Source organism: Helianthus annuus, chromosome 2 (assembly GCF_002127325.2).
Source record: "Helianthus annuus cultivar XRQ/B chromosome 2, HanXRQr2.0-SUNRISE, whole genome shotgun sequence".
NCBI classification, from domain to species: Eukaryota; Viridiplantae; Streptophyta; class Magnoliopsida; order Asterales; family Asteraceae; genus Helianthus; species Helianthus annuus.
In genome coordinates, this window is record NC_035434.2 from 45,427,774 (window position 1) to 45,499,862 (window position 72,089).

Here is a 72,089-nt window from a genome sequence, read left to right on the forward strand (position 1 = left end):
ATGCCTCATGACCAATTTCTACCTATAAATTGAAGCTTCTTCTCTCATTTCACTTGTTCAATTTTTCTCTTTACCCCCTTATACACTCTAATTCTACCAACTTTCTCTTGGTTTTGTAATCATTAAGTAACTTTATGAACCACGTTAAGTAATTTTCAATCTCGTGATGATTAATACAAGAGTGTACCTATCCACACACTCATCTCACTATCTACAAACTCAAAAAGGTGATTTTTGTCTTTACATGCACACCCTGCAGTGTCGAACTGTGGCCAAAACGAGGTGTTTTGGTCCGATCAACCAGACAAAGACTGACGGGTGTCTGACGGGTCTGTTGACCGGACCAAAACGCTGAGCTTTGGCCGCGATTTGGTCCTGTCAACCAGACAAAAGACTGATACCCGGTCTGGTTGACAGGACCAAAACGCGGCCAAAGCTCGGCGTTTTGGTCCGGACAACAGACCCGTCAGTCTTTGTCTGGTTAATCGGACCAAAACGCCCCCGTTTTGGCCACAGTTCGACACTGCAGGGTGTACATGTAAAGACAAAAATCACCTTTTAGGTGTGTAGATAGGCAAAATTGGTGTGTGGATAGTTTGGCCCTAATACAATCTTCCCAAGTTTGTTAAAGTCTATCTGTGAAGCCATGTGTTTATGTGTGTTAATGACTTTAAGTACTAATTACAATATTAAAAGTGAGTTTTCCAAATTCTTAAAAACAAACTAATAACCTTGTGTTTGTTGAGTCAAACATTCATATTTTCTATGTTTATGTAGTAATAACATGTTAACTGTTTGAAAATGGGATGAGAAGCTTTGGTTTGGGAGTTCGGGTTTGGTAAAGCCTTGCTTTGGCGTTGTGGCAAAATCTAAGCGTCAAGGACTTGGTTTGTATTATCTACACTACTCTCGGAGAGATAGGAACAAACCAAGAGGTCCATAGTGTTTGGTGGTATAAATTCCTTATTTTACTACTTTTTTACTTAATACTAAACTCTAACGGTGTATAGTTTTCCTGCTGATTATGTGGCACTGTTGTAGGTTTGATTCTGACCTTGCAAAGAGTTTCCCTATTGATTCTATCCAACATGGTTGAGATGTGTGGGGACCACTAACATGAAGCCCAACGACTTTATATGCATCAATAGAACAAAATTACTTACTAGGTCTTCTTATTAGGACGGATTTAGTGGGTTGTCTCGCAAAGTACTCAGAATAACCCTCCAAAGACGTATGGTGGTCGTCTAAAGTGAGCTCATGTAATTCATGGCAAAACTTAGTTAACAAAGCATCAAGGGATAATGAAAACCCAAGTACCCCTTTTCCTAAAACTGATTTCAAAACCAACTATCTTCTATTTATTTATTTTCATGTTTTCATTTATAAAAGCTACAAAAACCACTCCTTTATCGGCTTGACTAGATGTCGATAACATCTCGGTACTAAAGCTCTTGTATCTTTAGACGACATCGGTATCTTACTATCACTATATTACGCTTACGATGGGTGCACTTGCCCTAGTGTTAAGTATAGAGTGATCATATCTTATCGTGTTTTCTAAATTTAATACTTAAATTCTATCAATATTTATATACACTCTTACCCCGCAGCAATACTGACGTGCAAATCGGTCATCTGATTTAGGTACAAAGGCAAAAGACTAATCGAAACGTGAACTAGTGTAAAGACTGGCAAAATTATATCAATATTTATATACACTCTTTCGCACATTACTTTTCTTATAAAAATGGTTTTTGTTAAGAATATTATTAAAAAGTTTACCATGAAGATCAAGATTTACCTCTAGATTTACCAAGCAAGTGGATGAGCTCTTTGTCAAACTTATGGATAGCTTTGTCTACTAAATAGTTAATCTTGTCTACCAAATACTTAACCTTGTCTACCAAATAGTTAATCTTTTTGAAGTATAAATACTAACTCAAGATAGAATAGAAAATGTACCTCCTGTATACACTTTCATAAGTTATACAATTCTCTTCTTCTTTCTCTTATAACATTTCTAAAGTTCTTAAAGTTTTAGCACTAATCTTGTGTTAATTCTTGTTATATCATAACACGTTATTAGCACGAGTCGCTTATATCCAAATCAAAGAAGACCTTAAGCCCAAAGATATCCATCATAAGCAATGTAAGCACTTCATTAACTTTATAATTTACTTTGAAAAGAAAATTAAGTACAAAAGAACATTTTAATATACATATTTCATAACTACGGGACTACTAACAATCTAACATTTAATTATGCATCTAACTTTACTTTTATCGCCATAACTACGGGACTACTAACAATCTAACATTTAATTATGCATCTAACTTTTACTTTTATCGCAACTAACCTTTATTTATACACACACGCTCACATTTCATTTAGAGTTTACGTTTATTTATGTATACTAACATTTTTATTTTTATTATTATGCATCCTAATTTTATATCTTATAAAATAACATTTATGCAGTGCATCGTTTATTATAAATACATATATATATATATAACCGTTATATAAAAGCTATAAAACGGTAATATAACATTTGCAAAAAGGTTATAATTTACCACTATAAATTACCAATTATCAATCTCATTTTTTTTCACAACAAAGACTCTTATTCTCAAGGTTATTCAAGAAAAAATTTCGAATATGATTCACCCGGTTTTAATATTGGCCGGCATAATATTGATTTTGTTGCCGACCTTAATGTATGGGCTGCCACCTCATCTTTTTAGTACTTATGTATTCATTTATTTATTTATAGTTGTACCTATGTATGTTATCTCATTATTAATGAGTATTTAGATTTTAATATTTATCTTATTTGTGTTTAGCAACAAAATGGCAAACATAGCAAAAATTGAATTCCCGGCTCTTAATATCACCGGAGAAAATTATATGCCGTGGACGGCACATATCAAGCGACATCTCAAATCAATGGGTGTTTTGGAAACAATAACGGAGTGGAATAATTGTAGCAGTCAAGATAAGGCAAAAGCCGATGTCTTCCTCCATAAACACATTGATGAAATGTTGCAATTTGAATATTCAAATTGTGAGGATGCATACGTTTTGTGGGAAGATTTAAAAAGCAGATTTGATCATCAAAGGGAAGTTTTACTTCCCACTGCTAGAGATGAATGGAACAATCTCAGGTTCCAAGATTTTAAAAAGGTGAATGAATATACCTCTGCTTTGTTCAGAATATGCTCAACGCTCCGATTCTGCGGGCAAACTGTTACGGAGGAAGATGTGTTGGAGAAAACTTTCTCCACATTTTATGCATCAAATAAAAACTTGCAACAACAATATCGGTTGCAAAGGTTTCAAAGATATTCTGATCTAAATTCATTTCTCCTCGTAGCAGAGAAAAACAATGAGCTACTAATGAAAAATCATCAAGCTCGTCCCACTGGATCATTAGCCATTCCAGAAGCAAATGTTGTTATTAATAATGATACTAAAGACTCTGGAAGAAAATGGGGACGAAGCCGTGGCCGTGGCCACTTTGGTAAAGGTAATGGTCGCAACTATTCCTTCAAAGGAAATAAAAATTTCCGAGGTAATTCCCATGGTCGTGGACGTGGTCGCGGTCGTAGTCGTGGTTGAAATCAAAGAACCCCCAATTACCACACTCCACAAAATACCAATTCCAACCAGTATAACAAAAGGAATGAAGCTGGTAGGTTCGAAAACAATGGCATTTCTTGTTTCAGATGTGGAAGTACAAACCATTGGTCAAAGGCTTGTCGTACACCTTCACATTTATGTGAACTTTACCAAGCCTCTCTCAAAAGAAAAGAAAAGAAAAGGAGATGAACCATGTGGATAATTTTAATGATATCAACGTCGAACTGAATGTCACCGACTATACCAATGACATGGAACTCTGAAACAAATGTTGCTAAACCATAATAATTATATGCAATAATTATGTAATTTCCTTTATTATAACTATCCTTATTATGTTTCATTAGTCTTTCTTTTCAAGTAACGTTTTCAACTAATAAATAAACTTCTTATTATAAAATAATTCATAAGGCCTTCGTTATACACTTATTATTATTTTTTATATTTTCAAGATTAAAACGAATACCACTGGAGCACAAGAGCAAACAAATGATGCGGATATATGTATAGCGGATAATGGAGCCACACACACTATACTTAAATCTAAGAAATATTTTTATGAGTTGAAACCAACAAAAGGAACCGTTGATACAATATCAGGTCCTACAAAATTGATAGAAGGAGTGGGAAAAGCTAATTTAATATTACCAAATGGCACAAAGCTCTTTATAGAGAATGATTTATTTTCCCCAAAATCAACAAGAAACTTGTTGAGTTTCAAAAACATATATCATAATGGATATGATACTCAGTCAAAGACTGTTGATAATAAGAAATATTTACACATCATGAGCAAAGATCTTATATTGGAAAAACTGCCAATGCTCCACTCTGGTCTGCATTATACACACATTAATGTGCCTCAAGCATATATGGCAATAAAAGAAAGTTTTTGTGATCCTGTGACATTTAACTTATGGCATGACAGACTAGGCCATCTAGGATCTACAATGATGAAGAGAATTATTGAAAACTCACATGGACATCCATTGAAATATCAAAAGATCCCCCATTCAAATAAAATGCCTTTATGTACCTCTTGTTCACTTAGAAAACTAATTACAAGGCCTTCGTCCTTAAAAGTTGACAAGTAATCACCAATGTTTCTTGAAAGAATTCAAGGTGATATATGTGGACTAATTCATCCACCATGTGGACCGTTTAGATATTTCATGGTCTTGATAGATGCATCCCGCAGATGGTCTCATGTCTCTTTATTATCAACCCGTAATGTTGCCTTTGCAAAATTTCTTGCTCAAATTATCAAACTACGAGCACATTTCCCTGATTACACTATTAAAAGGGTGAGACTTGATAATGCTGGTGAATTTGCATCACATGCTTTTAATGATTATTGCATGTCTGTGGGAATTGTTGTCGAACACCCTGTTGCTCATGTACACACACAAAATGGCTTAGCTGAATCATTGATCAAACGTTTATAGCTAATCGCTAGACCATTAATAATGAGAACAAAACTTCCTGTGTCGATTTGGGGTCATGCAATTTTACATGCTGGATCACTGATTCGTGTGAGATCAAGTGCAAATCATAAGTACTCCCCATTACAACTTGTTTCTGGCCATGAGCCAGACATTTCCCACCTTAAAATTTTTGGGTGTGCAGTGTATGTTCCTATTGCACTACCACAACGCACAAAAATGGGGCCTCAAAGAAGGTTGGGAATATATGTTGGATATGAAACAGCCTCCATCATACGATATCTTGAACCTTTAAAAGGTGACGTATTTAAAGCACGTTTTGATGAATGTTGTTTTAACGAGGCAATGTTCCCAGCATTAAGGGGAGAAAATAAAAAACGAGAAAATGATGTCTCATGGTGTGTGCCTTCATTGTCTCATCTTGATCCAAGAACAAAACAAAGTGAGACAGAGGTTCAATAGATAATACACTTGCAAGACATTGCAAATCAATTGCCTGATGCTTTTACTGATACAAACAGAGTTACCAAATCTCATATACCAGCTGCTAATGCTCCAGCTCGAGTTCAGATCCCAAGTAAGGCAATAGATAATAAGATAGCTCATGAATTTGAAACGTGGAAGGCCAATCGGTTCAAAGGATAAGAATCTCGAAAAAGAAAAGCACTTGTAAAGGAAATTGACCACAAAGAGAATGATCTTGATAAAACAGTAAATACTTTAACCTCTCATGAGGAAGATGTTGATGATACTAACAAAGAGATATCAACCAACTATGGTCATACACATATCATATGGAACCGATATGAAATGGAAAATATTGATGAGATATTTTCTTATTCTGTAGCAAGTGACATCATGGGTGGAGATGATGATCCTGAACCAAAATCTTTCAATGATTGTCAGAATAGACATGACTGGGATAAATGGAAAGGCGCTATGCAAGCTGAATTAGATTCACTCAACAAACGAAAGGTTTTTGGGTCTATTGTTGTTACACCTAAAGCTGTAAAGCCTGTAGGGTATAAATGGGTTTTCGTACGAAAACGAAATGAGAAAAATGAGGTTACAAGATATAAAGCGAGACTTGTAGCTCAAGGTTATGGATGCAATAACCTTTAGATACTTAATCAGCTTAGCAGTTTCTAAAAAGTTAGAAATGCGTCTTATGGATGTTGTTACAACTTACTTGTATGGATCACTTGATAGTGACATCTATATGAAAGTTCCTGAAGGATTTAAACTCCCTGAAGTGTTAAGTTCAGAATCCAAAGAAATGTATTCGATCAAATTACAAAGATCTTTATATGGATTGAAACAATCTGGAAGGATGTGATACAATCGTTTGAGTAAGTATTTGACAAGTAAAGGTTACACAAATAATCTTATTTGTTCATGTGTCTTTATTAAGACAACATCAGGATATGTGATCATAGTTGTATATGTTGATGACCTAAATATAATTGGGACGCAAGAAGAAATTCATGAAGCAATTATTCTTTTAAAGAAAGAATTTGAAATGAAAGATCTTGGAAAAACCAAATATTGTCTTGGTTTACAAATTGAACATATGACCAATGGAATACTTATGCATCAAACGAATTATACCGAAAAGTTGTTAAAACGTTTCAATATGGACAAGGCAAATCCTTTAAGCACTCCAATGTTCGTTAGATCACTTAATGTCGAAAATGATCCATTTCATCCTTATGAGGACAACGAAGAAGTTCTTTGATGCGGTTTCGCGTGCCTCAAATGGCTCAAGAACAATTGACTAATCAAAGACTGATAAACGAACCGAAGGGTTCAAGAACAACGTTCTTTTCTATTAAAAAATCAACAAAAACTAAACATAAAATGTTCACCAACACCTCTATTTATACTAGACCCTAACAACCTTAGAGATAAACATAAATATAAAAGATAAAACATAAAACAAACTTTTAAAATTCAAATAAGAAGATAGCCCTGCATCATACTCCCCCTCTTCGAAAAAACTCGTCCTCGAGTTTTGCCTTCGGTTCAAAGCCACCTGGGTCGAAGGGAACATCAACCCGATTCCCATTCACTATTATCATCATGACCCGCCTAAACAACCTAACTTTACGGGTCGTCCCATCCGGTTTTTGACCAATACCACCAGGGTCAAAGGGACCACTGAACCGTTTCTCATACTTGGAACTCCATTGAAGAATGAGTAGCATGTGCATAACTAATGAACGGGATGGCCCCAAATTGAATTTTAGTTTCCATCACAGGCATTTGTTGGGCTTCAACAATCAACACTCTATTTGGGCCAACTCTTTTTGTTGTATGGGAATTAAAATCGGGATCACTTACAATTATATGATTATCTGTAATATTATGCGGCCCATCATACACTTTTAATTCAATCTCAAGTGACTCATGGATGTGATGAGTCAGCCTAGTGGACAAATCAAAATTATGAATTCCACTTTTTTTTCCACCGTTCTTATTCTCAAACCTTTTAAAATTATGCATGGAAACACAATTATCACCTGCTACATCCTTATCGCAAACAATTAAGTTGTTTTTTACCACCGACAAATTTGGTCCACTTTGAATTCCCATACTAATAGGATCTTTAGTCAAATCTCGCCCCAATGGAAATCCCGTTTCATACGGTTTGGAAAAAAAGGCAACCATGGAAGCCACTACTGTATACACATCCATAATTTCATCAAACATACCTGGAGATACCTTCGAAGATTTATGAACCTTTTTTTCCTTTTCTTCTTCCTCTCGATTGGGAACTCCATTAACAGCTTGTCGCGCCCACAAATATTCCTCTTCATCGGGTTCAATCCCGTCTACATCGAACCTCGGTTCGTCTTCTGAAAAACTTTCTTGATAGATCGGCTCGTTGAACCGAGGGTGGGGATGGTCGAAAGGATACTCCTCTTCCTCGTTAACATCGTCCCGGACGATGGTTCCCGATTCGGTTTCCTTAACGCGCATCTCCCGTTGTAACTCAAGATCTCGGACTCTTTGGCGTAGCCGTTTGATCTCTTCAAGATCTCGGACTCATTGGCGAAGCCGTTTGATCTCTTCAAGATCTCGGACTCGTTGACGAAGCCGTTTGATCTTAAGATCTCGTGGGTCTAGATAGATTCCATCGCTGCCTCGGTCGGCGACTCTGCGAGTAGGGTGTCGAACTTCACCACGAGCACGTGAACCACCAATGTTCTTGTCGATGCCTCGGACGCCGACTCTTCGAACAAGAAAACACTTGCCTTCATGTAGAGCCATTTGAAAACCAAAGCTCTGATACCACCTGATGCGGTTTCGCGTGCACTCAAATGGCTCAAGAACAATTGACTAATCAAAGACTAATAAACGAACCGAAGGGTTCAAGAACAACGTTCTTTTCTATTAAAAAAATAACAAAAACTAAACATAAAATGTTCACCAACACCTCTATTTATACTAGACCCTAACAACCTTAGAGATAAACATAAATATAAAAGATAAAACATAAAACAAACTTTTAAAATTCAAATAAGAAGATAGCCCTGCATCATTCTTGGTCCAGAAATACCATACCTCAGTGCAATTGGAGCCCTTATGTATCTTACGAATTGTACGAGACCTGACATTTCTTTTGCAGTGAACTTGTTGGCAAGATTTAGTTCAGCTCCTACTAAAAGGCACTGCAATGGGATTAAACATATTTTCCGATATCTTCGAGGTACTGTTGATTTAGGCTTGTTTTATCCCAACGATTCAAAAGAAGGGTTAGTTGGTTATGCAGATGCAAAGCAAAATCTCAAACTGGATATGTATTTATGAACGGAGGAACTGCGATTTCATAGCGTTCTCAAAAACAAACACTTGTCGCAACACCATCAAATCATGTTGAAGTTATTGCACTACATGAAGCTTCAAGAGAATGTGTATGGTTAAGATCTATGTCACAACACATTGTGACTTCTTGTGGGCTAGAGAAAGATCGAAGTCCAACTCCTATCCATGAAGATAATGTCGCTTGTGTCTCTCAAATGAAAGAAGGGTATATCAAAAGTGACAGAACAAAACATATACCACCAAGATTCTTTTTATATACTCGGGACCTTATTAAAGACAATCAGGTCGAGATGAGATATGTCCAATCCAACAACAATTCAACCGATCTTTTCACAAAAGCACTACCTACAGCAACTTTTAGGAAACATGTTCATGACATTGGCATGTGTTATGTACGGAGAATGTGATTCCTTACAAATTGTTAACTTGAGGGGGAGCTATAGACTTCACTCTATTTCCCTTAGCTAAGGTTTTTCCCACTAGGTTTTCCTTTAGCAAGGTTTTTAATGAGGCAGTACTTAAAGACCCCGAAGTTTGCAAAGTGTCATCCAAGGGGGAGTGTTATGAATATTATTAAAAAGTTTACCATGAAGATCAAGATTTACCACTAGATTTACCAAGCAAGTGGATGAGCTCTTTGTCAAACTTATGGATAGCTTTGTCTACTAAATAGTTAATCTTGTCTACCAAATAGTTAACTTTGTCTACAAAATAGTTAATCTTTTTGTAGTATAAATACTAGCTCAAGGTAGAAGAGAAAATGCACCTCGTGTATACACTTTCATAAGTTATACAATTCTCTTCTTCTTTCTCTTAGCACTAATCTTGTGTTAATTCTTGTTATATCATACCAGTTTTCTCATCCCAAAAAGTTTACCAAAATGGTAAAAGAGCATTTAACATTTTTGGTCATAAAAATAATTAATACCTTAACTTATGAAAAAAATTAATGAGTAAACTGGCAAAATGATCCCTGAGGTTTGGTTACTTTTGTTACTTTAGTATAAAACTCAAACTTTTTGAATCTGAGTCGACGTGGTTTCCATTTTGTTGTCATTTTCATCCAAAACAAAATTTGATTAGATTTTTCAGTTAACATGCAGTTTTTTTTTTTTTTTTTGTCTTTTTCCTCCCTTTTAATGAATGGCAAAATTGTCAGCTTTTTTTAATTTGTCATAATAAAACGTTAAAAGACCATTTTGCCCTTCATTAAAAGGGAACAAAAAGATAAAAAAAACTGAATGTTAACTGAAAAATCTGACTACATTTTAATTTTCGATGAAAATGACAACAAAATTGAAACCACAGGGACACAGATTCGAAAGGTTTAAGTTTTGTACTAAAGTGTTAAAAGTAACCAAACTTTATGGACCATTTTGACAATTTACTCAAAATTAATAATACTAGTGTTATTCCAACACGCGCGTTGCGCGAGGATGGATATGCTCAGATGTACTAAGATGTACGTAGTTTTGATGATTATAGCATTTTATCATCATAATCGTGGCTCGTGGCTGTCATGGCTTGCAGGTGTTCGGCCTTAGAAATATGGTCATGAAATCTAAGCTGCTAGTAAAATCCCTTTATTCCTTGAACATAAACAGAAATTTCTGTAAATGAAACAATCGAGTAAGAAGGACCCGCGTGTTGCGACAGTTTTGCAAAGTTATTAACGTGTAAAATAGAATTCGGAGACATGATACAAAAGTAGTGTTACAATACACAAAAGTTTGGTGCTGGTTATACGACAGTTGATCCAGAGTACATGTAGTTGTTCTTTACAAAAGTTCTTCTTACAATATACAAAATGGCTTGGAGAACGATTTAGTTTTCTTGAGATATACAAAAGGTCGGCGCCGACTATACTGTATTTGATCCAAAGTACATGCACTTGTTGTTTACATATTTTATCCAAATATTATCCAAGCTGCTCCTTGCAAAATAGTTTCCACCCGTAAAAAGCTAAGGTATTTTTGTTGAGTAAACACTTAGTGTAGTTCATGCATCTTAGATTGTTGTTGACCTGCATATTTTTAGCTATACCCAAAATGCATGGTTGCTACGTAGCAAATAAGCTTTCTATGAATTGATTTTTCTTTCAACCATGACTTGCATCTATGTAAAATTGTTAGTATTCTTCGGATGGTAATTGTTGTTTTGTATGTAAATTTAGCAGTTGAAGGTTACCTGGTGAATCTTGTAGCCGTCTTTTTGTTGCAATGTTCTTGGCGTCTGGTGTTGGTTGGGGTAACAGGAGGGCTTGCGGTTCAGTAGTCATGACATGAGTTCCGGTCGTTATTGAAGGGTCAGCCATTATATCAGTTACCTTGTTCACAACAACATCAGTTACCTAGCGAAACATCATTGGTTCACCGGTTTTGCAAGTGATCAGGTCTAGTAGTATCTTGGCATCGTTGTATCCGTGCTTGATTATCATGTCCTCGTAGCTAGTACTTAGCATGTCGGCCCAAAAAGTAGGGCTGCCTGAATCCATATCTCGCCCACATGCACCTGTTAATTTGTCACTGGGACCCAACCTGGCCTTAGAGTTGCAGCAGAGTAATGCGGTTGAGGCAGAGAGCGTTATAGTTTTCATAAAGAAAGCAACAACAATTGGGAATTTTCAACTACGAAAATTAAGTTGATTGTTTTTAATGAATCTTTTTGTTCTAAAACTCTATATGAGAAAACAAAATTTCTAAGCGAACTTGAATATGCGAGTAAGAAGCTTTACATATACATTCATATAAAGCTATGAAGTTAGTAATGATACATGGAAGTTGACTTTTTTATGAATATTTCAGTTCTAAAATTATATATGAGAAAACAAATTGAAAAGCTATTGCTTGACCTGTGTTTGGCATTGGTACGAAGCATTCAATTCATTCAAATCAATGTCAGACTTCCAGCTACTATCCTCCGTCACCCACTTAAAATAAAAGGGAAATTAGTTAAATCCTGACTCCGCATATCTAATAGACATAAGGATAAATAAATTTATATCAGTTAACAAAAGAGAAATAAAATCTTTCACTTCTAATTGAAAGGAGAGAGAAAAAGTATTTGTTTTTAGTGAAAATATATTGATATAGGAGTTGTTTTTTAGTGGAATGTATGTATAATTTGATGGATTGGATGTGAATGCTCTAAGCTCTGGATACTGCAGTCTCGCATTATGAAATAAGCAAATTATAACTACTAATTGGTACAGATAACTCTGCTTATTCGTTAACATAAAACTAATTGTTGATCTTTACTTGGATGTACCGACCGATTTGCAATAAAAAAATCGTTAAATTCTTCCTTTGAAGGGCCTAAAATCCCTTGGATTCGTTGATCGGAAAAGTTTGCCCATATCTTTCTTAAACACCACATGCAATTAATTTGAGCAACAAATTTCAGCAACAAAGACAATAAAAACATGATCATCATGAATAAGAAAACCATAAAAAATTGATTACCTAAGATCTCCCCAGAACGATCGCCAGTACAGCCGTGCACCAGAACCTTCACCATCGCCGTACACCAGAACCTTCAGATCTGGCAAAAGAAAGGAGTAGTCTAAAGGGAGGTTTGTCGTCGCCATAGTGTCACAGCGGAACCGTTAAGCACCACCGCCTTCTACCGTTGTTTGCTGCGTCAAATCCACCGGACCATCACCACCGGTCGGTGGCCGGACGGAGACCACCACCCGTTCGTCCACCACCTTCGCTCAGCTCTCTCTACCTGTCTAAAACTTTGTCTCTCTCTTGCTCCTCTCTGTCTTCCTAAAATCTGTGTGTTGATGCCGGAGAAGAAAATAGGATGGGGAGCGGTGGTCTGTGTGTTGTTGATACTGGAGAAGAGAATGGGATGGGAGCGGTGGAGGCTGAGGAGACGCACGTGTCTTGTGTTAAATACCTAAAAAGCCCTAACCTAAAATCACTGTTCATTCCATTGGGTTTTTAATATATAGGACAATAACTTATGAAACAAAAACTGAGTAACATAAATTAACATTAAATCAAATTTTAATTAAATTAAATGAAAATCAACATAAAATTCAGTAACTTTTATACAGTTTCCCATTGCATCATTTATCAATTAAAACGAATACATTTTGATTTTGAGTACATCCGTTGTTATTTTTTTACAAAGTAAATTCATGTGTTATATTATATTTTACAAAGTAAATTCATGTGTTATATTATATTTTTTCTATATATAACCAACTAACAACATGTGATCTTTTGCTAGGTGAAAAGGTCTTTAGAATCAAAGCTATGTTTATCATTGAGGATTAGCGATAAAACACGTTATTAGTTTGGCAGATTAGGGGATCGCAGCTCTTTGTTGACGAAAATTTATGCTTTACTTATGCTAACGTATTTATTTATCTTTCTGCTATAAGAATTTAATTATTGATGTATCAAGTAATTCAATCAAAAATTTATATTGTTATATAAACATATTTTAAATTGAAAAGTTCAGGTTGTCTTCACCTGTTGATATTACTTTTATTTTTCTTGTGAGTTAATTACTGTTTTCATCCCTGTGGTTTGTCAAAAATCACTATTTCAGTCCATTAGTTTAAAAATTGTGATTTCAGTCCTTGTGGTTTTACTGTCGTAACCATTTCAGTCCCTGTGGTTTCACTTTCGTAACCATTTCAATCCATTTATTCTGTTAGTACAGGGACTGAAATGGTTACGAGGTGGACTGAAATGGTTACGAAAGTGAAACCACAGGGACTGAAATCGCAATTTTTAAACTAATGGACTGAAATAGTGATTTTTGACAAACCACAGGGACGAAAACAGTAATTAACTCTTTTTCTTGTATTAGTAGACAACTAGTCTTAAAGACAGTGGCGAAGTTTGAAATTTCCGGCCGAGGGGTCAAAAACGTATATACCAAAAATTTCTATAAAACCGGGGGGTCAAAAACATATATACCCAAAATTTTTTATACGAAAACTACATATTCTCCACTAACGAGCGAAAAGTTTGGGGGTCCGCCGCACCTCCCGCCCCCACAAAACTATGCTGTTGGTCTTAAGCCCACTGTGTTGCGATGAGGGGCGTAAAACTGTGCTACTGGCGTTGCCCGAGGGATTAACGTTGTGAAATACTACCATTCAAAACATATGTTTGTTATGAAATCATCGCTATTGAACAAGAGACGGTAACAAATATTCTGAATAAAATCTTAATTTCATGGAGTTTGATGTTGGAGGTTTTTTTAAACGTATACAACAATATAGTCAAAATCAAAAGCATATCTTAGAGATATATAGAAGATAAAAATGGGTTTGTGAAAAACCACCAATATTTTGTATCTTTATTGCTATAGTTGCACCAAATTACTTTTTCAGATTATATGTAACATTCCAACCCATATGGTTTAATGTTTTACTATTACATAAACCATATTGAAAAGCAAAAAATAATAAGGTAAATTATAAAAGTCGTCCTTTATATATGTATTTTATTGCAAATCATGTCCTTTGTCTTCAATAATTACATTAATCATACCTAATATTTACAAATCCTAACATGTTATATCCTTTACCCCAAAACCAGTTAATTGTAGTCACATGGGGCCCACATGAGGGCATGTCTTTTAACCTATCCATCTGTTTCTCCCCATTTAAAAGCCCAAGTAACCCTAATTTGTTGACTGATATTGGTTGCCCTGTTTCACCCTTATCTGCTACAGAAAGTCTTCAAGAAATTGCCTATGCAGAGTAAATACTTGTTTCGATTGTTTCGATTCAGTTTGTGCTAGTTAGTTTCTCAGATTCTTTGCTTTGTAAATACTTGAATAGGATCAAATCCTTCGTTATTTTTTTTTGCTGGAGGATTCGAATTCGTTCGTGTTTGTGATTGATCCGTTTGAAGTGTTGATAGTACCAATCGGATGCTTTGTTTGTTTAAAGTAAGTGATGTTTAATGTTCGTGGAGACTTGTGAGTGTTGAAAACAGGTTTTGTGGTTATGATTAGCGTAGAATGGGGAAGAATTAGGGTTTTGGTGGTGAATTGGATAGGTGTTGTGTTGTTTTGAGGTGTGGTGACGAGGAAGATTGATCAGAAGCAGAGGTATGGTGGTGGTAATGGTTTTGTACTGAGTTCGTTTTGGTCACTTTCGAGTTATTTGAAGATTGTGCAGTCGGGTGCGTCAACTGTTGTGACTATGGTTGGGTCTGCGGCTTTAGCTGCGTCGACGATTGTGGAGCGTGATGAGGGTGCAGATGAGGGTGAACCAGGGTAACCAATATCAGTCAACAAATTAGGGTTATTTAGGGTTTTAAATGGGGGAAACAGATGGGTAGGTTAAAAGACATTAATGCCCTCACGTGGGCTCCACATAACTACAATTAATTGAGAAAAGTAACTGGGTTTGTGATAAAGGATATAACATGTTAGGATTTGTAAACATTAGGTATGATTAGTGTAATTATTGAAGACAAAGAACATGATTTGCAATAACATATATATATAAAGGACGAATTTTGTAATTTACTCAAAATAATATGAGAAAGTTCAACGATAAAGATCCCAAAAGTATTACAGTATGCTTAACTAAATCGATTGTTCCACCACCTATCAAGTTTAACGTTCCTCACCTATCGAGTAACCCTTATAAGTCATGAAATAAAAACCCCGATTAAGCTAATTGCCCAAACAAATTGTTGGTGCATATCTGTGACAACAGCTTAGATTTGGATTTTGGATATCTTGTAATTAGTTAAACGATAAACAGTTAGCGGGTTTAGCTTTGTAATAGTTAGAGAGTGGCTGAGAGATTTCTTGTGGGTCTTGAATTGATTGTAAACCTTGTGTTGGATAATCAATAGAAGACCCGATTGAAAGTGATTGTTTCGTGTTTGTCATCTTTATTCTTGTTTCTGTTTGTTCGATTGATCAAGGGGATTCCGCACCCTTGGTTGATTATCAATCTCGTTACGATCCACGGGATAGGGACCTACAATTGGTATCAGAGCATTAGGCTCTTGAAGGCTCGGTTCAGAATTATGCTTGGCAGATTTGGGTGAAAAAATTTCGAAATTTTTGAAACCTGAAATTAGGGTTTCGAATTTTTTAAGTTCTGATAATTTTTCTGCGAATTTGTTAGTGTTTGATCAGTTTGTTCGTTTGATTGCTGATTTACAGGTTTTCAGGACAGTATTTGGTTGTTTTTGAAGAGTATTTGGTTGGAATTCGAAGACTGTTCTTCGTGTTTATCATATTGTTTTCAAAAAATTACTGATATTTTGCCTTGTGATTTTGCAGGAAACTGTTAAAAGAATATGGTAAATCATCAGAATTTTCGAGAAGATTGAATTTCCAAATTTACAGACCAGCGAAACTAACTGTACTAGCGAAATTAACAGTCCAGCGAAGTTATCGGCGAATTTAAAATCCAAAGGCGACTTTGGTAACCGTGTTAAGTAACAGACCAGCGAAATTAACTGACTCAATAGCGAAATTAATAGAGAAATTAAAACCAGCAAATTTAAAAGTGGTGGAATATTTTCTGGCAAGCGTTGCAAATAGAATTGATCCATAGCTCGTTTGACAAAACCGTCTGCACCTTTGAATTCCTTGCATTTTTAGGACAAAAAAACTCTGGAAAATCCCGAATTCGGTTTTCGACGTTATATATCATTGGATTCGTCTTTTCGAGACGATTCTAACGGTGTAATTTGGTAACCACTGTTTTCGCTGATATTTTGTATGGTTTTCTCAGTCTGCAACATTTAAAATGTCGAACATGACCAATTTGAATGCACCTAAGATGATGAAGGTGGAGAATTATCTTACATGGAAGGACAGCTTCCAATCGTTCATTGAATCTCAGGATGCACGCATGTGGATCTGAATTGTAGATGGGTACACAAACCCAACACACGATTATGAGGGCAGACCACGTAGAACAGACTATGTGAACATGCAAGAGGATGATAAAAAGATGTATGAGGCTGAAAAGAGAGCCTTAGCTGCTATTAAGATGTCCTTACCTGATGGCATCAAGCATACCTTTAATAAGTACACTAATTCAAAGGATATTTGGGATGCATTACAAAGGCGATATCAGGGAAATGAGAGTGCCACTCAGGCATTCATGGCAGAGATAGTGCCAGTTGATAAGGCTGAAACTATTGTGAATGATGCTGAGGCTGAAGTGAAAAATGCTGAATCAAAAGTGGATGCTGAAGTAGAGAAAGAGAGTGAAGCTGAACAAGTTATTGCTGATCAAACTACAGAAGTTCATAAGGAAGAGGTACAATTTAATTTTGTGTGTTTAAGATGTCGTGAATTACAGGGTGAGGTTGACAGGTTGTCAACACAAAACCAAAGTCTGGTGAGCGAGATGTCGAACATAAAAGAGTCAAACTTTTTTGCCAAAAGAAATGAATCTCTATACTTGAAGAAGATAAAAGGTTATGAAAGTGAAATCGAAGCTTTAACATGCAAATTAAACGAAAAACTTCAAGTAACAGATTTAGCTCATGACATGATGAGTGAGAAAACAAAAGAGATTTCTGAAAAATGCAAAGAGTTGTCAGATGCACAACTCAAAATTGTTGAACTTGAAAAGAAATTAAGTCAATTCAGAGATTCGTCTTTTGTTATGAAACACATGATGGGTGGGTTAAAGAAGAGTAATGACAAGACCACTGTGGGCTTCCAGGGCTTTAATGAAGTGTTAGGATCTGAGTTTGGATTGATTGTGATTTGTGTTTGAATTTAGATGAACAAATGAAAGAGTAGTGCAGCGGAATTTAAATGGAAGCAAACTTTTCACAATCAAACAGAAGAAATGCTTTCAATCATACATTTTCACCACTGAATCAAATGATTAAATTTAATTTTAAACTTCGATTACAATGTATGTATGATATGCAAACTCCCCCTCAGCCCGAGCTCAGTGTTTGTTCTTGCAGAAAGAAGATGGTGAAAGAGCTAAACAGAACAGTACAGAGTACTGTTCTATTTATAGGCACTTGCAAACCACTGAGCATCTAAGCTAACGTCACCATGAAAGTGACATCTAACCTCCTAACAAACTCTAACCTCTGATCTATACAAACACTGCTATGCTAACTACTGATATTACATTTCAATACATAAAGCAAATATAAACTGCTGCTGTTTCAGCACCAAGCTGGTTTTGACTCCTTCTTTTGTAGATGGCAGCACCAGTAGAAGCAGTGGTTCTTTTGACTTGCAGCTTTGGTGGTCTTTTTGAGACCTCTGCTTTGGAGTAGTCAGGCTTTTGTGGAGCTGTCGGATCTTTCTTCCTAAGTTCCTCCAACCTTTTATAGGTGGCCCTGACCCTAGCTTCTCCCCACTTTGACACAGAGTTCTTTGACCCATATTCAGCAATTATCAGCTCCTCTTTCATTCACTTCAGCTCTAAGGCATTTTCAGCTTCAACCTGTTTGAATTTTTCAGGGGGAGTCTGCTGGACATTATCTATGATCATTTCATGAATCCTGGCTACTTCTTTTTCAAGCTCAGGAATGGTCCAGTTTTTGTACATGTGTTTCTCCCCCTTGTATTTCTTGTAGGTCATGATATTTTCAATGTAGTCTTTTCTTAGGGTCTCATCTGCCCTTTCTGAAATTTGTTGACTAACATTTTTGGCAAATTGTTCCATTGATCTGACCTGTGTAAGGAGAAACTGATAGTTTTGCTGAAATTCCCTATCAGATTTCCCTTGTTTGTTTTTGTTAGCGATATTCTCTGCTTTCTTAGCTTTGATTTCCAAATATTCTTCAGTGTTGTTTGGCCTGGGATATCCTCTAACTGAAGGCAAGCTCCTTTTGGCAGGGTTGTCCTCATAGTAGAAAGATTTGATTTCATCTCTAACTGCTATGAGTTCTAAAGGAAACACAACACCTGCAGGAGGTAATGGCTTTTGAATTTGAGTTGAAGAGAGAGGAATGGGTTTTGAAACTGTGACAAGTGCTTGGGATTTTGAAGCTGTTGGTGGTGGTGATGGAGAATCATCATCTGATATGATAACCCTTCTCCTTTTTATTTTAGGAGAGACAGATGATGTTTTGAGTGGAACAGTGGAAGTGATTTGAGTGGCAGTGGTTTGTGACTGACTAACAGCTGTTGAAACAACTGGAGTTTCAACCACTGTTGTCATTACAGCAGATGTTGTAACATTTGTTTTCTTCTACTTTATGGCAGGAAGTGATGGTGGAGATGTTGTTTTTGGTGGTGATAAGGCAGTGGTAGTGGTGTGTGTTGAAGTGGTGTGTGTTGAAGTGAGAGCAGTTGTTGTAATAACTGAGGTACCAGCAGATGTTGGTACAACAGAGGTTGCAATAGCTGTTTGGGTGGAGGTTTGATGTTGGTGGCTTTGGATGGTGGTTTTGGAGTATGCGTTGAAAACTGGATGGTGTGGATTTGGGTTTCCTTACTTTTCTAGTAAGATTTCTTTTTGGAACAGGATTTTGATCATCCTTTTCACCAGAACAACCCTGCTCATTCAGCTTCATGAAAGCTCTCTTCTCCTCATTCCACCTTGATAAATCCTTTGCCGCTCTATCCCTTTTTACACTTATGATACTATCATCAAGTGCATTCTGGGTCACATCAACCTTCTTGCTTCCATCTGGCAAGGGAACTTCTCTGAGCATTGCATCTTTTCTGTATCAAGATATAGCCCATTATCAATCCCTTTCTTTATCCACTCCTTAATTTTCTCCCCCTTTTTGGCATTATCTGAGGGGATTTCATCAATGAAGAGAACTGTCGGAGGAGCAGTGCCAGCGGTTGTCAACAGATGGGCCTTGAGAGCCTTAATGTCATCCTTTGTATCTTTGTACCTAGACTCCATTACATTTTTGAGCTCTTGAACATGTTTTTCATGCTGCTGCTCAGCCATCTGGTGTTGTTGGTGGAGAAATGGTTGAAAAAGATTCCAGAGCTCATTTGTAACATCTGCTGGTGGTGGAGCAGGTGCTTGAGGTGGAACAGCAGTGGATTGTACCATTTGAACTGTCAACAACTGATGCAGCATGTCTTTGATTTCTGCAACAGTGGTATCCAGTTTTTCAACTCTGTCCGTCAATTCCTGGTACTTTAAACCATCACCCAATTTAATGGGATCATCTGATTTCCCACTAGCAGTGGTTTTATCAGAAGTTGAGGTATGGAGTGTACTCCAAACATCAACAACTGATACCCCTTTGTCTTGGTACTGGGGTCTTCTTCCTTCAACACTTGATAATCTTTTGATGGAACCAGTGGTTAATAAAAACTCACTAGTAGATAACAGAGGTGTTATGGAAGGAATTGCCTCCAAGGAAGTCTTATTGATGTAACCATTGTCCAAGTGTAAACCTGTAGGTTCAACACTTGTAGTGGCTGCTTCACTTGGAATACCACCAAGAGTTACTTGTAACTCAAGGGGTGTAACCTCCTCGGGTTGTGTTGGTGGGTTAGCAAAGATTGATACATCAGGCCCAGTCTTTTGTTGAGGTATATTCTCATGGACAGGTGATTGAGAAGGACTGGTTTGTGCCAGGTTCAGATCAATTGCATCCAACAGTAGTTTGGTGTTTGGGGAATTGGGGATGTGAAGGTAGGTTTAGAAAGTGGAATTGCCCCGGGTATTGGGCTGTGGAGGATGGAAACGAGTGCTTCCAGAGCCTCATGATGTGGTGACCCTGTTTGTACAACATGTTCTTTTTGTGAAGCGACAGGAGGAGTTTCAGGTATAGGTTGAGATATTTATACCAACTGCTGTAAGGAAGTAGCAACAGTGGTTTGTTGTGACTTTTGTGTTGTCACAGGCAGTTGCTCTGGTATCTCATCCTCCAGAGTTGCCTTTTTGATAGGTTTGGGGGGTTTTTGATTTTTCTTTTTCTGTGGCTTTTTGGTGATTTTAGGTGTGGGTTTCAAGGCAGTTGTGTTGCTACCTTGATCACCTTGAGCAGTGGGCTCAGCAGCAGATACCTGAGGAGTAGTGTTTGCTGCTAAAATCTGCTTAGGCACCTCTGCTTGTGTTTTGCAAGGTGTTGACATTCTTGTAAATGTTTCAGAAGTTAAGCTTTTTATTTGAAAAGAGTCACCTTGATTTATTACCGCAATATCATTCTTACTGAATTTTTTCTCAAAATAATAACTTAAAAATCTTGGAAACAGTAAGAATGATTTTGTTTCAACATTTTTAACCAGATCATTGAAGATTACCTTGGAATAGTTAATATTTTCTCCCTGTAAAATAGCATATCCCAAGTTTTGAATCTTCATTGGTATTTCATTAAAAGAAGTGGTTTTATTTGAAACACACACGAGGAGGGTATGGAATAAAAATCTTGTTGCAGGAGGGAAGAAGCCTTTTTCTAAGGTATCCCTCTTCATCATTGTGTCTGCATACCCTCTCTCAATGAAGTCAATTTTTAACTCGTTTTTAGGGAAAGAATCTGTACCTTCCTGATCAGCGAGCTGAAAGACCTCAGATATGGATTGCGGTGTTATTCGGACTGCTTTCTTCTTCAGAGTAGAGTTAATGGCTATGACATCTTCTCCTTGTTTTTCAAGGGTACAATTTTTCCAAAACTCTCTCTGAGTTAGCAGGTAAATGGGTGCATCAACGGTTAACAAAGTTTTGTACTTTGATGCGTTGATCATATCGAGGATAGAATCAAATGTATCGATGGTGCCGGGTTTTGTGAGAAGACCCAGTAGATTATGAGACGGTTTGTGTGGGATTTCTGTGGAGGTAGCCTTTTGAGAGGCCCCTTTGGAAGATTTTGCGGATGATTTCGATTTTGTCTTTTTGAAGATGAGAATCGAAGATGAGAATCGAAGATGAGAATGTGGAGAAATTTGATAGAATGGATTGGAAACTGCTTTGAGAAGAGAATTTTTAAGAATTCAATTCGACAGTGAAACCCTGTTTGGGTTTTGAAAGGGGGTTTTATTGATGAAAAGTGAATGCTGACGTCGCAACGGTTACAAAAGGTCTGACCACTAAGTACTGTCCGCATGCCATCCCCTGGTGAAGTAAAGGACAGTACTTTTGAACAGTACATTTTGTGAAAACAACTGGTGAAGGCAGTAGTTGTAATGGTAATGGAGGACAGTGGATGCTTTTTACCATCAGTAGATAGCTCAGCAGTGGATACAACACTGATTTTGACCATCAGTGGTTATCAAAGGAAAATGAGAACAGGGGATGACTTTCAGCAGTGGACAGACTTTTGAAGTAGCACAGACTTTTGAACCCATCAGTGGTGATGGCAGACTTTTAGGATTTTAATGAAAAATTTAGTTTTAGCTATTTTTAAGGATGGATTTTTGATTTTCTGAAAACATTTTAATGCTTTTTTATTCATAGAAGAACAGGATTTTGCCCGTTATTCCATGTTTAGCATGCCAATCCTAGAGATCAAGCTTTCAAAGGTGGATGTGTCTAATGCTTTGGTTAGCACATCTGCCAGCTGATCCTTAGTTGGAACATGATGCAGAGAAATCAAACCTTTTTCATAGCAATCCCTCACAAAGTGATGTCTGATGTCGATGTGTTTGGTGGTTGAGTGGGAAACTGGATTTTTGATGATATTTTCTGCTGCCTGGCTATCCAACATGAGTGGTGTCTTCAAGGCAGTGATACCAAAATCCAGTAACTGATTCTGAAGCCAGAGCAGTTGGGCTGTACAGCTTGCAGCAGCTATATATTCTGCCTCAACAGTGGATGTGGAAACAGCTGCTTGCTTTTTGCTTTGCCAAGACACTAAGCAGTTGCCTAGGAATTGGCACCCTCCTGAAGTGAACTTCCTTGTTTTATCACATCCAGCAAAGTCACTATCTGAAAAACCTGAAAGCTCAATTTTACCATCAGCTGGATACCAAATACCAAGTGTGGGAGCACCTTTGAGGTATCTGAATATCCTTTTTACAGCAATAAGGTTTGACTTTCTAGGGGCTGATTGGGATCTTGCACAGACACATGTTGCAAACATGATATCTGGTCTAGATGCAGTTAGGTACAATAAAGACCCAATCATGCTTCTATATAAGGTCTGATCAACCAAATCATCCTTTTCTTCAGACATGACCAATTTATTGGTTGCAATGGGTGTACTACATGGCTTACAATCATCCATATCAAATTTCTTTAAAAGTTCTTTGGCATATTTCCCTTGATGGATGAAAGTACCATTTTGCAGCTGCCTTACTTGGAGACCAAGAAAGCACTGGAGTTCACCCATTGCACTCATTTCAAACTCAGCTGTTATGAGTTGCTTGAACTCTTCACACATTTTATTACATGTGCTTCCAAAAATGATGTCATCCACATAAATCTGGACAATCATCAAATCCTTCCCTCTCCATTTTAAAAACAGTGTTTTATCAATCCTGCCTCTGGTGAAACCAATGGAAAGTAAAAAGGTGGACAGAGTTTCATACCAGGCCCTTGGTGCTTGTTTCAAGCCATACAAAGGTTTATTTAGCTTGTAGACATGATCTGGATTAAATGGATCCTCAAAACCTGGAGGTTGACAAACATAAACCTCCTCTTGAATCTTACCATAGAGGAATGCACATTTGATATCCATTTGATACACCTTGATGTTGTGGTTGACAGCAAAGGCCAGAAAGAGTCTGATAGCTTCAAGTCGTGCTACAGGGGCAAATGTTTCATCATAGTCAATACCCTCTTCTTGTCTGTAACCTTGAACCACAAGCCTGGCTTTATTCTTGACAACAATACCCCTTTCATCAGTTTTGTTTTTTAAGACCCACTTTGTGCCAATAGGACTTAAATTCTCTGGCAATGGTATAAGCTCCCATACTTGTTGTCTTCTAAACTGTTGGAGCTCCTCTTGCATGGCTTCTACCCAGCTGTTGTCTTTCAGTGCCTCTTGGTACTTGACTGGCTGATGGAGTGATAGAAAACCAGTAAAAAGACAAATGTTTTGGGACTGCTTTCTTGTGAGCACCCCTTCATTGATGTTGCCAATAATTTGATCTGGTGGATGAGATTTCAAGAAGATGAGCTCTCCTTGGTATGGAATAATGGCATTGAGTGGTGAGGGCTGCAGATGTGTATCATCTGAGCTAACCACTGCTGGTGACTTTGATGACTCAGCAGTGGCTTCAAAAGGTGGTGGCATAGGAGGTAATGGTGTGGACACCTTCTGACTTTGATCCACTGTTTGAGTACTTTTGTCAGCAGTGTTTGATGAGGTGGAAGCAGTGGTTAAAGAGCTACTTTGGTTAACAACTGTTGAGGTAGCAGTGGTTGAGCTTTGACAACTATTTTGAACAACTGATGCTCTTCCTGTTGAGGCAGACTTTTGAGGAATGATGATCTCATATCCATAGTCTGGTGATGAATCTTCTGATGGACCTGCACTGTTAGTCTTGACAACAGTATTTTCAAAAGTGAATTTTTCAAGTTCAAACAATTCTGCAAGATTTGCAGGGATTTTCATTGAAGAAAGTTCATTGAACTTTACATTCAAAGTCTCTTCCACTGCTTTGGTCCGTGTATTAAACACTTTGTAGGCCTTAGCAGTGGTTGAGTATCCTAGGTGGTATCCCATATCAATTTTGGCTGCAAACTTTGAGATAGAATCTTTTAAGTTTAGAATGAAGCATGGGCAACCAAAAACTTTGACATATGAGATTAATGACTTTATTTTATACAGAATTTCATAAGCAGTCTTTTTGTGCCTGGGGTTGATCAAAACTCTGTTTTGGACATAGCAAGCAGTGTTTACTGCCTCTGCCCAAAAAGTTAATGGCAAACCTGAATCTGCAAGCATGGTTCTGGCAGCCTCAATCAATGTTCTGTTCTTTCTTTCAACAACCCCATTTTGCTCTGGTTTTCTAGGGATGTTGTACTGCCTTACAATCCCTTTCTTCACACAGAAGGCATCTAACTCCTTATTTTTGAATTCTGTGCCATTGTCATTCCTGAAGACTTTTACTGGAAGGTCAAATTGCCTTTCAACCCGTGTCACAAAGTCTTGCAAAATGCCTGCAGTCTCATCTTTTGAGTGTAAAAAGAAGGTCCATGTAAACCTAGAGAAGTCATCAACAATAACCAAGCAATATCTCTTCTTTTTGAGATTCATGACTTGCACTGGGCCAAACAAATCCATGTGCAGCATTTGCAAACACTGGGTTGTTTTGGACTCTTCAATGGACTTAAAAGAGCTTTTATGTTGTTTTCCTTTTAAACAGGAAACACAGTGTTCAGGACATGAAAACATTTTTTGTGGTAAGCCTCTTACTAAGCCATTTTTTGAAATTTCATTGATTGTTTTGAGATTTGTGTGTCCCAGTCTTTTGTGCCATAGCTCTGTCTCTTTGTTAGAGGCAGCTGAGAACAGACAGGTATCAGCTCTGGGACACTCTCTTGACATGTCAACAACATAAACATTGCCACTTCTTTGAGCAACAAGTTTTGTTGAGCCTTTCTTGATTATTGCTTCAATCTTACTAACCATTTCTGGTCCAACAATCCTACAACAATCCTTTGTGAAGAATGAGCCAAACCCTTTATCACTCATTTGAGATACACTCAGGAGGTTGAATTTCAGATTGTCAATAAGATTGACATTTTCAAATTTTACATTTCCAGACTGAACTGTACCAGACCCCAAAACTTTCCCTTTACTATTATTCCCAAAGGATATATCACCCCCTCCATGGATTTTGAAATCTTTGAGTAGGGCTTTACATCCTGTCATGTGCCTGGAGCCTCCACTATCTACATACCAAAGACTATCTAAGCATGCAGAAGCTCCCTGCACATGAAGTAAAAGGATTAGTTCATTAAGGTCTCCAAAGCCAATAAGGCTTTGGATGGGGTCTCAACAGTGTCTGGGATGGAGGCAGATGTATGGACAGTGGTTAGGTCAGGGGTTTGAACATTTTTTATAATGTTTTTCTCTAACCACTGTTGGGGTCTTGACCCATCATCTGTTGATAACCAAAAGGATGCCTGTTCACTCTTGGTTTAGAGGGCTTTTTGTAAGACTCATAAACGTGTGGAATCCTTTGGTATGATGCTTTGTCCTTGCCTTTTCTGAAATGATTGGCTGGAGGTGCATCAGTCACTTGTACATCCCTTTGAACAGATGTTTGGTTCAACTGTTTTGTGACAGCAGTTTGGACAGGGACAAACAGTGGTTGTTTCTTGGTGAACTTGACAGATGATGTTGATGGACTCAAGGATGTTTTTGCAGTGTACTCATTCTTTTTTATGTCAAAGTTTTTGAGATACACACATTCTTGAGTTTTGTGATTATCTTTACCACAGATGGTGCAGCTTACAGCAGGTAAAATGATGCTTGTTTTGTTTATATCATATGCTTTTAGATGAAAACAATCTTTTGTTAGATGATTCTTCTTTTCACAGAATTCACAAAACAAGTTTTTGATCTTTTCTCTTTTCTTCCTTTTCTCAGATTCCTTTGCAACAGAGTTTTGAACCTTTGTTGGGATATCTTTGATAGGAATGATTCTTGCTTTTGGAGCTTTTACACTATCAGTGGTTGTGAAATCCATTGGTTTGAAATTTTCCAGAATATCACACTCATCAGACCATGTGGGTTTAAATTGGTATTTCTCAATTTCCTCAAAAGTTGAGGATCCCACAGATCTTTCCAGAGTAATTTTGTTACCAAGTTTGTCGGTTATTTTAACCTCTTGGCCATTTTTGTTGGTTGGAATTATCTCAGTTGAACCAGCTTGTTTTACAGCAGTGTTTTCAAGATCATCATATTTTCTATGTCCAATACCAAATTTAACATTGCTTTCATGCTGTTTTGCAAGCATAACCTCATACCCTTTACAAGACTCCACCCATCTTTCACAGGTGATCTGGGTAGACTCCAACTCCTTTTTGCAAACTTGGTATTTTTCTACCATAGTTTGGAGTTGAGTTTTGGTTATGCTATGCTCTTCTTTTAAACTGCTGATTTCTTTATCCTTTTCAGCCAATTTGTTTCTAAGTTCTTTTAATGACTTTTCAAATTTGACCTCATCAGACAAGACTTTATCCCTAAGGTTTTCATTCACCTCTTTAATGTTAGCAAATGCAATAATACAATTGTCTGAACACAGTTTTTCAAGAACTTGAGATGATACCTTAGCAGCAGCCATCATGGCACAATCACATTGATGATCATCTTCTTCATCAGTTCTCTCTTCTTTCTCACCAGCTTTCTTCAGATTTTCTTTCTCTTTGTCATCTTTGGACCAAGGGTCGGTCAGTGGTTCAACCAGGATTTCTGAATTTTCTTCCAGCAGTAGTTCACCAGCAACTGCAGTAACCACTGCTTCAGCAACTTCATCCACTGTTTCAGCACTTAGCTGTTCACCTTCAATTTCAACCCCTTTTGGTATTGACTCTAATGCCATCAAACAAAACTCATCATCAAAAGCATCATTAGAAGCATAGAGAGCAAAATTTTCATCACCAAGTTCATCAGGCATGCTACTCCAATCAACAAAGCCTTGTGTGAAAAAGTTTTGCTGATCTGGTTGTGTCACTGTTGGAGCAGCTAGTTGAGGTGCAACAGGTTGCACTTGTGCCTGAGGAACAGGGGTTTGAACATACTGAATTTGTGGAACAGTGGTTTGAACATAATGCACAGGCATAGGGGTTGCAGCATAATGAGCAGTGTTAACATGTGCTGCAGGGGCATATTGGGTATAGTGCACAGTGTTTTGTTGTTGTGGTCTAGGGTTTGAGCCAGGGTGAGTAATTATGGGACCAGTGGTTTGACTCCTACATTCCCTAGCAAAGTGACCTAGCCTATTACACTTGTAACACTTGATTTTCGACTTATCCAACCCCACCCTTAAATTCCCATGAAGCCCTGGGAATTTTCTCTCTGTTCTTTTGTAGAATTTGCTTGTTCTAACACTAAGCAAAGCCAATTGACGCAAGATGTCCATCTCTTCTAAGTCAGTGGGATCAAAATGTTGCAAATCATTCAGCTCAAAGCACAAATTATCTGACATCTGATTTTCAGTATTTGCAATGAAAGCATAATTTGCAGAGTGAGAATCAGAGTTGACAAAGTTACCCCCAGCAGTTATGTCAATAAAGTGATCATAACTCTGATCCTTACTACTGCTACCAGATTCTTCCTGACCAAACAGGGTTGTGCTGCCAAATGAATAGTCATCAGCAACTTTCCCAGACTCTTGCAACTTCTTTTTCTGGTTTAACTCCCTTTCATAGGTCAGGAGTCTACCATGGAGTTGGGTCAGGGTCAGATCTTTGAACTCAGCTAAATTTCTGGTGACAAAAGCAATTGTGTCCCATTTTTCTGGCAGTGATCTAAGGAACCTGCTATTTTGGGTTGCATTTGGAAATGTAACCTTAACAAGCCTTAGTTCACTGATGATACAACTGAAACGTTCAAATTGTTGGGTTAGTGACTCCCCTTTGATATGACAAAATGTTTCATACTGCTGATTCAGAATTTCCCTGTTGTTTTCAATAACCTCTTCCGTTCCCCCGAATTGTTCCTTCAATGCATCCCACAATTCTTTGGCACTGTTACAATGTAACAGCCCAGCATAGATTCCGTTAGGTAGTGCAGAGGCTATGATGCTAAACGCTTTGGCATCAAGTTCGAACTTCTGAAAATCTGATTCAGTGTAATTTTCAGTTGGTTTAGGAACGAACTTTTTAGTGTCCTCCGCGCTTGGCACCATAGGAACATGAGGACCGAAAACGATAGACCTCCAACATCCAGTGTTTTGTTGAGCGAGGATGTGACACATCCTTCGCTCCCAGATGTTGTACTCATTTCTTTTAAGCATAGGTGGTTTAAACAAAGAGCCAATGTTATTTTTATCATCTTGTGATTGCAACATCTTTCCGGTTGTTTTACAGGCACTGATTAATCAACTTTATCGGTGATTAAACCTTACTCTGTTTTTCAACAATACAAACAAACGATCAGTATCAACAATTTTGAGCCGAACTATTTATGTCAAAATGATTGTTAAATCAAATTTGACTGTCCAAGCTCTGATACCAATTGTTAGGATCTGAGTTTGGATTGATTGTGATTTGTGTTTGAATTTAGATGAACAAATGAAAGAGTAGTGCAGCGGAATTTAAATGGAAGCAAACTTTTCACAATCAAACAGAAGAAATGCTTTCAATCATATATTTTCACCACTAAATCAAATGATTAAATTTAATTTTAAACTTCGATTACAATGTATGTATGATATGCAAACTACCCCTCAGCCCGAGCTCAGTGTTTGTTCGTGCAGAAAGAAGATGGTGAAAGAGCTAAACAGAACAGTACAGAGTACTGTTCTATTTATAGGCACTTGCAAACCACTGAGCATCTAAGCTGACGTCACCATGAAAGTGACATCTAACCTCCTAACAAACTCTAACCTCTGATCTATACAAACACTGCTATGCTAACTACTGATATTACATTTCAATACATAAAGCAAATATAAACTGCTGCTGCATCCTTCCACTGCTGTGAACCCAGCAGTACTTGTCATGATCAGCAGTGCTTGAACCAAGGCAGTAGATTGAGCAGCATAGCTTTTAGTTCTTCAATCAGACTTTGTCTTGAGCAGTAGTTGTAGGTCAGCAGTTTGCATGATCAGCAGATAAGAGGTCAACAGATGTTGAAACCACTTTCAAGGGGAGAGACTTGCAACCAAACATCTGCTTATTCTGGATCCACTGCTCTGATCCAGTTTTGGCTTTTATTATCCATTCCTCTGGTAGGGTTCAATCCCAACATGAAGTCCCACCTCCTCTTAGTCATGACTATTCTTTCCTGCTTGATGAAGATGAGCTAACAGACTTTATGTCAACTGCACCAAGTAGTTTCGCATCCACATCAAGTCAAAGTGAGGGGTCTGAGAGTGATGATCCTAAGAAGAACAATAACAGGGAACCTTTGAAAAAGAAAAGTTCACCTCCTAAGAATAAAAATCAAACTTTTGTTAAAAAGATTAATTTTGTTCAAGGTAGTGATATGAAAAATGAAACAACTGTTATTGAAAATGAATCAAATGTAGAGTTTGCTAAAAATAAAAACAAATAAATATCTGAATCCAAGCAAACTGAACAAAATTCTTCCAAGGTATCATTATCTGATGAGGGATCTACCTCAAAGACTCCAGCTAAGAAGTCTTTGAAAAGGAGATCGTGCTTCAGGTGTCACACCAAGGGGCATGTAGCTAGCTGTTGTCCTAACAAAAAGAGTGAAGCACAAATTAGTGAAAAACAGAGAGGGAAATCATCAGAGAAGAAATGTGATAGTGAGGAGAAAGGATCAAATTCTCCAAAGAAATCTGCTCCTAAGCAACCAGAGAATGTTGCTGTTGGTGTAGATAAGGCTGAAAAAGGAACTCCACAAGTTCCTCGTTTTCAAAGAAATCAACCAAGATTTCAGCCTAGATCTCCACCAGGAAGATATGAGAGACCTAGAAGCATTTCACCAAGAATGAACAATAATAACTCAAATAATTTCAGGAGTCAAGGTCAATATCAAAATCGATACCAAAATAATGGTGGTCGAACTTTTTATAATAATGGCTTTAGAAATTACAACAATAATGCTTCTTGGAATCAAAATTCAAGGTATCAAAATCAAAATTTTCAAAGGTCAAATAGTCCAAACATATATAGGAACCCCTCAGGACCAAAGACCTAGTGGAAATCAAAATCAAATTCCATCAACAGGTCTGAGATCCAAGACTCCAGTTAGGAGTAATGGATATTGGATGGATGTTACAGTAGTTGGTGAATTTGGACGACCCAAGACCATTAAGGCTTGGTCCCCCAATCTAACTAATTTCTTAGTTGGTGTGTGCATGAGCTGCTAAGGAGGATTATCAACTTATGTTGATAGTGGCTGCTTCAGGCACATGACGGGGGATGTGAGGTTGTTGATATATATATATATATATATATATATATATATATATATATATATATATATATATATATATATATATATATATGAGTAGGGTTCGCACGGAAAGTGTGTTTTTCCTAGAAAGTCTAGGAAGCGATCTGGTCCATCCGATTGGTGTGTTAAGGGTTGAGATTAAATCAATGGCAATCTTGTAATATTTGAGTTTAATTAATTGATTGTTTTAAATGAGTAGGGGCAATTTTGTCAATGGCCGTGTTTTAAATCAATTAGATAACCGCCCAGTTCCTAAATTCAAGCGATTTTCCCTCTCTCTCTCCAAACCCATCTTGGAAACCCCAATCCCTACCAAAAATAACTACAATCATGGAAGAAGATAACTTTAGAAACGATGGAGAGCACCGGATCAAATTAAAACACTTCTCCATCTCCACCATCTCCGAGTTCATCATCACCATTCAAATATTGTTCTTATCATCTCCGTTTTCTTGTTTTAACAGCAAGCAAATTAATACAGTTGTGTTTTAGCAGCAAGCAGATTCATACAGGTGTGGTTTAGCATCCAGATTCATACATATGTGTTTTAACAGCAAGCAGATTCATACAGTTGTGTTTTAGCATTCAGATTCATACAGATGTGTTTTAACAGCAAACAAATTCATACAGATGTGTTTTAACAGCAAGCAGATTCATACAGGTGTGTTTTAACAGCAAGCAGATTCATACAGATGTGTTTTAACATCCAGATTCATACAGATGTGTTTTACCAGCAAGCAGATTCATACAGATGTGTTTTAACATCCAGATTCATACAGATGTGTTTTAACAGCAAGCAGATTCATACAGCTGTGTTTTAGCATTCAGATTCATACAGTTGTGTTTTAACAGCAAACAGATTCATACAGTTGTGTTTTAACAGCAAGCAGATTCATACACTTGTGTTTTAGCATTCAGATTCATACAGTTGTGTTTTAACAGCAATCAGATTCATACCCTGTGTTTTACCATCTTTATATTGTTGGATCTATAAAAAAAATTGACTTTAGCCCTGTAAATTGTTAAAACACAGCACCAAGAACATGCTGACAAATTCCAGTAATCTTCTGAACAATGGAATATGCGATGTAATGTGACATGGAATTTTAGTTAATGAACACATTGACTTCCAGATTTGAATTCGAAAATAATAAAAATTCCGAAAATCATGGAATTTTAGTTAATGAAGATACATTCCAAAAATAAAATTAAAATGTGAAATTACATGATAGCCCTTCTACTTAAAATCCCTCAATGACACATGTCCAATTCTTATTCCTTCCTAGACTTTCTAGGAAAAATAGACTTTCCACCCAATTCCTACTCTATATATATATATCTATATATATATATATATCTATATATATTGATTGATTTAAATTGAAGTTCAAAGTGCTGAGTCGACACACAAGATAACCTGGCAGATCTTTATACTAAAGCATTTGACAGGGCTCGCTTTGAACATTTAGTCGAACTCAACGGGATGAGGAATCCTGAATAACTGGTTTTTCATAAGAATTTTGTAAATAGTTTACTGTTTTTCTTAAAAAAATCAAAAATACAAAAACATTAAAAAATCAAAAACATAAAAAATAGAAAATCAAAAATGAGTTATCACTGTGTGAAAGAGAAGAAATGATAGTACATCAGCAAGTTAGATTGTCACACTCAAACTGAAATTAAATTGCTTAAGTGTGATAGCAGTTTCATCATATGATGTACCAGTAGGCAAAAGCATGAAATAATCAACTTACCAATGTGATATAAACCTAAATGAACTGAATATGAGTGGGGAACACATCAGTAGTGTATGGTTTAATGACCTTAATTCTTGCGTTGATAGATTGCCAAAATTTGAGGTTTTGGGTCTTTATACTGTTATTTCATCTGGGGATATCAGGGTTGTCCTTCTGCTGCATCCAGATACATGCTTCCCTAGGCACAACCAAGATATCTTAAATGAGAAAAAAATGCCAAATCCCATAAATGAAGAAGCTCTCCTAGAGAGTCATTCAAAATGTGCAAAAAGCATAAATCGTACCAAAAAAATGGTATTTGTCTTAGCCCTCGTTAGATATTTTGGCCTCTTTGCTGTACGGAAGTACTGACATGATCACCAATTATCTAAACGTTGAATATAAAACGGATGAATTCAGTATACTCACCTACTACGATGAATCTTTGTGCATACCTTGATCGCGAGGGTATATCCTGAAGTGGGACACGCTAATATATCAGTATTAAAATTACCTTAACGTATCATACGGTAATGGTACTTGAAATGTTCATGCATTTTGTTTAAGTGGACAAACATACTGGTAATCGTCTTGGACTTCTTTTCCCGAAAAATTAAATAAAGAATTATCTAATAGTGTGAAACAGTTTGATTGTGCTGATATGATCTTCTTACCGGTGATTCTCACAAAAATAGAGTGTTTATTGCTTTTGTATTTACTTGCTTTCAGAAAATATAAAAATCCAAAAATAGTGTCTTTTTCTGTTAAAAATTCTTAACGTACGGAAAACTGTTATTCTTGGAGGAATTGTTACTGATAGGGGGAGACGGTGTTAGAAAGTGAGTTCAAAATTTTAAATCAGACAGGTTCTTGTGTGTTGGATAAAAAGTTTTGCGTGTTGGTGATAAATTGAAAATGCTTAATCTGTAATACAATTTAACTATCTCTTGAATAATAATAATTTATTTAATTTTGTTGAAAAATTCTTATGGTTTCTCGAGATGTTTGTTTTATAGTATACAGATTGAAGCGGTGTGTTGCTGAGAAGTTGCTGTGAAGATGAGAGTTTGATTGGATGCATGGTAGAACCTCCTTTCTACATTGCAGACAAAGTTGAAGAGTTGAAGATTGCTTTGCAAATGCTAAACTGGAGTTTACTCAAGTGCTAACGTTTTGAAGATTTGGTGATTGGATGCATCAGCATAGGGGGAGTCTGTTGCTGACATAAGTTGTTAAAGCTGAAGCTATCCAAAGACCAAAGACAGTGCAAGATTACATGAACATTGCAAGAAGACTGAAGACAAAGTTATTTTATGAAGCTATTGTCAAGGGGGAGTTTGTTGGTGCATATTTGGGACAACAGCTTAGATTTGGTCTTTGGATATCTTGTAATTAGTTAAACGATAAACAGTTAGCGGGTTTAGCTTTGTAATAGTTGAATTAATAGAGTTTGGGCTAAACAAGACTCCCCCTTGACAATAGCTTCATAGTGTAACTTTGTCTTCAAACATCTTGTGTTCTTTTGGTCTTTGGATAGCGTCAGCTACACAGTTTCTGACATCAACACAAATTTCCAGTGAGATTTGTTAAAAAAAACCACAAATTTCCTCCCTCCCTCCTTCCTTCTCTCTCCAACCCCTCCCACGACAAATGTCTAAAAAAGACGTCCGTAAAGAGATTTGTTACCTTAAGGACACATCCACTTCCGTAAGACCAAATCCCGCACACTCCTATATTGGGCTAAAAAATGACAACTTTTAAACACAATAACTTAGCTAATGTACATTATATTTTATAGAGTAAAATACCAAAATGGTCTCTAAGTTTATGCTACTTTTGCCACATCAATCCAAAAATTAAACTTTGTTTCATTTTTGTTGTCATTTTCATCTAATTGAATGACAACAAAAATGAAATCTCAAAACGAAAATACAAAAAGTTTCATTTTTAGACTGAATTGATAAAAATAGCCTAAACTTAGAGGTCATTTTGATATTTTACTCTATTTTACATCATTTGCCCTGCCTGCGATGTGCACATATAATGTATATATGTGTGGGCGCTCGGAGGACAAAAGTGAAATAATACTAACTTTAACATTATTTTACTAATTTCGTGAAAAAATAACGTTAAAAAAGGTGAATGGTTAATCATACATCATGTGGTTACGTTGATAGCTGAAAGACACAGGGTATATGCACCAATCAATCTCTGTTCCAATTGTTTGAGTGTTATGTGTGTCTTAGGTCCAGGCAGGCTTGATACAAAACTACAATGGAGGAGGATGTCTCATTGGAAGCAGCCTCTATTCCTACTGGGTAGAGTAGGGATGAGCATTTGGTACCGGGTACCGGTACCGAACCGTACCGGGTATATTTGGTACTGGTACCGGTTCTCATTATCTTCGTTTTTCGGTACCGGTACCGGTACGGTACCGGTATTTACGGGTAAAATACCGGTAAGTACCGGTACCACTTTTCCCCATACCGAACGGGTACCGTGCTCATCCCTAAGGTAGAGGTAAGGCTGTCTACATCTACCCTACTCAGACCCTACTTTAGCTTTGCTATTGTTGGTGTGATTTATAAAAAATCAATAAAAAAAAAAGAAAGAAAAATATTAATCATTCTAATCCCAACCAAGTAGAAAAGGTCCATCCATGGTTGCACTGAAAAAAGAAAGGCGCACGTTAGTCCATGATGACAAACCAGAACTTCACTCTCACACCCTCATTGTAAAAAAAAAATCCTGCTTATATATCACCCTTTCACATAACCAGACCACTCTCTCTCTCTCTCTCTCTCTCTCTCTCTCTCTATACATACACATGTACGTATCTACATATCCAGTTGTTTACACCATATAACAACTTCCATTTTTATCAAACCACTTCTTCTCTCTCTGTTCTCATATCTTGAAGCTAAACACTCATTTGGGTATCCTTTTTTTTCCCACTTTATTAATTGTATATATGATTCCCACAAATCAAGACCAACACTCTGTTCTTGAAGCTTGTGATTTACAGAACTGAGTACAATTGCTTTCACCCTTTTTTCCTGCATTCAGTCTCACTTTTGGTAATTAATACTTGTAAAAAGACTTCAAGTTGATCAGTTTAAAGAAGAAAAAGATGATCTTTAATTTCTTTGTTTTTGTTTTTGTTTTTGTATTTTTGCAGTGCTCATTCATGCTTAAATTGTGATTATTAATTTGTTTATAAAGATGAATGTTAGAGTGAAGACAAATGTCAGGCCTATGAAACCTTTGTTAAGAGATCCTAAGGTGATTCAGGTAATTTTTTTTATCATTATTTTATTTATTTATTTTTTGTTGTGTTTTTGACAAAATTGGAAAAAAAAAAGTGGGTTGGGATTCTTTTCTTGTTGGAGGTGAATGGGAATATGGGAATTTATTTATTTACATTTTTTTGTTTATAAATGTTGAAAAAAGGTTGATGTGCAAATGCAAATGGAGGGTGAGAAAACAAGCACAACCACTAGCAACACTTGCAGAAGAGGTTCAGTGAGAGAGAGAAAGATGGCATTGCAACAAGATGTACATTGCTGTCACCATTGACTTTTTATTTAATTATTTGATGGTCATTGCTTACAAGAGTATTCAATTATTATTGAAATTATTATTATTATTTTTTTTTTTTTTTTTTTTGGGTTCAGGTGGAGAAACTGAGGAAGAGGCTTAGACATGAAGAGAATGTTCATAGAGCTTTAGAAAGAGCATTTACAAGACCTTTAGGAGCTCTCCCGCGCTTACCGCCTTATCTCCCTCCTACCGTAAATTTTTATTACAATGTTATTAAAATTTAAGTGTAATTTAGAATGGGGTTTAATTGAATTTAGTTATGGAAATTGGTAGACATTGGAACTTCTAGCAGAAGTTGCTGTTTTGGAAGAAGAAGTAGTTAGGCTTGAAGAACAAGTGGTCCATTTTAGGCAAGGCTTATATCAAGAAGCAGTTTACATTTCATCTTCAAAAAGAAATCTTGAAAATTCACTTGATTTTCAAGAACCAACAAATGGTGAAAATAAGGCTTCCAAGTTATCACCTCAAGTTGAGACCAATCCATCAACACCCATTGAAAATTCACCAGTTGTTTCAGGTAGTTTTATATTTCCTTGAAAGATAACTAATTGGTGAAAATATCTAATTGTCTTTTTTTTTTTGTTTGCAAGTTTTTATATTTCCTTGAAAGATAACTAATTAGTGAAAAGAATCTTTTTTTTCTTTGTTTGATCTATTATTTCTTGAAAGACAACTAATTAGTGAAAAAAATATCTTTTTTTTTTTCTTTGTTTGATAGTTTTATATTCTTGAAAGATAATTAATTAGTGAAGAAAAAATCTAACTTTTTTTTCTTTGTTTAATAGTTTTGGTGGGCAAAGATAACCAATCGTCAAGTGCCACTAAGAACAAGTATTGTTCGCCGAATCCTAAACCTCAAACCGTTGATACATTAGCAAGAAGATCACCGCTTGATTCCAAGTCACCAAGGAAGCGTTTAGCTCCGAAAAAACTACAGGTAAATTTAGTTTATATAACTAAATTTATGTTTTAAAAATTTGGGTCTGTATCCAAGTTTTATTGCCTACTTTCCTGAAATGTCTATGTTTGAATAAGACAAACCAAAGTACAAGGGTTTAACCCGTACGAAAGAAAAGTTTAGGGGTTTAAAAGCAATTAACCGATAATACGCCTATACTTATTTCATAGGGAATTTAGTGTAATGGGTAAAAAGATATAAACCCAAAATAATTTGTACTCATTGTAACAAAGTTTTGTTCAGTTTGAAGGTAGATTATTGGAGGCTGCAAATGTAGATGGAAAAACCAATTTAATTCAAGAAAAAGGATTGTTATCGTCGGGAGATGATGATCCAAACAAGATTTCCGAAAGTATTTTAAAATGTTTGATGAACATTTTTGTGCGAATGAGTTCAACAAGGAGTAAAAGTATGACGGAAATGTTACCTTCATTGACAACGAATGAAACCGTCAAAGAAACAGAATGTAAGGATCCTTATAACATCTGTTTTGAATACGAGAAAAGAGACGTTGGCCCGTATAAAAATTTATATGCTATTGAAGTAACTTCCATCAACAAAAACCGAACCGCGAATTCTGTGTTTTTGATACAAAGATTAAAGTAAGTTCTTTATAGTTTCAAATTATTTAATTTATTTACTTTTATTATATTTTGACCAGTTTCTAATATATTTTTTTAATCCTCCAGGCTCCTACTTGGAAAACTTGCATCAGTCAATTTAACAAGTCTTTCTCACCAAGAAAAACTTGCATTCTGGATCAATATTTATAATTCTTGCATGATGAATGTATGTTAAAATATTTGACTATTAATTTATAATTTTGAGACAAAATGTATATAATATATTTAAATCATGAAACAACCAGGCATTTCTTGAACATGGAATACCAGAAAGTCCAGATATGGTTGTTCAACTAATGCAGAAGGTAATGCAATTCAAACAAATAAATAAATTCATATGCATATATTTAATTTGTTCGAGTCGGGGGTCTCACTGAAAACAGCCTCTCTATTCCTACGGGGTAGAGGGAAGACCTTAGCTTTATTATTGGTGGGATTTACTGAGTATGATGCTGATATTTAATTTGTTCCTTACTCGGCAGGCAACAATAAATGTTGGAGGACATTATTTAAACGCGATCAGCATCGAGCATTTCATATTGAGACTGCCTTTTCATTCAAAATATGTAAGTAAATCGGTATCTTTTGTCGCAGAGATTCATTTAATATCTTTTGTAAATTTTTTTTAAATTTTTTTGTTAGACTTTTGCAAAGGGTGTAAAGAACGACGAGATAACTGCAAGAAGTGTTTTCGGGTTGGAACTATCAGAACCATTAGTAACATTTGCACTCTCCTGTGGAAGCTGGTCCTCACCTGCTGTAAGTTGTAGATAAGGTTCATAATATACATTCTTGGTACATTGAACAGAACATTTATGATAAAAGATTGTGATCTTTTATTAAATGGGCCAGGTGAATAGCATTTTTGTAACAACTTTGGTCTGATTTATGTTTCAAGATTTTGATATTTTTAAATAATTACCTAAGAAAATTGGTTTTCAAAGTGACAACGGTTAAAAATACACATGGTCAAAATAGGTGTCACAAATTTCTGACAAGACACGAAAATAATCAGGTTTTGGGTTGTCATATATAACTCATTAAATAAACATATCGTGTTTGGGTTGACTTATTTAATTAAATGGACCGTGTTCGTGTTGACTTGTTTGACCCGCTTAATTAACATGTCAACCCGCCAACCCGTTTACAGTTTGTTTAAACCATTTATTATAACCCCTAACCGTTTTTAGCACATTTTCAATTTGATTACAACCAATTTATAACACCCCCTCCCCCCCCCCCCCCCCCCAACCTATTTGACTCATTAGATAAATGGATTAAACGCATAGTGTTCATGTTGCAAGATTTCAAGGGTACCTAGGTTAGGTTTGTCGTCTTTGACACAAATTAATATATGGGTTCAACGTTACCTTAGATCGAAATTCTTGAAAGTTGGTTAAGTTGTATTACAATTTATAAAAATATTTTGCCTTTTCTGGCTTAAAAATGTCCGGTTACCTAAAATAAAAATATTTGTCTTATACAATACAGTTTTTAGATGAAATATAGAAACTGACTCATACCTGTGATCTAACAAATGAAGGTGAGAATCTACACGGGATCTCAAGTTGAAAATGAACTTGAAATCGCCAAAAAAGATTATCTACAAGCTGCAATCGCTATTTCAACCGCAAAGAAAATGGTAGCAATTCCAAAGCTATTGGATTGGTATATGCTTGATTTTGCTAAAGACATGGACTCATTGCTAGATTGGGTATGCCTTCAATTACCAAATGAAATCGGAAAACAAGCAATGAAATGTCTCGAGAGAAATAAAAGCGTACCACTTTCACATTGTCTTCGTGTTATCCCTTACGAGTTTCAGTTTAGGTACCTTTTGCACAAATAAGATCTTTTTCGCGGGCCAGTCTTATCAAGATTCTTGAGTTTTAGATTTGTATACAGTTTGATATAATACAATGGAAGTACATATATATAATCCATCCACCCCCATTGTAAGTATTTTATTCATTAAGTTGGTATAATATTTATATATTTTTTAGAAAGTTATTATGATATATGAGCTTGTTAGTGAAGAGATATGTTGTGAAAACAAGTTGAGTGTTATCAAGTGTAGGGATCTATAACAAGAACAAGAAGACATATATTGAATGCTTACAATAGAATTCAGTATCATTTCCAGTCCCCACTTTTGGCCTTGAAGTTACTTCATTCTGCACCCACATAGCCTTAAAGTTACACACATGCATGCGCGCGCGCACACACGTATATATATATATAGAGAGAGAGAGAGAGAGGGAGTGAGATTGTGAGAGAGGGTTTTTTGTATCCAATTAATTCCACTCGTATTTGCCAGCAAAAAAAACGCCTTGTTAGAAAGGATATAAATACACCTTGTAAATTGTATAAACGCACCCGTCGTCACACATAAAAACTATTTAAAAATATATAACAATACCGTCTTAAAATTAAAAAGGATAAAATTATCAATTTCAAACACAAATAACTTTACCTACTTCAATATTCTTTAATTAAACTATTAAATCAAGCATTGTATCATGTTTAATTTCAGTATAGTACTATTAAATATTTAATGAATGACAAAACTGATATATTGTGTGTTATTATATAAATAACTAGGTTAGAACCCCGTGTATTACACGGGTTTAATAAATGTAATTTTATATACTAAATAATATAAATATATATATTTATATCTTTAAAAATCCCGTTTATTACACGGGTTGAATACATGTAATTTTATATATCAAATAATAAAACAATATATATTTAATAATCTCGTTTATTACATGGGTTGAATAAATGTAATTTTATATATTAAATAATAAAAAAATGCTGTATTTTTAAGAACCTCGTGTATTGTATGAGTTGAGTAAATTTAACTTCATATATTAAATAATGAATAAAGTTACATTTTTAAGAACCTCATGAGTTATACAGGTTGAGCACATATAATTTTACATGCCAAACAATAAAAAGTTGTATTTTTATAAACCCTATGTATTATATGGATTGAATAAATCTAATTTTATATACTACATAATAAAAAAAGTTATATTTTTAAAACCCCGTGTATTACACGAATTGCATAAATTTAATTTTGTATAGTAAAAAATAAAAATGTTATATCTTTAAAAAACCTCGTTTATCACACGGGTTGAATGAATATAATAAAAATTTTTATCTTTAAAAAAAAACTAAGGAATATACTCGATATACGATGGATGGGATGATTACGGTGATGGTTCTTATAAATGTCACGTAAACATAGTGACTACCGTATATGAGTTGAGAGTTGAACACGAAAATAGAAGTATATAACCAATAAACATTGGTTAATATTTTTGTTTACCACTTATAAACATTTTTTAAATAGGTTCTACCCTTAACTACTTTAGTTTAATAAAATAAATAAATCATTTACATTATATTAATTTATATTTAGCGTACATCTTTTGTTAATTTCAAGATAAATAATTTTGAAATCTGATAAATATTATAAAATATTAGATTATCTCTTATATGAATTGTTTAAATTTATATTAAATTTAATTTTATAATTATATATTAATTATCTATAAAAAAATAGATGACTTCAATGAATGGCATGTGTCTTTCCATTGGTTTCTTTTATTATATAGTATACACTACATCAGTATATACATATGTTGCATAATTGTAAACGTGTGGTATGCAATCATATGCTCACTTCGAACACTTCTCAAGAAGTAAAACTTTTTACTGGAACTGGGTCTCCCTCTTCATACACACGTAACGTTAGAGAACTGCGAAATACATGTAAACATATACACTTATTGCTTTAACTATGATAAATAAGATAATCATGTAACCAACTGCTACTATAAAATCTCTATCATTATGTTTGATAGCACTATGTATAAGTGTTTTTATGATCTCTACACACGCACACATGCACGCCCAGTGGTGAATCTTGAGATTTTCGACCGGAGGGTCGAAAATGTATATACCTAAAAAATTATATACGAAAACTACATACCGGACACTACTGAGCGAAAAGTTCGGGGGGTCCCCCCTACAAAGTTGCGCCCCTGTGCACGCATACACACACACACACACACACATATATATATATATATATATATATATATATAAGAAGAATAAAATGAAAACCTACTTGAGCTGAAAAAACTCAAGAAACCCTTGTAAAAACCTTATGTAAATTTTTTTTTTCTAAAAAAAGAGAATGTAACATACATATATTTTAACATTTTTGTAAAAGAAAAACAAAAATAGAGCCGGGTAGTTTTTTTTTAATGTTAAAAATACCATGTTACATAATATATATGTCTAAAAAATGTAACATACAGATTTTGAACATTTAAAAAAAACTAGTCGGCGTTTTTTACATTTTCTTTTATATATATATATATATATATATATATATATATATATATATGGAGGGGCTCATGCGAGAACCACCCTTATTGTGAAAACCTTGAGAACCAATGTGAACACAACCTAAAATAGCTAAAAAAAACCTAACCCCCACCCCCCCCTCCAAAAAAAAAACCTAACCCCCCCCCCCCAAGCTAAATGCTAAAAACTAAACCCCCAAAAAACCTAAAAAAATCTAAAAAAAATCTAAAAAAATCTAAAAAATTTTTTTTGAATTTTTTAATATTTTTCATGTTAAAATCGCTACTTTTAGAAGCAAAAAAAAAAAACTTTTTAAAAAAAAAAATTTTTAAAAACAAATTTTTTTTGGCTTCGAAAAGTAGCGATTTTTTTATAAAAAATATTAAAAAAATTCAAAAAAAATTTTTGTGTGGGCATTTTTGGTGTGTTCACATTGGTTCTCGCGGTTCTCACAATAAGAGGTGGTTCTCGCATGATCTTCTCCCTATATATATATATATATATATATATATATATAGGGTAAGGATAGTGTAAAAAGGGCCTAAAGTGTGATAAGTGTGAGAAGTGTATTATAACACTATATATAATACGATATAACACCATATAAACACCGTATAACAATATGTAACACCATATAATACCATATAACACTATGTAACACTATATATCATTATATAAAAAATATAACACTATACATCTATCATAGATATGCTATCAGACAAACTATAGTGTTATATTTGTTATATAATGATATATAGTGTTACATAGTGTTATATGGTATTATATGGTGTTACATATTGTTATACGGTGTTTATATGGTGTTATATAGTATTATATATAGTGTTATAATACATTTCTCACACTTTGAGCACTTTGAGCACTTTTTACATGATCCTCTACCTATATATATATATATATATAGGGTCAGGATTTAGAGAGAACAGTGAAAAGTGTGAAAACGGTGAGAACGATTTTGGTGGTGACATATGACATTGATGCTAAATTACACTAAGTGGTAATATTGTCAAAAAACCCACTCACATGAACTAGGTGTTCAAATAAAACGCCATAAAAACACCCAATTCAGAAAAACGACATGAAAATACCCGGTTAAAAACGCCATAAAACACGCAGTTCAGAAATACGCCATGAAAAAACTCAGTTGAAAACGCATTAAAACACCCAGTTCAGAAAAACGCCATGAAAATACCTAGTTAAAACGCCATAAAAACACCTAGTTCAGAAAAACGTCATGAAAATACCTAGTCTAAAACGCCATAAAACACTCAGTTCAGAAAAACGCCATAAAACCCAGTTAATTTTTTTTTTTCAAAAAGTATATCAATAGTATACTCGTTGAAAAGATACGAAAACGCTGAATTTTATGGTGTAATTTTTTTCGAAAAATAATCACGTATAAAAAAGTTATTGTCGTTTAAATATGATGGGGGAAAATGGCATGTGATTAGCATGTGCACCTTTGTTTGGATCTTCCTATTTTACCACTCCTGATAGTTCCAAGACCCCTATTATTTACAAAAATGTCACCGCAACAATCTCAGCCACAAACAACTAAAATCTTGTGGCTAGGAATCGTTCTCACCGTTCTCATACTTTGAGGCGTTCTCTCCTGATCCCGTTCCTATATATATATATGTTACATTCCCTATTTTAAAAAAATATATTACATAAAGTTTTCTTAAATTTTTTTAACTCGATATATTACATAATACAGACGTATGTGTGTGAAGCCTATAGTTGATGGTGGTGGTCCTTGGAGAAAAGACATGATAAAATGCTACTAAAATGAGTAATTGACAACCCATATAACCAAATTGAAGCAAGGAACAAAAAGTGGTGGTTTTTTAAATATTAGTTTTTTTTAAGTAGTGGGACATCTCTCATTGTTCTTTCATATTCATACTTAACTGTAGTATTTTTGTTCTTTTTCGTTTTTTTAATTTTGAAAACAAGTAGAATGAGTGGTTCCTGAATCATGTATAAATGGGTGACAGAATGTTACAAAAATAAAGAAATTGGTACCTTGTGCTTGTCTCGCTTGAACTTTCATCACTTGTATCAATGTACTTAGCGTTGTGCTATAGTACGAAACTGCACGTGTCACGTTGCAACATGATAACTTACCGTATAATACTAGTTTGATATCAGTATGGTAAATTGTATTGTTGACCGTATTCAAAGTTTGTGCTAGTGATTTTAGCTTATTTTTAACAAAGAAAACTGGTTTGACATGTACCATACTAGCACCATACGAAACGTGTACCATATCAAAAGTGATTTTTTTTCTTATAAAAGGTATCATATATTATATCATCTAATACCGGTACATGTATGAATTATCAGTATAATAGTATCATCCCAAATTTTACAAACCCGTAAATAAACCATTTACTTGGCATATGTGACAATGCGAGCTTCTTCCTCTTTGTTAGCGCTAACATAGCATACACAAATGTACGTGTGATAAAAGTGATTACATAAAATTTTTACAGAAAAGTTTTGAAGTGAACATTATGATAAGTAAAATGATACAAGAGCGTAAAAATATACATATTTCAAACTATTATGGTAATGGTTTACAATTTTTAAATGAAAACCTTAAACGTTTACATGGGTTCGGTATTCGAGCCTTGTCCCACCCATCTATAGTTTGGACCGGATTACTTATTTTCTTCTCTAGAACTACATACCTCTTGCATATACACACATGTGCTCGTCCTCCCCCTCCCCCCCCCCCCCCCCCCAACCCACACATATACTTGATGCTACCACACTTCATATCTTGTATAGGCTCTCAAGTAAACCGTTAAAGAGGTGGTCTCCGAGGTTCTGATCTCAAACACCCTTCAAACCGGATTATTAACGTGTACAATCCGAATCAAGGATGATATGCTCTGACCTTAAATACTTCATATATGATAACCCGAATATAATTCTATGATTTCTTATTTTCTTGTATTTGTAATTGTAACATTTGGACCTTCAAGCCCCACAACACCGGGCTTTGGTTTTCAAGCCCATAGCATATTTTTTTTGTGACATGAATATAAATAATAATTTTGACCGGCCATAATTAATTAAATAAATAATTAAGTAATTACTTGATAAATAACAAAAAATTTATTTACTATATCAAGTATATTATAATCGAAATTTTAATTATTTTATTGTTTTAACCAAACATTAATAAACATAATATTTCTGTAGCAATTTAAATATAGTAGCTAATGGAATGTCGTTTTGGGATGTAGGATTACCGATCACTGGAATATTTGATCGCATGTGTGCATGTGAAACTTTCTTGAAATTTCCATTGATTATTTTACCATAATAATAAAAAAAATCTATTTGCATAAATTTTGTTTCATTGTTTTGAGCTTTAATGGATTGCAAGATTCTTGTAAAATATATAATAATAATAATAATAATAATAATAATAATAATAATAATAGTAATAATAATAATAATACTTACATTATCACAGCGATGAGGTTGTTGTGATGTTTAATACGCGGGTATCATGTTCCAAACGCCTAAAATGATCATGCAATAAGTCTCGTCATGAATGTCATGTGTCCCGGCTTCTAACATGAAAGTAAGCATCAAGTTAACAAAATCAAATACAACAAATGGAAGTAAACGTTGGAGGGTCAACTAAATTTAACGTACTTTGTTATTAATGCATTTGTGTTTATACTTTACACTTTAGGCTAAATCATTAATGACGGGTATTGTAGCAAGTATTGATACAATCCAACTTAACCCAAATGCCAAATCGTCATTGATGAATAGACATTAGTTAGTATATGTTTGGACCATTTGTCACACTATACGGTGTGTATCAAGTCATATTAATGCATATCAAAATGTCCTTTGATAATGCTCTTGATCAAACATCGTCCGAACTCTCAGCGACACAATGTGTATCATATGAACCATATATCCATCAAACGACAAAATGCATTTTCCCCGGATCAACGTTATTTCGCGAGTTAAATGTCATTTTAGTCCGTGTGGTTTGGGTCATTTTACCAGTTTAGTTCAAAGGTTTGAAACATTGTCATTTTAGTCCAAATAGTTTTAAACGTTGTCATTTTAGTCCACTCAGTTAACTCCATCCCTTTATTCTGTTAACTAGAAGGGTATTTCTATCATTTTATATGTAATTTTGTTAACTAAAAGGGCAATTCGACCACATAAAATGATCGAATTACCCTTCTAGCTAACAGAAAAAATGGACGGAGCTAAACCAGTTGACTAAAATGTACGCTTGAAACTATTTAGACTAAAATGACAACGTTTCAAACTTTTGGACTAAACTGGTAAAATAACCCAAACCAATGGACTTGAGTTAGATGACAAAATGAGTTAAGACTGCGGGGTATGGTGGGGCTTGGGTTGGGCGTGGGTTGGGCCGGCGTGGCCTAGCCACATCACCATTTTTTTTTAATATATATTTAAATTAATTAAAAACATAATATTTTTTTTAAATACATAAACAAACATAATAATTATTAAAATAAAAAACAATCATTCTTCGTCGTCTTCGTCGTCTTCGTCGGTTTCGAACCCAGGAATTGTTGAAACATGTTTCACCACCGTCGCGATCGTTTGTAGAAATATTTCCGCCCCATCGTCAGATGATGATGACGATTCAGTATAACTTGAAGAACTCATGGCGAGATTGTGTTTTATGTGTTTGATTTTGTGTGAGAAAAATGATAAATATTGTAAAGTATTTATAAAGGAAGAATTTTTTTTTTTTTAAATAGACCAACGGCTAGCCTGGTTTGGCCATTCACAACCCGCCATGTCAGCTTGGCCAGACCGCCCCACGCCCGGCTTGAAACCCATGCCCAAGGGCCACGCCGAAACCTATGCCCACCCGGGGTGGTGGCTTGGACGTTTTCCTCCTACCCACGCCCAAACTCCCACCCCATACCCCGCAGTCTAAGTTGGAATCATTGATTGATGATACGTCCTCATATATCTAACATTAGATTCTCATTAAATTAGTCTATATTTAATATTCTCGTGGTATATTTTATTGAGAAACATGTAAATATAAAAAGTCATGTGGCTCTATTTAAACTATTATATTTGCTGTCTATAAAAGCCTGGAAGATTCGTTCGTATCATACATCGGTTGACCAATTATACAATATGAATAAAAAAATATAATATTAGATTAGTTTAACAAAAATGTCAAATCAGCGTTTGCTTCCTTCTAATACGTTAAGAAAATCAAACAATGGTTTTCTTTAAATATTCCGGCGTATTTTTGTCACGTCATCATATAACTTAACCAGAAAAATATATAAACGTAAACTAGAACGATTAGCATGACTTTTAATTTAAATTCAAGTTTTTCATAGTGGTTTTTGACAAATAAAAAGAAATCTTAAAAACACAACCTTTAATTTAATATTAGAACAATGTGGGATGAACATTTCTAGTCAATCGTAGTGTTCTAATATATTTTACCATATGAAATCCGTCTTATACGTTCTTGCGTTAAAATAAATTTAATTAAAAACAATAATATAACATAAATACACATTGCATAAATCAATTGTTCATAAATAATCATATATCAACTTTACACTTTGTAAAAAAATTATACATCTTTATAAATTTCTAAAAACTTCTTTATATACAATATTTACGGTCGTATTTATGAGTTTACCATCTTTATCACAATTATCAGCTTATGTCTACTTCTCCTTTTAACTCCGGAGAAAGCAACGTAAAGCTGGTCATGCGTAAACACTGGTTGTCTGAGAGATTCACAATATTGAAGAGAGTTGAATCCGAATTATGTTTCCTTCTTAATATCCATCATGCGAATCTCTTTGTTTCTCCCATTCTCTTGGCGTGGTTCTTACAGCACTTGTATATTCATCACGCATAACCACCCTCCTTTCCCTCTGGTTCTGTTCTTTTGTAGGCGTATACCTATTATGTTTCCTCTTAACATATTTATCGTAGGAAACCCTTTCTTCAATTTCGAATAACACCATAAGAGAATATAAAAATATAATAAATAAGAGAGAATGTTGTCGATTCTTTACTTGCCACGTGTACAAAAAAGTTAAAAAATCAAGAGGATGGAATGCCACATGTCGGAAAAATAGGGAGAGCTTTTGTATGTATGACACATAGGGTGGAATAGATTTACTTTATTAGTATAAATAGATTATTACATTACAGTCTGTATAACTCTGGTCTTATAAAAGTCCTACTTAAATGTATTGTGGTAAGCATTTATCAAAAAAAATAGATTCTTACATTCAATGAAATATCATTTTTTATAACACTTTGTTTGCTATTTATAAAACTTTCTAAATTAATATTACATTATATACCTTATGGCGTTTGTCGATCTTACGCTTTGTCACTTGATATTTTATTTAACTTGATCTCGACTTTATTGATCTTAATTGTGAGTTTACGGATCGATCCATTGTTGAGAATAATATCAAGTGGCTGGACGTTTATAACACTTTGTTTGCTATTTATAAAACATTCTAAATTGATATTACATTATATACCTTATGGCGTTTGTCGCTCTTACGCTTTGTCACTTGATATTTGTTTAATTTGATCCCGGCTTTATTGATCATAATTATGAGTTTACGGATCGATCCATTGTTGAGAACAATATCAAGTGGCTGAATGATTGATCCACGGTTTAACAGTGGAGCTACTAATGTCATGAGTTCACCAGCATTGGTCTTGATTGTAGTATATCTTTTGATGGTCTATATATGTATGGTCCGGCCATAGCATGACCGTTTTCTTCCTTTCGTGCAATTTTGACCAAATCACTAAAAAAATCTAAGTTCGATCCATTAATCGATCATGGACTTCTATACCTTTTGTGAAGTCTTCTTTTAAGCTCTTTGATCTACCAATAGTTTTGTCCTATATATTCTATAACTTTTTACTTACGACATTATAAAAATGATGCCTTATTTTTAATAATAGTCTGTGTACCACTTATAGATAGTGCTCAATATAGTAACATTATGTGATTTGATGTCCAAATATCATCTTATATCCTATAAAACTATTACACTCTGCTTTCCCGATGGGCCTGGTAGTGGGGCATTAACGTGACTGATTGTTAACAAATGAGTTTACGTAAAACCGAACAATGTATTATGAACATATAATCATTTATAAGTAGTGCGTAAATCATATGTTATTTTTAGCATCATGGCACCTTTCGAATAAGGGTTTTTGCCTCACTTATAGATGGTGCTTAATATAGTAACACTATGTGATTTGTATTGGAATATTGAATTGATTGTAATTGTTTTGTTTTGTTTTGTTTTTCGTGTGTTCCTCCACCTCCAATACGGAGAGGACATATATATAATCGACAGGTCCCTCAATCTTAATACCTAATCAATTACAATGATTCATAGAATATAATTTTGACTACTCAAATAAACATACTCATTTCCACTAATATTCCCCCTCAGTGTGAACGTGGATATTCAGAAACATTCAGACTGGATCGAAACAATTCAAATAGATATCTTGGTAGGCCTTTAGCGAAGATGTCTGCATATGCTCGGAAGATGTGACATGAAGGACTCTGATGTGGCCAAGTTGGACTTTCTCAGGGACAAAATGAATATCCATGTATACATGTTTCATGCGTTGATGCTACACCGGGTTCCTGAATAAATAGATGGCTGAAACATTGTCACAGAATATGATTGTGGCTTTTCGCGTGGGGACACTTAATTCAAGAAGCAGATTTCGGATCCACGCGGCTTCAGACATCGCATTTGCCACCCCTTGGTATTCGCCTTCCGCACTAGATCTGGAGATGGTTGGCTGTTGTTTTGATGACTAAGAGATAAGGTTGTTGTTAAGGAAAATGAAGTAACCTGATGTAGATCGTCGCGTGTCTGGGCACCCTCCATTCGACGTCGAAGTACGCAACTAGAGAATGGTTAAGGGAAGCCAAAAGGCGTTAGCCGAGATGTATGTTGCCATGAATGTATCTTAGTACGCGTTTCATAAAGGCAAAATGAGGTTCCCGTGGGGCATGCATGAATAAACAGATTTGTTGCACCACATAAGAAATGTCCGGTCGAGTGATAGTAAGGTATTATAATGCTTCGGCTAGGTTGCGGTATAGTGTGACGTCTCTGGTAAGGTATTATAATGCCCCGACTAAGCTGCGGTATAGCGTGCCGTCTGGTAGAATGTTCCCCTTGGTGGCACTTAGTTTGGAGTTCGTGTCAATAGGGGTGTGACATGGCTTGCATGATATCATATTGGCTCGATGTAGGATGTCCTGAGCCTACTAAGTTTGAGTAAGATAAATAGGAAGTATGATCTTTGGTGACTGAGATGCCAATGAAGTGATGAAGAGATCCAAGGTCGGTCATGGCAAACTCAGTGGACAGTTTCTTGATAATCTGTGTGAGGATACCTGGTTGGTTAACGGTGAGCACAATATCATCCACATAAAGGAGAAGATATGCAAGTTGGTCGCCAGTTCTGTAAATGAACAAAGAGGTATCACACATGCTTCAACGAAATCCCAATAACGAAATAAATGTCGAAAATTGTGTGTACCATGCTCTCGGGAACTAAATCCCATGTATTGTTAACCTGCAAGGCACTAAATTCACCGTTCATGGCACGTAACCAATTATGGCCCGATAAGGCTTTAACATATGACATTGGGACGGGTGAAATAGAAGTAGCAGCAAGGTTGTATCGTGGATTGGGTTTAGTCACCCCTTCTTTGGCTCTGGTGTGCATGGGGTGTTTGTTGGTGGGAGGTGTATTAGGATGTGCATGGGTGTGCATGGGGTGCTTGTTGGGGGATGTGTTCGTGGAAGGAGTAGTAGAGGGTGGGGTATGTTGGTTAACTTTTGTGGTAGGTGACGAGACCGTGGGTGGAGTTTGTGGAAAGGAGGTGTTATTGTTTGTTGGTGAGGTTGGTTAAGTTAAGGATGAAGGTGACGTGTGTGGTGGGGAGGAAGCGGTAGTTGGTCCAGAAGTGGCAGTAGGCGTTGTAGGTATAGGTGGAGTGGATTTGGGGAATGAAGGTTGAAATAGAGGAGATAAAATGGGAGTTGGGTCGTCAAGGGATGTGTAGGTTGTTGGTGAGGATAGTTTTGTGAACAGGAATTTGTGTTCATCAAAAATTACATGACGAGATAGATGCACCCTCCCAATTACAGGGTCATAGCATCGGTACCTGCGTAAGTCGGACGGGTAACCGAGAAAGACACAGCGGGCGTAGCTGGATAAAAGATTGTTAGGTTGGGTGGTAGACATGTTGGAGTAGCAAGCACAACCGAACACACGAAGATGGTTGTGTGTCAGTTGGCGTAGGAAAAGGGCGAGGGCGGGTGTTTGAAAGTGTAGGCGTGTGGTGGGTAGGATGTTATGGACGGTTTCGACCTAAAATGTGGGAGGAAGATGGGCGTGGACAATGAGGGCACGAATGATGTTGTTTATGTGACAGATCGTTCGCTCTGACCGTCCGTTTTGTTGTGAAGATTGCGAGCACGAGAACCAAAAAACAAGGCCGTTTTGTTGAGCAAATGTTTTGAAGTTATTATTATCGAATTCTCCCCCGAGATCACACTGAAATGTATTAATGGTTAAGTGGAATTGGGTGTGGATTAGTTTAAGGAATTTAACAAAGGTTGGAAATGTTTCAGATTTGTATTTAAATGGGTACACCCAAACATAGTGTGTATAATTGTCAATTAAAACCATATAGTATTTGTAACCAGAATTGCTCAAAATTGATTATGTTTATTTTGGAAGTCAAAATTATATTCTATGAATCACTGTAATTGATTAGGTATTAACGGTGATCCAGAATCTTAGGAGAAGATTGGGGGACCCATCGATTATATATATGTTTTCTCCGTATTGGAGGAACATACGAAAAACAAAACATTTACAATCAATTCCATATTCCAATAATTTGATGTCCAAATATTATTCATGTATCCTATAAAGCTGTCACACCCTGCTCTTCCGATGGACCCGAGTGTATGGCATTGGCGTGACTGATTGTTAATAGATGCGTTTACACAAAACCCAAAAATGAGTTTACATCACAACAGAAATAAGGATTTACTTGTATTATTTGAAAATATGAGTTTACACAAAATCCAAAAACGTAGTAAAATATTATGTCAATATTTGTACAAAAACCCATAGGTTGATCGAAATATCAAAAGTGACTTGGCAAAATCATAGGTCTTCGCCCTTTGAGCATCAAATCCTAAGGCACTCGACTGAACCATCCTAGCATATGTGTGTGGTTCAAGACTTGTGAGTCAGACTTTAAAGTGCGTCAGCTTTCATTGATAAATACAATTAACAAACACATTATTGAAACATGTTATTAAAAATCATGAGACGAGGATCTTGGTTACCTGGCTTACAACTTGTACACATTTGAATCCAGTCTTAATGCTAAATATCCCAATTGTACGCATCACAAAGAATGTCAGGTATATGCCTATACCTCGTGTTTATGACTCAAATCATTAAATACAAGTTTGGCGCCTTATACATGCATGAATTAGCTCAAAAGGTTTTTGTTTGCAGGCACGCGTACGTAAATCAAATTATCACATGATAACTAATAAATGTGATACAATAACCAAGAGGTTTTATACTTGTATCTCAGGATTTAAAGAAGTTGCCATGTATTTACCTGCTATCGTATAGATAAGCAGCCAAACCGAATATAAGTTTTATTAGCTCACAGCACGAATATTGGGTTGGTTCCATAATCATAGAATGAAATAGAACAATCATCCGTCAATATGGTTACTGATTGCCAAACATCTTTTTAGACTGATCATGGGGAACTAAGTTTTGAAATATGTTTGTATATTCTAAATGGTGAATACAACCAAATGATGTTTTACAAACCATGTTAAAGAAATATTCCTATTCGTTGTTCATTTACCAAAATTTGATCATTCAATTAAGGTTAGTCCATTTCAAATCGTGTAAATTGACAACCAAACGGTTCGTAACCCAATTAGTTGGTTTACGTCGAATGGGTCCATTATTAGTTGTGCATAAGAAACAGGTTTATACAAACAGTTTGTAACACTAAACAAGTAAACTTAATTAAATCATTGCTTACATGGGTTGTGTGGAACAATTGGCCACTTAGTTCTTAGACCAAAATGAGTTTACCAACACCTAACCCATTTGACTTAATCAATTTGACATCATAACCCATTAGAAAACTGAACCAAGAGAGTAAGCACATACCTAAGATCAAGGGGAAAGTCCAAGAGCAAGGAATTTAAAAATGATAGGTTTTCAATAAACCTATAACATGAGTCAAACAAGAAAATCAAAACTAACGAAATTTGTGCAAATCGAAAGCAACTGGGACATGAAAACATATTTATGGTGTAAAGAGTGAGATAAGAAGCATACCAAACGTTCAAGGACCTCAAATAACTTGGGGATGAGCTCGAAATTGCGAGGCTCAAAATAGCTTTAGACACCAGAGTAGATTTTGAGAGTTTAAGAGAGAATTAGAGAAAGGTGTGCTCAAATAGGGTGAAATAATGGAGTAATTATAACCATAGGGGTATAAGGAGGTCGCACCACACATCCTACGCTTTGACTGGACGAAAGAGATGTGACAAAAATGGTGGCACGCTGTGGTGGTAGAGGCTACCACGTACGTACCAGTTGCACGAATGGGGTCCACACGGACTGCGACGAAGCCATACGGTCCACTTTGAACAGGGAAATATAAAGTTTCTAAGTTTGACAACCCCGATCCCTCAACTTCCAACTTTAATCCATTGACAATAATGCCCCCTCAACTTTTAAAAAGTTATTACGGGGAGAGTTTTTGGGGTGTCACGATCATGGTTGATTAGGAATTACTAGGTGTTATAAAATTAATATTGATTAATATTAGTTAGCATATTATTGATATCAACTTGGAATTTTGTATTATTGTTTTATACTAACTATTTTTTAAATATTGTCGTTATCATACTTATACAAAATAAAAGAATAATAACTGTGACGTGCAATATTTTTATGAGAAGTGATAATATGTGGATATAATTTCAGATATTGTATAAATAAATTTGCATAGGACTTAGAAGTTGTTGCCATGACTAAAGAGATAAGTTGTAAATGGGATATCAAATTAAGAGAGAATGTGGTGTGATGAGTGTCATCAAAATGTTTAATCACATTAAGATAGAATGTAGTATGTTGGACCTACAAAAGAACAGATGATATCCAAAAGCCAAAGCATGACAATGAGATCAAGAAATAAACGGTTGATGAAACATTTCTCCTCCTAAAGATAGTGAATCTTGAACGCCTAAATCAGAGCATCTGTTGAAGACAAGCAAATATCTGTTCAAAGCCTTGGAACCGTTGTTCATGAAGAAACAAGGTCTGTTCAAGCCTAAAGTTTGTTGAAGCAAAGGTCTGATGAAGAAGACCAAACATCTGTCTGGCCAAACAGATGTTTGGATCAAAGCAATAGAGGATAGTCTAAACAGATGTTTCCCAATGTAACAATACTTGCTTTGTATAAGTGTTTAGCATAGTTAGAACAATTGTTTGATTTACATAGATGTTTGCAACTGAATCTTTTCTATTAAGAATGTTAGATGTCACTATTAGGGTGATGTCAACCAATCCCGAACAGAGCTTTCGTACTTAGTATAAATAGATCTCACCTGTTAGAAATCTATTTTATCACTTCACACATTCTCTTTTGTACGAATAGTTTTGGGAGTGATCAGGCTGAGGGAGAGGTTGAAGAATCATTCTGTAAAACATTTGAATCTTATGATTAATGAAAAATAGGTGTTGATAATATCTTCCTACTTGTGAATTTTATTAGTTATTACAATCATTTTTGCTTGTTTTATTCAGAATTAATTTACTATTATCAAACTCACATCCTAACATAGTCAAGTCTCTTTTTCATCAATAGGAGATTGCTTCATATGGCAACCATAAAACCATTAAGGCTAAGGAATTTATTTTTGTGATATAAGACAATTTTTTTTTATGAAAAAGAGGTATGTCTACCATCACTCGTCGATGATTGGCGAGGGATAAACGATAACTCAACTAAATCCAAAGAAAAGGAAAAAGTTGCTTATGTTCCACCAAATTAAAATATGTTATATAAATGTTATTTATAATCCATTCACTACTAGAAAATAGGCCTATTGTAACTTTTTAGAAGTAACCTTTTTCAAATGAGTTGCATTTGCCTCTAATGTAACTACGTTGAATATAAAGGTTGCATTAGAAGATCTAATGCAACCTTTATATTATAAAGTTACAATAGCATATTAAATTTGTAACCTTTATAATTAAAAGTTACAAAGTTACTAAAAATTGCAACCTTTTTCTTAAAAGGTTACAAATTTTATGAAAAATTTGCAACTTTTTTTATAAAGGTTGCATGCTTATAGTTAAATGTAACTCTTATTTTAAAAAGTTACACTTTTAAAAGTTAAAAACAACTATTATTTTAAAAAGATTGAATCCAAATATACATGATGCCGTGTCATAACGTAATTATCTATTAAACCCAAAGTTTTATGACAAAAACTTTATGACAAAAACTATTATATTGAAGTTTTCACTTTTCAAGACTTTTTGTTATATCCCTTAATATTGATTGTTGCTTAAAGAGTGCCAATATTATATGCAAAGTCTATTTATGAATTCCTTTGTGTTGAATTTCAACATTGAAATGCGTGAATAATTGTCAGGTTCGTGCAAGTTTTAAGCGATTTGATCATAATTGTTTGACCCGTCTGCAGGATGACAATGACAATGGGTTAGGTTAAAATGGACTTTGATGAAAATTAAATAAACAAATAGCCGTAATACCCCTTTTTCAGTTCATTGGATTTTTAAGAGATTTGATCATAATTGTTTGACCCGTCTGCAGGATCAATTTAAGTTGCAATCTTTCAGTTTCAGTTGCAATCGAAACCAGGTTTTATCTTTTTATTGCTTTAGGGGTATTTTGGGCATTTTGGGTTGGGACAGGTTAAGTCGAGAGAACCTCTGGCTGCAGGCTCTGTAGTCTCTGGCATATCAGGCTGCTGCTATCGTTATGTTTCTGATGTATTTGGATCTTGGCTCATTTATAAGCTATGATCTAAGATCTGGGCTCATCAGTGTAGTTCGTTAGAGACTGTTTCCTATATTTTTTTTGCTTATGTATGATGTTGTTGCTGGCATAAAATGGATGGCCCAGGCAAGGGCCTATCGGTTTTGGAAGGATCAAAAGACTAATGCAGTTCATTATCGAGTTACTTGGCCCAACCGACTCAAACCGGGCCGAACACAACAAACAACATAATTACAAAATTACACCAGGTTTCCCATGTTAAATCTATAAACCTTGTCCTACTTTTCAACCGAAGGAACCCAATTGATTTAACTTCACTTGTATTGTCCGCAATACGCACCGGAATGGATCCGAATCTCGCTTTATTCCTATCGCTAAACCGAACTTGTGTAACACTAAAATCAAACCCTTTAAACAAAATTGCATCCTCTATAAACACAATGGGAAAGCACTAATACAAAACTTGATCCACGTTTTAGTGTACCTGTGATTTATTTGTATTTCATTTTTTAAGATTAAACTATTATACTATACATATAAGCTTGATCTTGTAGGAGCAGAAAGTGATAATTGCACAGGGAACCAAACATACTGTTTTGCCCGTGGATAGCAATAACAAGAATAATTAAGTTTATATTATGTTCTCAAATCATATCATTATTTAAAGCATGATTTTTCAAGATGTTATAATACAATTATAAGTAAATTACAAAAAGCCCCGCACACAAGGTTTCATTAAAATAAAATGTAATACACAAAATGGTAAAATTGTGTTTCTTTCCCCTATCGCATATCCTCCCCTCAAACCGCCCCCCTTCTTAATTCTTGAACAATCTCATTTAAAATAAAATTTGATAAGCGCCAATTCTGCAAATTAAATTTTTTGTTTCCCTCTCTTGATCTTAAACTGATAATATACCAAAGATTAGCGACAATTTCCTTTAAATTTTTTATTTTTCCCTCTCCACACTCAACACATTGAGGTTTGATTTCGCTACAGCAGGAGATTTCGCTTTCTGAAATAGGACTGAGGTTTGATTTCGCTACAGCAGAGTACACATTGAGGTTTGATTTCGCTTTCTGATATACGATTCTATTGTACTTTGTTGAGATTTTGTTGGATATTGTTGCATACCGTAATATAAAATTAGGTAAAGGTAAATATTGGATTGGTATAGAAGTAGGAGATATATGATTCTAGTATGCCTGCCTATTCTTGATTCGAAGTTTGAAAGGTAGTAAAGTAAAAGAAAGTCAAAATTAAACTTGTTATTGTCTTTAAAATCGATAAACAAATTCTGTTATGCTGTATTGTTGTTCAGTTAAATCGAAGTGCGAAATTGGAATCGAAGTTGTTAATCTGTCTTACTGCAGTAATTTGTTCTGTTCATGCTATTGATTGTTGAAAAGGTACAGTTTTTTCTTGCCCAAATTATACCCTCAATTTTGTTTGTTCTTTGAGTTCTGTTGATCTTGAAGATACACAGAAAGCATCAAAGAAAACTTACAATCACTATGCTAACTGTTAATTTTTGTCATCATTTGTTGACCTTTCAAAGTTTTTTTTTTTAATCTTAACTGTTAATTCAAGTTAATGTATCTATAATTGTAAATATCTATTTGTTATGTGTTCATACTTAAAAGTATTGTGTAGGACTGTAGGTGTAGTCTCATTGCCATATGAGTTACTTCTTTATCATTTATGATCCTTGAAGCAAAAAAGCAATCTCAACCAGACCCTTTTTCCGTTTGCTTACATTTGTTATTTTTAGTTTGCTTACATTTTAAATTGTTGACATCAATAGGCCATTACCTACCAACATTTCTTCATATAAGGTATCTTCATAGACTTCATGCTTTCTTGCTGGTTTCGTAAAAGAACCGACATTATTTGTGGTGCTGGTAGTTCATATGTTTTTTATATTATTCAATTTCTTGTATAGTGTAGATTGTAATATACAGGCATCAATCAAAATGATGGTTGAAATACCTAGTTTTCTAATGATTATACTTACAACTAATATTAAAAATACAAACAGTGATGAACGGATTAGATCAAGATTTACAGGTATAATGGCAAACAAAAGTAGGCAAAATCAAAGTGCACAAAGACAAATCACTGATTATGAGAGAGAGAAGCTATTAAGGGTTGAAGAAAACAATAAGAAACTAGAAGCTTTGGGATTGAAAAGGATTGCAAATTCGTTGGTAGATAGTCAAATGAAGAAAAAGAAAGTGAAACCACCATACAATAATGTGAGGGATGTAGACTATATTCCTGATAATGGTGATGATACTGAGGAAGATCACCAAGAAGTTAATAAAAGTGTTAAAGTATCCAAAAAGGTAATTAGATTATGAAGTTTTATTTTTTTTTATTTTGTAAACATCTGTGTTCTAATGAACATGATATTTATTATAGCAACGTCCTCCACAATATATTGCACCACTATCCATGAATAGAATTGCTAATTTAGCAAGGAAGAATCGAGTGACCGCTTCAAAGGCCTCCAAAGAGTTTCCATTGGATTTAAATGCCACGAAAGAGAATCAACGTAGGTCAACTATCACCATGGGTGACCTAATCTCAAGAACGTAAAGGGAGTTGGTGAATAACAAAAAGGCAACACCCAATTGTATTAAAGGGAGATCAAAGGGACGATCGCTTCTTGTTGATGAGGATGATTACGAGGATGATGGGATGTTTCAAGGTATTATATTGTTCAAATTTATTTAATTAAAAACTCTTTATTTTAACTTATTTATGCTTTTACATGTTAATGGTTTAAATATGAAACTAGATTGTTTGGAAACTGACGAAGATGAAGGGGATATTATGAGATCTCAAGGTACTTTTGTTGAGTGATTTAAGTATATGTGTGTTTGTTGTTTTAATATTTTTGTTATGCTATATAATTGTATCTTATTCCAAATTACAAGATTTACAAGATGAGGCTGATCAAGACAAAGAGTATGAAGACATGGAAGATATGACAATTGCAAATAACGAAAATGATATAGAAACAAATGATATTAGTGAGGATTTGGAAGAAGAGGATGATGTACGTCGCCTCGAAATTGAACAACAACAGCACCCTGAGTTAGAAAAAGCAATAGGTTTGATTTAACTATATATGTATGTGTGTGTGTCTATATACATATATAGACATATATTTGTAATTACTACTTGTATACAGGAATTTCTAAAACCACTAAAAGAGGACCAACAATGTTGCATACTGTGCACATGCGAAAGTTTGACGAGCGCGAGGCCATTATATGTAATGATTTTGGGCAACCCATTGGTCCGATAAGAGAGGGGAAGGATGTGGCTGGAGAGTTCTCTCGATTTTTGGGTAGAATAGCTCGTAATCATAGTTATGCACCATTGATCTATAGTTCATGGCAGAAGGTACCACATAAAGAAAAGATATGGGAGTATGTTTTGGTAAGGTTTTTTATTATCGATTCATTTATTTGTTTGATTTTCATTTTTAACTAATGATAGCCTTTTAAAAGGAAAAATACGATGTGCATGATGCTGCTAAGAAGTGGGTTTTAAAGAGTATTGGAGAATTATATAAGGTACACAAATGTCGGTTTAAGAAAAAACACTTCTATCAATTTAAGGACAACAAAACAAGGTGGAAGAATCGACCTAAAGATATTCCAGAGGCTGATTTCTCACAATTGTTACGTTTATGGAGTAATGAAGATGTGGCGGTAATTTTTTTGATAATTTTTTCATTAATCGTATTTGCTATTTAGAGTTGTCTACTAGTTGATTTGTATATACTATGTGTGTACAGAAACGCTGTTTACGAGCCAAGGAATCCCGTATGTGTCAAAAAAATATGCACACAGCCGGTCCAAAAAGTTTTGCTAGGATTCGTGAGGAGATGGTAATATATTTTTATTTTGCTTGTGATTTAACTTTTTATGTTGTTTAACATATTTCTTTATTGATGTTTATGTTATTATGAATACAGAAAAATGATGACCCAAACCAAGAGTTACCAACCTTAACCCAATTGTTTGAACGAACGTGTAAGAGGACAGAAGGACGTGTATATGTTGATACATATGATGACACAGCAAGAAAAATTGTAAGTCCTTTCTACTTTAAATCTTATGTATATATCAACATTCCTTGTTAATTGTATGTAATCCTCAATGTTTCATGTGTGTTAGTATACATAAGATTAATATGATTCCCATGAAAACAACAATCCCTTAGTCTAGAATTCTAGAATTCTGTTTCTTTTGTTTAAGCTCTTGTATATATTACTTGTTTAATAATTTGTGTATCTGTGACATATTTGTTTAACATATTTTAGTCTTTAGTTTTATGTTTATATTCTAATATTAATTACTTGATTTAATGTTTATACCACTTTGTGAAAATACTGGATTGTTTGTATTTTGTATTATTTACATGCATATTATAAGATTCACCCATAACATGATTTCAAGTATAAAAAGTTATTTTGACAATATTTTTTTTATAATATTGAAGGAACAAATGAAGAACTACAAGCCTACAGAGGACGATAATGCTACGGTAGATCCTTTTTTGGTTGTAATGAATAAAGAAAACTATGGATATCGCCGACTTTATGGTAGAGGCGTTACAAATACATTAGTGAAAAAGGTAGATGGTGCTTGCACATCATACATGATTCCGGAAGGGCTGATGGAATCATTTAAAGCAAACATTGAAGTTGAGAAAAACCGGTTGTTGGAAATGCGTAAAGAGATTGAAGAAGATCATGAAAGAAAAAAGGCTGAGCTGGAAGCTATGCAAAAAGACATTGACAGCCAACAACAAAACTTGGAAGCTATGATGCAGAAAGTTATGAAACGACTGCCTATTGGAGATCGAGATGAGTAGAATGTTTCAATTTCTTTTTATTATTGTATTGAAACTTTGTGTTGACCACTTTGTTATTTAAGTTTGAACAAGTACGTTAAAGTACACTATTTCTCTATCAATGATATTTTTCATTAGTTGTTCTAGTGTAATTGCGATTCAATGTATATCGAATAATAGCAATAAAATCTATAGTACAAAGTTGCATTTGGGTATAAAAGGTTGCATTTGTTGTAACTAAAATTTGTAAAAAAAATGTTGCATTTAGTGTAAAAAAGGTTGCATTTTTCCTAATAAAAAGAAAATAATAGTTTCCTTAACTCTAAAAAAAGGTTACATTTTTGTAACTAAAACATATTGAAGGTTGCATTTACTTTATTAAAAGTTGCATTTGAGTGAAAAAAAGTTACATTTTTGTAACTAAAATATAAAAAAAGTTACATTTGAGTGTTATAAAAGTTGCGTAGAAAAAAAGTTGCATTTGTATACTAAAAGCAACACTTAAGAAAAAAAGTTGCATTAGGCCCTAAAAAAGTTGCATTAGATCTAATGCAACTGCTTCTAATGTAGCCCCCGATAAAAAGTTGCATTAGGCCTAATGCAACTTTTTCAAGACTTAATGCAACATTTTTTAGGGGTTACCTTAGCTTCATTTTCTTGTAGTGATTTATAATCACCAACGAATTAGTGACAAAACTGAAGGATAAGGATTTCGTCCAACATTTTTAAGTAATTTGTCCGAAATTATTACTATAAGTACTTCTTGAACCTCTAAGGTTTTCAAATGCATTCTTCATCTTTCCAAACTTTCTTATTTTTCACATGCATACATTCTTTGTTTAATACCTATAGATACACCACAAACCCTACTGTTTGTTGGAATCATTGGTTTTGAACGTTAATTACTGATAATATGTAACACTGAATCCCTCATTTGACCTATATCGGTGGCAACTAGTTTGTTGTAATCAATGAACTAAAAATTAAAATCAGCCATACATGTGGTACCAAAGAGGTACAAAAATGTGGGTCGGTTTTACACGATCACTTTGTTTCAATGTCTTGTGAAGTGTAACACCTCGAATTTTTGTGTCCAATGATGTGTTAACACGTGTCATTTGTTTACACGTGGCATCTATAATAAATAAAGGACTAATTTTGACAAACCTTGAAAGTATATAAATTCGAGGGTTATAAATGTCAACAAGGGTAATATACTGTATAGTAACCCTAAATAAATGCTTGTACCTTCAAACAAATAAATCATAAATCGTACGGAAGCGAAACGCGAAAGAAAGTGAGAGATTACGAACTACAGGGGTTAACTGTGTCAACATGTTTAATATTACCTCTGAGTGACCCTTTAACGTTCCCAAGGCTTCGTAACAGTATTATACGCTCACTAGAATATACTGTAAAAATTCCGCGAAGTTCCGTCTTAAAACGAAAGAGTTATACTCAAATTCGTATGAGAAGGGTTAAAAGCGTCAACAGTGAAAGTTAAGGCTTTCCAAATAATTTATAAATAAACCGGGGACTTAATAGCGCGGGTAATTAACACGAGGCCCCTAACGGTAAATAACCGAGGGCCAAACCGCAAAGTTACCCCTTCAAACCCGAAAGGTCAGGTAAATCATTACGAAAGATTTCGTTATTAATTACCAGATTCTGTAATCATGACAAAAGATTTAAAATTTCTGAAATCTTAACCCCACGCGGCCCGCATTGTATGTTGGGTTAAGTTGAGGCGGGCCGCGAGCCTCCTCAATTACGCGTCTGATCTTTTAATCCCAGGCGGCCCGCATTGTAAACGCATGGAACCTCCATGCGGGCCGCATTGGACGCCCAGATGCAGAAAATTGGTGTTTTCTTGACTTTTGAGCATTGTGAACGATCAACCTCCAATAAATGAGGCATGGGTGCCCCCTACTCGACCCATACACCTCTGGGACACCTACCCATCATCTCTGGACTATTGTGGTGGTTGTAATGATCATAGAGGCTTGGCATTTGCTATAAATAGCCACACTTTTGCACATAACATTCACACAACTAAAACATACACCTCTGGTCATTCTAAGGAGCTCCCAAGCACTTTTCTCTGCTCCATAAGCAAGAACACAACTTCTGTAAGTGATCTAACCCTTTGTGGTTTCACATTTCCTTAGTAAATGGCTAAGAACCAAACCGTCGTAACTACGGTTTGACTTTACAATAAATCAGTAATGGTTCAGTCTTATGACGAATCAAAAGTGGTTATGAGTTGGTATTTATATGGGTAATAAACCTCTAAAATGGTTCCCCTTGATCACCACTCTAACTATGTCAAATATCGAGTCAAACGTGCGGTTAAAAAGTCAACAGAAAGCTATTTTAGCGATTTATGCATAATCTGTAATGTATATGTTATGGAACCTGTTTTGATAATCATAAAACATGATAATAAGTAAATAAACTTGTTTGCGCTCGTTTGAATCGATCATTTGCTATATGGAACCGGTTCGGAGCCGAATGTCGCAAAAGTTTGACTTTTGCTTTGACTTCAGTTCTGACCCGTTTTAGTGAGGTATAAATATACCTTAGGACTCTCTTAGGACCAGGTCACATGTTGGTATAAACCTCTGTGGTCGGTTCATGAGTTATCCGAGTCTTTTACGTATTTCCGTCATTCGCCTAAAAGTTGACCGTAACGGCCTTTTAAAATTAAAACGAGTATTTCGGACACGTGAACGGACCAAAACCTTGCTTATTAAATTATAAGCATGTCCTTAAAGTTTCGCGTCAATCCGAGGTCTAGAATGAGAGTTATGCTAAAAAGCGCAACTAAAGTAAACTTTAGTAATTAACGGCGCAATTAGCATAACACCTATCTAAACCAAGATTTCGTCACCAAAACTTTTACCCACTGTATTAAAATAATATTTTGGGAATTTTAAAGATTTTTAATAATTTTTACCTTGCTCATAACCTGCGGTTATGGCTACGGTTCGGTAAATACCGAATATGCCCTTTTCGGCCAAAATATGAGTTCTACAAGGTCTTTTGACCCGATTCCAGTTGCTACTGGTTTTAAATAATAAATAAAGTATTTTAAGCTTTATAAGCTGTTCGGGAAACTCAGATTTCCTGTAGAACTCGGAAAGCCCTTTTAAAGTCTTTAAAATGACCGAAAAGCCCCTACGGGGCATAATATAAACTTAAACTCGTTACGGGCATCACGAAAGGTATCCTACTGATACCACAACCCATTTAAGGCATATTGACTTAGGAAATAAGCGTACGACTCTCATAGTTAACCGTTTCGCCTATTGCGCGCACGGTTCGGCTTATGAAACTAGTTTTCATAATTTAGCCGATACGGGTCAAATAATATCATTTGAACCCCAAAATCCAGAGTGTGAACCATTAACCCATATAAAACAAGTCTCTGAACTTGTTGGGTCAGAATCACACTCCATTCCCGGTTTTCGCCTCTTCGCGCGATTAAACCATATCTATATATATCGGAACCAACCGGTCTAGGCTACGGCCATTATAACGACCCGTTAGGATTCTAAGAGGTTAATTAAAACCTTCGTTCCAGATTAGGAGCCCCAGTAAAAGCTATCGGTGATTTAATCCAATTAAGGAAATATACTTGCAAAGGTAAATACTTTAACTTATTTCCCCTATATGGGCTTGGGTTACGGTATACTAATACCGCTTGATTGAGCATTATATAATTCCATCGCTTAGGTGGTTAATTGATTAAATATGATCGGCTCATTTAAACAGTTTTGTTGCTTATAAGCCTTTGGGGGGTTTAATGACCGTTGTCCCGGATATCCTTGGCATCATTTTACGAAATGGCCACGACCATCGACATCCCGGTGTAGGCGTACACCCGGTATAAAGTGTCGACATTTAAATTAAAAGACGTAGCCGTTGGTTTTTATACTACGGTTTTACGCAAACGTGGTGTGTCTATAAATCTTTAACCCGGCACGACCCGGGCTACTGAACGCATAAAAGAACATGTAAAACGTTCACAAGATTTTATTATAATTTACCCAAGTTATAAAAGAGTTTGTGCCTTGTGCATTCAAATCAATTTTAATAAACATTTTCAAATGTGTCAGTTGAATGTATTTACCAGTGTAAACTGACGTATTTTCCCCAAAAAGATTAAGTGCAGGTACCTAAACGTAAATTGGCTGGTATTAGCTCCCTAGCGTCGGGATAAGTCTCGCAAGCTTGATTGCAGTATCTGATGGAACAATACTTTATGATTATTTACGATCCACTGTGGATATATTAAGCCCCTGTAATACATTTTGATATTACAATCAGAGGTTGAAATTTATATATTTATCTTATGCTTCCGCTGTGCATTATATAATTGTGTGGTTTGACTATATTGTTGCCAACATCGTCACGGTAATCCCCCACCGGGCCCACCGGTGAGACACGTGGAAATCGGGGTGTGACAGGTTGGTATCAGAGCCAACATTGAGTGAATTAAACACTATCCTATTGTGTTTAATCTCAATGACACAATTGCACATACTTGAGTCTAGACAAGAACTTGGGACAAATTCGGATTAATACTCCTTTTTGTCTTTATTTTCGATTCGATTTTTAATAAGTTTTAAGCAGGAAAATGCCACCTGTTATATTCCGAGGAAGAGGAAGGGGACGAAGAGGCAGAGGAGAAATCGTGACACATCACGATAACGAAGCTGGACCATCTGGTACAAGACATCCTTCGATGACAAGGAGCGAAGAGCCACAACGACGAAGAGATCTTTACGAACCAGCGAGGCATTCCACTTCGCACAACTCGACGCCATCCTACCGGCACTCCTTTGGGCCAGACTCAGAAAATGATCCCAACAACCCACAACCTTCCTTCATACCTCTACAACGTTCGGTTTCGCACCAGAATTATGACGACCCTACTCCATACTACATAGGTCAGTTTAATCCGGCTGACTACATACAGGAACCTTCAGGTTTTGTTCCACTAGGGCCACAAGACCACTTTTCTGAAGATCCCATGGAGGAAGATGAGGATCCTACTGAACCAGCTCGTGGTACGCCCACGCATCCGATAGAAGTTTCTGATGGGTCATCCTTCCATGGAACGCCCTATCAAGGACCTGACAGTTTCCAAGCGATGTTTGACCGACATGAATGGTACTACACGCCATCTCGACAGACATCTCAACAACCGAGACATCCACAGGATCCCTCTGAGGATTCACGCTTTGAGGCAGTTACGCCACCACCTCCGCCACCGGCACAACCAGTGATACCTGATCCGCCGAGGCGTAGGAGGACAAATGCTCGTATGTCTACACGAGGAGGAGGGGGTATCCACTTCAGCACTCCTCGACATTCTAGTAGTAGCCACTATCCGCCACTACAAGAAGAAGGACCTTCAAGTCCTATACAGGAGGCGAACTCCGCACCAGCTGCACGAAATTCGCCACCATTTGGGTATGACCAACCCATACCTGCTTATACAGGTCCGACGGCTTACAACCCCTATGTGGTGTCGGCAAGATATAATGCGCGCTACCCTGACGGAGCACATGGAAACATGGGACCACCGGACTACTCAGCTCATGGGTATCCGATACCTCCCAGACCTCCAGTTCCGCAGCAAGCGCCGCAACCACGTTTCTCTCCTCCTGAACAGGAAGAAATACTCCATCGACTAGATCGTGTGGAGAGAGAGTTCGAGGAAGAGAAGAAAAGCCACCGAGGATTTCTCAAAGGCTTGGCGAATCTACTAAAGGGCAAAAAGAAGAAACGTGACCATTAGCCCTTAATAGTTGTACGAATGTAATTTCTACTTTAAAATAAGTCCCTGTGTGGACAACTTATCGTATTTCAGTCCCTACGTGGACTTATCTTTAGTCCTTGCATGGACACCTATCTCGTATTAGTCCCTGCGTGGACTTGTCACTTATTTTAAAACCCTATGGGGGTATGTACTATTTGAAAGACCCGTTTAGGGCAATATGTAATTGTATTTGAGATTTTGGAATGTATGTTATGAGTTTTGTTTTAATATATATATGGAATAAATCAAAACCATTCCTTTTATACTGATCTGCCTAAATAAAGAATCTTAAAAGGTGAAACCTAGCTTGGTGTCTTTTAAGATCCAGTCAAGATGGTACGACCTAATTGAAAAGATTCTGATTCCCTGTTAACCTCTGTACGCATGTTAACAATCATGGCAGATGTGATTCGTTAAAATCGCGCACGTCATTCTTATACAATAATCCTTTAAGGATTTCAAAACCCAACTAAATGATTTATAAATCATGGGTTAAATCACCAATGAAGGTGATCAATATTATAAAGACATCCATTAGTGATGCAATGCCTATGGGCCAGTATTATAAAGACATCCATTAGTGATGCAGTGCCTACGGGCCAGTATTATAAAAACATCCATTAGTGGTGTAGTGCCTACGGGCCAATATTATTAAAACATCCGTTAGTGATGTAGTGCCTACGGGCCAGTATTATAAAGACATCCATTAGTGATGCAAAGCCTACGGGCCAGTATTATAAAAACATCCATTAGTGGTGTAGTGCCTACGGGCCAACCATATTAAAACATCCATTAGTGATGTAGTGCCTACGGGCCAACCATATCAAAACATCCATTAGAGATGTAGTGCCTACGGGCCAACTATATTTAAACATCCATTAGAGGTGTAGTGCCTATGGGCCATAATAATCGTCTTATAACGACAAAAGACAGTGGTGGTCTATGACTCCCTGTCAGAGAGAGATAAAGGAACTACGGTTCAATTCTCTATGCCTTTGATTCTACGAAATCTCGGCTAATATTATAAAACATCATCGTGATTAGGCTTTATGCCGCCAATACTATCTATATGGCTGAAATAGGATATATTCAAATCCTAATATATAATGAAATAAAAAGTTAACCAAATATGGTCTCTGTACCATGGTTGACGAATTGTCATAAAAGACAATTATATAATAATCACCTAAATAAAATTTTGTTATCTTCTGTAACAGATTCAAGTTACAATGGCGGATCCCAATGGAGAGAACAGCCACACAAATGAAGATGACTATGACAATGCGTCAGTGCATTTGACAGGCGCACAACTGAAGGCTCTGATTGACAATGCTGTTCAGGCAGCTATTGATCGTCAACATACTGAGTCTCAAGGCAGAACTGTGTCAAAGCCACCCTCTAAACCAAAGACACACTCCAAACCACCCTCTGAACCCAAGAAAGATGACGACAAACATTCGTCTACTGAGCACATCGTTCATCGCGATAGAGAATATACTGATGCATCCAGTGCTAAGGGTTGCACCTACAAATACTTTGTATCATGTAAGCCCCGTGAATTTACAGGGGAGAAAGGTGCGGTTGACTGTATCACCTGGCTAGACGAGATGGACACGATTGTGGACATCAGCGGGTGCGCTGAGAGGGACGTGGTTAAGTTTGTGTCCCAGTCATTCAAGGGCGAGGCCCTTGCGTGGTGGAGAGCTCTGGTGCAGGCTTCAGGTAAGTCTGCCTTATACAAAATGTCATGGGGGGAGTTTATTGCCCTCATAAAAGAAAACTACTGCCCTCAGCACGAGGTTGAGAAGATTGAGGCGGATTTTGTCTCACTAGTGATGACAAACCTGGATTGTCAAGCATATCTGACAAGCTTTAACACTATGTCACGTCTGGTGCCATATCTTGTGACACCAGAACCTCGAAGGATTGCCCGCTTCATTGGGGGCTTAGAGCCGGCGATCAAGGCCAGTGTGAAGGCCTCTAGGCCGACGACCTTCAGGTCAGTTACTGACCTCTCCTTGTCTCTTACGCTTGATGCTGTCCGTCTGAGGGCACAAAGGAGCAAGGAGGCTGAAAAGCGAAAACGTGAGGATGATACCTCACGAAAGTCTGGGAAAAAGCACCATGGAAACGGTGAGAGCAAGAAAGGGTCGGAAGCAAAGAAGGAGGGGCAAGCTGATGGAAGACCTCACTGCAAGGTCTGCAAGAAACCTCACTCCGGGAAGTGTAGGTTTGCGTCTGGTTCACAGTCGCAGCAAAAGACTCCATCCTGTGGGCTATGCAAGTCCAAGGATCATAAGACCGTGGAGTGCAAAAAGATAAAGGATGCAACCTGCTATGGTTGTAATGAAAAGGGGCATATCAAGAGTAATTGCCCAAAGTACGCCAAGAAGGCGGAAGAGACGAAGAAGTCGAATGCGAGAGTTTTTCGCATGGATGCAAAGGAAGCGGTTAAGGACGACAATGTGCTTACAGGTACTTTTCTCGTAAATAATATATTTGCAAGAGTACTATTCGATTCTGGCGCTGATAAGTCCTTTGTGGACCAGAAATTTTGCCAACTACTAAATATGCCTATCAAAACCCTTGACGTGAAATACGAAGTAGAGTTAGCAGACGGCACGATAGAAACCGTCTCTACTGTACTAGAAGGATGTGAAATGTCCATTAGGAACCATTCTTTTCCTTTATCTCTACTTCCCTTCAAATTAGCGGGTTTTGACATTGTGCTAGGCATGGACTGGTTATCCCGTAATCAGGCCCAAATCATTTGCGGCAAAAGGCAGATAGTCCTAAAGACTCCGAGTGGTGAGTCTCTTACCATTCGAGGGGATACGCATTACGGATTGCCCGAAGATGTATCTATGCTGAAAGCTTCAAGGTGTTTGAACAGAGGCTGTGTAATTTACATGGCTCGGGTGATAATTGAAGAACCAAAGCCGAAGATCGAGGATCTTCCTGTCATTTCTGAATACCCCGAGGTTTTTCCTGAAGAACTACCTGGTTTACCACCAGATAGACAAGTGGAGTTCAGAATTGACATCATTCCTGGAGCAGCTCCGATAGCAAGAGCACCTTACAGATTAGCTCCGACGGAAATGAAAGAACTGAGGACCCAGTTGGATGAACTACTGGCGAAAGGTTTTATCAAACCTAGTTCATCTCCCTGGGGAGCTCCTGTCCTATTTGTAAAGAAGAAGGACGGATCGATGCGGTTGTGCATCGACTATAGAGAACTGAATAAAGTTACCATAAAGAACAGATATCCTTTACCAAGGATCGATGATCTATTCGATCAGCTGCAAGGAGCAAGCTACTTCTCCAAGATCGACTTAAGGTCGGGTTATCATCAACTAAGGGTCAGAGATGAAGATGTACATAAGACAGCATTTAGGACTCGCTATGGTCATTACGAGTTCCTAGTGATGCCTTTTGGGCTCACAAATGCACCGGCTGCGTTCATGGATCTCATGAACCGCGTTTGCAAGCCGTACTTGGCCAAATTCGTCATAGTCTTCATTGACGATATCCTTATCTATTCCAAGAATCAAGCTGACCACGAGAAGCACCTCCGTTGCATTCTCGAATTACTACAACGTGAGAAACTCTACGCCAAATTCTCGAAATGTGAATTCTGGCTACGAGAGGTTCAGTTTTTAGGAAACGTTGTGAGTGAGCGTGGTATCCAAGTGGATCCCGCAAAGGTAGAGGCAGTCATGAACTGGCAAGAGCCAAAGACGCCTACCGAAATCCGTAGTTTCCTGGGGTTAGCAGGATACTACCGGAGATTTATTGAAAATTTCTCGAGGATTGCTGCGCCCTTGACTTCTTTGACCAAGAAGAAAGAAAAGTACATTTGGGGCCCAAAGCAGCAAGAGTCCTTCGAAATCCTGAAGCAGAAACTAAGCAACGCTCCTGTGTTAAAATTACCAGAAGGTACTGATGAGTTCGTAGTTTACTGCGACGCATCACACACAGGCATGGGGTGTGTGCTTATGCAGAAGGGCAAGGTGATTGCCTATGCTTCAAGGCAATTAAAGGTGCATGAAAAGAATTACACCACCCATGATTTGGAGTTGGGTGCCGTTGTATTTGCACTGAAGTTGTGGAGGCATTATCTTTATGGTATTAAATTTGTGATTTATTCTGATCACAAAAGCCTCCAGCACCTGTTCAACCAGAAAGAGTTGAACATGAGGCAACGCAGTTGGATGGAAACCCTGAATGATTATGACTGTGAAATCAGGTACCATCCCGGCAAGGCGAATGTGGTCGCCGATGCCTTGAGCAGGAAGGAAAGGGTAAAACCCATTCGAATCAATGCCAAGAGCATTGAGGTTAAGAATAATTTGATGGAAAGGATATTAGCTGCGCAGCGTGAGGCTGTGTTGGAAACTAATTATCCTAATGAAAAGCTGGGAGTAACTGAGGAGCAGTTGACTCTTAGCAAGGATGGAATTCTTAGACTGAACGGACGTATATGGGTTCCGATATATGGAGGACTACGAGATGTTGTTCTCCAGGAAGCCCATAGTTCCAAATACTCAGTCCATCCTGGTGCTGACAAAATGTACCAAGACTTAAAGGCAAATTATTGGTGGATAGGCTTGAAAAAGTCTGTAGCCGCCCACGTAGCAAAGTGCTTGACTTGTGCTCAAGTCAAAGCCGAGCACCAAAAGCCATCTGGCTTGCTACAACAGCCTGAACTTCCCGAGTGGAAGTGGGAATGCGTAACTATGGACTTCATAACCAAGTTACCCAAAACCAGGAAAGGAAACGATACAATATGGGTCATAGTCGATAGGCTGACTAAATCAGCTCATTTTCTACCCATCAAGGAGACGTATAGCTCCGATATGTTAGCCCAACTTTATGTTGATAAGATTGTAGCCTTACACGGCATACCTGTGTCTATTATCTCCGACCGGGATACTAGATACACATCTCACTTCTGGAAAAGTTTCCAGCAATCTTTGGGCACGCGTTTAAACTTTAGTACGGCTTACCATCCACAGACGGACGGTCAAAGTGAGCGTACTATCCAAACGCTAGAAGACATGCTTCGTGCATGTGCGATCGATTT

The 72,089-nt window shown here is 36.1% G+C and overlaps 1 protein-coding gene and 1 long non-coding RNA gene across 6 annotated transcripts; one reads left to right on the forward strand and one right to left on the reverse strand.

Moving 5' to 3' along the window:
- Window positions 1-10,531: 10,531 nt before the first annotated feature.
- Window positions 10,532-12,782, reverse strand: LOC118484043. Of its 3 annotated transcripts, XR_004872614.1 has the most exons (3): window positions 12,369-12,771; window positions 11,095-11,836; window positions 10,532-10,834 (listed from the first exon to the last, which is right to left on the reverse strand). It is a non-coding gene; the product is annotated as an uncharacterized LOC118484043 (long non-coding RNA). The 3 variants fall into 3 exon arrangements; XR_004872613.1 differs by lacking the exon at window positions 10,532-10,834 and having other exon boundaries at window positions 11,051-11,879; window positions 12,369-12,782; XR_004872612.1 differs by lacking the exon at window positions 10,532-10,834 and having other exon boundaries at window positions 11,051-11,836; window positions 12,369-12,774.
- Window positions 12,783-35,367: 22,585 nt separating this feature from the next.
- LOC110913934 lies at window positions 35,368-39,751 on the forward strand. 3 transcript variants are annotated; one of them, XM_022158757.2, is made up of 13 exons: window positions 35,368-35,511; window positions 35,587-35,652; window positions 35,754-35,866; window positions 36,026-36,130; window positions 36,250-36,366; window positions 36,449-36,692; window positions 36,961-37,112; window positions 37,377-37,735; window positions 37,823-37,922; window positions 38,002-38,061; window positions 38,239-38,322; window positions 38,399-38,515; window positions 39,300-39,751. In XM_022158757.2, the coding sequence occupies exons 3-13, from the start codon at window positions 35,798-35,800 to the stop codon at window positions 39,603-39,605; spliced, it is 1,713 nt and encodes a 570-aa protein (XP_022014449.1). In that variant the 5' UTR covers window positions 35,368-35,511; window positions 35,587-35,652; window positions 35,754-35,797; the 3' UTR covers window positions 39,606-39,751. The 3 variants fall into 3 exon arrangements, with proteins under 3 accessions (XP_022014449.1, XP_022014443.1, XP_022014454.1); XM_022158751.2 differs by having other exon boundaries at window positions 35,368-35,652; XM_022158762.2 differs by lacking the exon at window positions 35,587-35,652 and having other exon boundaries at window positions 35,375-35,511.
- The last annotated feature ends 32,338 nt before the right edge of the window (window positions 39,752-72,089 follow it).

Bases quoted from the DNA above. Each gene is read 5' to 3' on its own strand.
- LOC110913934 (XM_022158751.2), top strand. From the start codon at position 35,798: ATGAATGTTAGAGTGAAGACAAATGTCAGGCCTATGAAACCTTTGTTA. The intron at 38,062-38,238 runs GTAATGCAATTC...CTTACTCGGCAG, and splicing joins TTGTTCAACTAATGCAGAAG to GCAACAATAAATGTTGGAGG. The intron at 38,516-39,299 runs GTAAGTTGTAGA...TAACAAATGAAG, and splicing joins GAAGCTGGTCCTCACCTGCT to GTGAGAATCTACACGGGATC.